The 71,214-nt window shown below is 49.9% G+C and overlaps 1 protein-coding gene across 2 annotated transcripts; it reads left to right on the plus strand.

Annotated features, from left to right (window-relative positions):
- Positions 1-2,110: 2,110 nt before the first annotated feature.
- FGD2 (FYVE, RhoGEF and PH domain containing 2) lies at positions 2,111-25,946 on the plus strand. 2 transcript variants are annotated; one of them, XM_055264575.2, is made up of 16 exons: positions 2,111-2,362; positions 5,300-5,531; positions 7,406-7,483; positions 8,113-8,261; positions 10,490-10,646; positions 10,843-10,981; positions 11,527-11,585; positions 11,767-11,913; positions 12,642-12,734; positions 17,465-17,544; positions 17,633-17,663; positions 18,421-18,513; positions 19,148-19,279; positions 22,636-22,782; positions 24,285-24,431; positions 24,804-25,946. In XM_055264575.2, exons 1-16 carry the CDS (start codon positions 2,295-2,297, stop codon positions 25,017-25,019), a joined length of 1,968 nt encoding a protein of 655 aa, XP_055120550.1. In that variant the 5' UTR covers positions 2,111-2,294; the 3' UTR covers positions 25,020-25,946. The 2 variants fall into 2 exon arrangements, with proteins under 2 accessions (XP_055120550.1, XP_063488372.1); XM_063632302.1 differs by having other exon boundaries at positions 2,140-2,362; positions 11,530-11,585.
- The last annotated feature ends 45,268 nt before the right edge of the window (positions 25,947-71,214 follow it).

The raw sequence follows: 71,214 nt of genomic DNA on the forward strand, positions 1-71,214 counted from the left end.
GTGTGATGTCTGTCCATTCTACATGCCTTCTGAGGCCCCACTGTATGCGGGAAGGGCGCTGGGGTTGGGGACCTACCAGAAAGTGCACGTGCTCAGGTGTGCCCCGCGTGGAGGGAGCAAGCCAGCCAGTGAGCAGACAGACTGGTGGGAGGCAGAGGAGGAAATCCGGGAGAGGAACACCAGGGAGGGAGGCACCCCCAGGCCAGGGACGGCATCAGGAAGAAGTGGCATTTAAGGGTGTTTCTGACTGAGCCTCTAGACCTCACCACCATCGACAGGAAACTTAGGGTATGGCACTGCAATGGGCTAATGGCTGTGGGACCTATAGTCCAGACCAACAACCCAGTGTCCCCTCCACTATGCTGTGTGGGAAAACAGAAAGAACCAGGGGAACCTGTGGATGAAAAGTGAAGTCATCCATATGACAGCTCAGGGAATGTGTGGACCTTATTTGGATTCTGATTTTTTTTTTATTTAACATTTACAAGGAATTGGCACTTGGAATGTTTTCTAGATATTTAATTATATTGAGGAATTATTGCAAAATATCACTTGGGGTATGATAACGGTAATATTATTTCATATGTATATACACATGGATATAACATGTAAAACATGTATGTCTATTTAAAACAATATTACTATTATACATGTGTATATATGCATATACATTTATGTGTGTGTATATTTAGTTATTTAAAGGGTTCTTGGCTGGGCGCGGTGGCTCATGCCTGTAATCCCACTACTTTGGGAGGCCAAGGCGGGTGGATCAACTGAGGTTGGGAGTTCGAGACCAGCCTGGCCAACATGGTGAAACTCCGTCTCTACTAAAAATACAAAAATTAGCTGGGTGTGGTGGCGCATGTCTGTAATCCTAGCTACTTGGGAGGCTGAGGCAGGAGAATCGCTTGAATCCAGGGGGGCGAAGGTTGCAGTGATCCAAGATCACGCCACTGCACTCCAGCCTGGGCGACAGAGCAAGACTCAGTCTCAAAAAAAAAAAAAAAGAGAGAGAGAGAGTTCTCATCTTTTAGATACACTCTAAAATGTTTATTTTGTTCTTCCTGGGTGACCTTGGGCAAGTTACTTAACCTCTCTGATTCTGTTTCTTCCTATGTAAAATGGGGATAAGAATAGTACCTACCTCACGAGGTTGTCATAGGATTAATAAGAAAATACTCATAAGCACGAAAAAGAGTGCACGTTAGCTATTATTACCCTCTGAGTTTCAGGGAGGAGACTGCCCTACCTTGGGGCAATGAGGTGATGACAGCAACAACTAAAATGAGAGAACCCCAGTGGGGACATGGGAACATCACAGTACTCCCTGCCACCCTTACCAGGTTTGTGATTATTTTAAATAAAAGAAGCTGTTTCCTGGCCAGGCACGGCAGCTCACATCTGTAATCCCAGAATTTTGGGAGGCCGAAGCAGGAGGATCACCTGAGGCCAGGAGTTCAAGACCAGCCTGACCAACATGGTGAAACCCCATCTCTACTAATAATACAAATAATTAGCGGGGCGTGGTGGCGGGCCCTGTAATCCCAGCTACTCGGGAGGCTGAGGCAGGAGAATCGCTTGAACCCGGGAGGCAGAGGGTGCAGTGAGCCGAGATCCCACCACTGCACTGTCTCTAAAGAATAAAAAAGACATTATTTCCTTACAGCTGTGAGCAGGGGCAGATGCAGAAAAGAAGGTGCTGAGAAAGAGACCAAGTAAAAGCCACTGGACCTTCTGAAGGAGAAAGTGTGGTTGGCTGGAACCACTAGGCCAAGAAACCAGCCAAGGGTCTGGCTCCAGGTGGCCTTTTTTTTTTTTTTTTTAAGAGACAGTGTCTCACTATGTTGCCCAGGTTGGGCTTGAACTCCTGGGCTCAAGCAATCCTCCTGCTTCGGCCTTCCAAAGCACTGGAATTACAGGTGCAAACCACTGTACCAGCCCAGACTGGGCTCCAGAAGCTACCTCTGGGCCCTGTTGCCACCTCTTAGGTGGCTTCTGGAATGGGGGTCTACAGGTGTGAAAGGTCAGCCCCCCTGAGGGAGAGGTGGGGCCCGGGCAGGCTCCTCCCACTGCAGGAGCGCTGGCCTTTCCCCTGCAGGGCTGTGGCTCTGGGACCACTTCCTCTTTCTTCACTCTGAAGCCAAGAGCAGACCTGCTGAGCCCTCAAGAAAGATCAGAACAGATTCATGGGTGATTTAGCCTATCTGTCCCAGGCCAGGGCGGCTGAGCGTGCTGGCTGGAGTCCTGTCTCTCTGCTTCGAGGGTAGCTGAGATCCACCTTGGAAACTGGCAGGATGAAGGGGGCAAGTGAGGAGAAGCTGGCATCTGTGTCCAACCTGGTCACTGTGTTTGAGAATAGCAGGTATGGGCAGCTGGGGTGGGAGGGTCACCATGGTGGGCTGGCAGCCACCCTCCAGCCTTTCTGGCAGCTCTCTCCCTGGGCTCTGCCCTGGACCCTCCTCCTGCAGGGGCAGCCCCGCGTTCCTCGGTCACGGATTCCTTGGAGCATGGGAGAGTGTCGTTGGGACACCAGGAGCCAGGCAGGGGTGAGAGTGCCAGTATGTGTTGGGAGAGTCCAGATGGGTGTGGTTACGAGCAGGCATGGGCAGATTGAAGCCTGTGTGTGGGCACAGGACCCCACCCAGTGCCTGCCAGCACCTCGCAGAAAAAGTAGCTGATACTCACCAAGCATTCACTCTCTATGATTAGGATAACCATATAATTTATCACTCAGCACACAATTGAAACTGAAAGTAAATGCCAAATAAAATGTGGTGGTTGGGGGGGAAGCATTACAGGTAAAGCTGGGACCATATGAGGCAAACCAAGATGTATGGGCAGCCTACTGGTGGGGTACTCCCTACTCTAAGTTCATTTCCTTACTTACTTAATTTTATCATTGAACAGCCTAACAGGGGTAGATTCTGTTTCTGTTCCCATCTTATAGATGAGGAAATGGAGACACAGAGGGGTGAGGATGCCAAGTGCTTTAAGTTAAGTATCTGGGGCAATGCTGGGTCGTCTGTCTGGAGGGAAAAGGCTGGGCCAGATGCGTGGAGTCATTGGTAGCCCTGGGAGCATGTGTGTTTGTGTGTGTGCGTGTGTACGTGTGTGTATGTGTGTGTTGTGTGTTATGTGTGGCATCAATCCATTCTGCAGGCATTTCTTAAGCTCAGGACTGTGTTAGGGGCTGTCCCAGTTAGGGTTTTCTGGAAATAGACTCAGAATGAGGTTTGCCTCAGGTGGTTTATCAGGGAGAGCTTTTACGAACAACAGCTGTGGGCATGAGGGAAGCAGGGCTGGGCAGGGGGAGATGCTGAACTGCAGTGCGCCTGCCACAGACGCCTCAGCCTGTCCCAGGGAGCTCTGGAGCTGGGATGCCTCTTGGTTGTTCCAGCTGAGGAAGAGGGCTGGGTATTTGTATCTCCATGTGGACTGGACAAGAGACTCTGGGTGAGGCAGCTCTCTCTTCCAGAGAGTGATTCCCAGAGAGGGACTCAGCCAATAAATTACCCGTCAGCCCCCAGTACTACCAGCAGCTGGTGGGGATGGTGTGGGGAGGCCTCACTCCTGAAGGAGGGAGGTGGGCAGCACAGCACAGCATCCTACGGGAACTGTAGAGGATGAAGAAGGTTTCTGTATTTGGATGCTGAGCTCATCCGATACCCAGGATGCAAGGTCATAGGCAGTAGATGTCCTAGGAATGGCCCGGATGCTGTATTGAGGGCACTCATGGCAGGCAACGTTTCCTGTAGGCTTCAGGGTGGAGATGGCATAGATGTAGACCTAGAAGTCTTCAACTTCCTGAGCTGGCTGATTCTCCCCTGCCTCTCCCAGGGTCTTTGCCAAGCTCGTCCTGTTCAGCACCAAAGACAGCTCTTGGGTGCCGCCTTCCTGGCCCACCACCCCCTTGGGTGTGGGTGGATGGCACCACCTCACTCAACATGCTTGACATGGACTAGGCACACCTGGGTGGAGCCCCTCAGCATGCTGTGCTCTACCCAGGCGACACCCCTGGCAGGAGCGGGCAGCCCTTAGACGGGAGTTAGGTCCCAGCAGGCGTCAAGAGCCACTCCTTACTGCGTGAGAGGACCCATGCCGACTGCCTTGGCCTGGGCTTCCTTATGAGGTCTCCAGCACCTCAGCTGATCTGAAACTGAGGGGTAAAGAGGAAACAGAAGCTGGCCAGGGGCACTAGAACAGAAATGCAGAACCTGAAACCAAATGTAGAACAGAAAGCGTAAGAACCAGCTACGCCCATGAGCTGCAGATCCGTGGGCTGAGAAACCAGGGACTGGAGTGCCAGGGAGGGGTGGGAGAGCCTGGGAGTAGCCACACCGCACTAGGTCCCAATGCTTTCGCTGCCACAAACCCAAATGTGTCACTTGGGGCAAGTCACTTTGACTCTGCGGACCTGTTTCTCCTTTACTCAAATGGGGAGGGGCAGGTTAGGGTGAAGGCTCAGGAAGCAGTCACCTGATTTGAATCCCACCTCTGCCACTTCCGAGCCGCATGTTATTTATCCTGTCGAGACCTCAGTCTCCTTGACTGCAAAATATGGGTAATGAAAAGCTTTCTCGTGGAGTTTTGGAGATTTCGTATTTGTTTGGCCTTCCGTTTCCTGGCCTGTCTTTCTCATAAGGATGCCTGCCCTATGCTGTCATCACGAGCCCTTCCACACCGAGGGCAAAGCTGGGTATATTCAGCAAGGGTGGGCCCTGTTATCTAAGGAATTTGACTGGCTTGCAGAACCCAGTACACAGGGTAATAAAGGTGTCCTACGAAGGCCCATCCCTGGGAGAACAGAGAATCTGCTGCTGGGCTGGCTGTCTCTGCTTCTGGACATGTGGAGGGTATTGATCCCATTGAGAAGCCCCAGCTTTTGCAGGCCTGCTCTCACTTTATACTGTTCTGTGGCTCCTACCTTCCCTTGATGTATAGGTTACTGATGTGGAAACTGAAAACAGAGGTGAGGTCCAAAGGTGAGGATAATCCAGGGGGTACCACTTAAAAACCCCTATACACAGAAAGGATTCCTGGACACTGTAGCTTCATTTTAAATAAGGAAGTATGTAGTTCCCCAGAAAATAAAATACAGTCCACCCTGACTGAGTTCCCTCCAAGAATGTGTTGGGGGAGAACTGAAAGTCTTACTTAGCATGTTTCCAAAGAAAGCCAGGCACCCAGGGGCCCCTGCACTGGGGATTTGCACCAGGCAACCCAAATCCACACCAGGGACTTGCTGCTGTTTTCCCTGTTCTCCAGGGAGGAAGCCCTCAGGTCTGTCTCTTCTCCTCAGGACCCCAGAAGCAGCACCCAGAGGCCACAGGCTAGAGGACGCGCATCACCGCCCTGAGTGCAGCCCTCCCGAGTCCCCAGGACCATGGGAGAAGACGAATGTCGGGGAGGCCGTGGGGTCTGAGCCCAGGACAGTCAGCAGGAGGTACCTGAACTCCCTGAAGAACAAGCTGTCCAGCGGAGCCTGGAGGAAATCTTGCCAGCCTGTGACCCTCTCAGGATTGGGGACGCAGGTGCCTGAGGGCTGGGGTAGAGGTGTGGGGTGCTGGGGTGGGGAGCTCTCCCTGACCTCCCCTCTATGCGTTCTTCCCTAGCCAGAGCCAGCAGTTCCCCAGGTGGGGGTATTCTGTGATCAGAGGTCAGCTGGGAGTTAGATTTCCCCATGCTTAATGGCCTTTGATTCACTAACTGCCTGCTATGCACCGTGCTGGATTACTTCGCGAGTCCCTTGTGTAGGAGTTTTTTGGACAAGGAAGTTGAAACACAGACAGTTTTAAGGAACTTATTCAAGGCCACACAGCTTGGAACAGTCGCCTTCTTGTGAACTTGATACTCTTCTTACCCACTGGAGGAGACAACAATCTCAACCTAGAAGCAGAGGTCTGAGTGTGAACTGTCCTGCCCTTAGACTAAAGCCCAGTCTGATCTCTTCTGTGGCTTGCAGTTCTCTCATCTGCAGAGTTCAAGGGTTGGCATGCAGATACCGTGCACCCAAATTCCCTGGAGTCACATCCCAGCACGTCTGCTTACTAACTGTGTGTCCTTGGGCAAGTCACTTGAGTCTCTTTGTGCCAGTTTCCTCATTTGTAAAATGGGGATAGTGGTTATAATAATGTGTCCTGGTTTTCAATCGCTGCTGAACAAACCTGTCAAAAATGTAGCAGCTGGCCGGGCTGTACACACCTGTAATCCCAGCACTTTGGGAGGCCGAGGTGGGCAGATCACCTGAGGTCAGGAGTTCAAGACCAGCCTGGCCAACATAGGGAAACACTGTCTCAACTACAAACACAAAAATTAGTCGGGCATGGTGGTGGGCGCCTGTAATCCTAGCTACTCAGGAGGCTGAGACAGGAGAATCACTTGAATCCAGGAGGAGGAGGTTGCAGTGAGCCAAGATCGCGCCACTCCTCTCTAGCCTGGGTGACACAGCGAGACTCCATCTCAAAAAAAAAAAAAGTAGGGGTTGAACGTAACTGTTTATTGTTTCTCACATTTTGTGAGTTGACTGGGTTGCTGCTGGGTGGTTTTTCTACTGGCCTCACTCGGGGGTCTGTGTGATTCTGCTTGGGCTGCCGTAACAAAATGCCCCAGACTTCAACACCAGACATTTATTTTCTCACAGTGCTGGAGGCTGGAAGGCCAAGTTCAAGGTGCCAGCAGGTTTGGTTTCTGCGGAGGTCTCTGTTCTTGGCTTGAAGACAGCCACTTTTTCAGTGTGTCCTTACATGGCCATTTCTTTGTCATCCCTGGCGTGTCTTCGTCTTCTGACATTAATCTTACCAGTTTAGTGCCCTACTCTTGTCATCACATTTAACTTCAATTACCTCCTCCAAGGCCTCATCTCCAAATACACTTACATTGGGGGTTAGGGCTTCAACACAGGAATTTGGTTGGCGGACACAGTTTAGTTCCTAACAGGATCTGTCAAGTAGCTGCAGTCAGAGGATGGCTGGGGCTAGAATGCCCAAGACAGCTCAGCTCGCAAGTCTGGCACCTGGGCAGGGAGACTGGGCTCAGCTGGGATGCTGGCAGGGCTGGGCTTTTTCTCTGTGTATTCTCCAAGCTTCTCCTCTCCACGTGGCCTGTCCATGAGGTCTCCCTATCAGAGCTGCCAGACCCCTTGATGTAGTGGTTCACAGCTCCCAAGACAGCACAGGTGGAAGCTTCCGGGCCTCTTAAGGCTAAGGCCAAGAACTGGCACAGCCTTACTCAGCTGCATTCTGTGAAAGCCATCCCAGGGCCGGACCAGATGCACTGTGGGAGGGCATGAATCCTGGGAGGTATGCTTCACTGCGGCAACTTTGGAGACTGAACCGAGGTCCCCATCAGAGGAGACCAAAGCTGTCTGTCCCCTTTTTCTCCTTCTCTCCCCTCCAATCCTCCGCAGGAGCAAGAGAAGAAGATCGTCCGGGAGCTGCTGGAGACGGAGCAGGCCTATGTGGCACGCCTCCACCTGCTGGACCAGGCCAGTGGCCAGGACGCCCTCCTCCAGAGCCCCAGCCCTGGGTCTCCTCACCCCAGCCCTTCTCAGCCTTCCCACCCTGCTCACCAGAGCTGAGTCAGAACCCCTGGCTTTGACTCCAGGAAGCCTTAGCCCTTTAACCTCAACGGCTGGGGTTGGGGTAGAATCAGGAGGTCTTATTAGCAGCACTCCCCATTCTGCCCGTGGTGCCCAGGCTGGCCCCCGTATAGCAGAGAACACACCAGCTGGTCCTTGTGGGCCTGCACAGTATCCTCATCTGTCATCTCAATGCCCACAACCTCACAACGATCTTATCTTTCATAGTTTTTAAGGAGCCCTAAGGCTAGAGGGTTATTCATCGTCGCAGGGAGCTCTAGTCTGATGAAGTCCAAGACCTCCACAAGTTGGGCCTGTTTATGGCATTCATCAGCTCTCTAGGCTTTGCCTTGCTCATCTGTAAAGTGGCCAGAACACAACCTCCCCTGCCTTCTCTTCCCGGGGTTGCTGTGAGGATGCTGGGAGATCAGGAGGGTGGAAGCGTGCAGTAGGCTGGGTGGGACCCTAGTTCCCCCGGGCTGATGTGTGGGTGGCTCCCTGTCACTGCAGTGAGTGACCAGTGGTGGCGGCTACAGGTGTTTTTCCAGGAGCTGCTGAGGACGGCCCACAGCAGCAAGGCCTTCCCGGAGGATGTGGTCAGGGTCATCTTCTCCAACATCTCCTCCATCTATCAGTTCCATTCTCAGTTCTTCCTCCCAGAGCTGCAGCGGCGCCTGGACGACTGGTGAGGTCCACCAAGAGCCCCTGAGGCCTCAGACCACACAGCCCTGGCCAGGTGGAGGTGGGGAGCCCCCAGGGCGCTAGGTTCAGCCTCCTGGGCCCAGGCCCTTGTTGTGTGGCCCTGCCTCCCCGGGGCTGTCTGTCCGCACAGTGAGGGGCTTGGGTGAATCAGCTCTGAGAGGCTGTGTGTGTGCAGACTGCTTCCTGGGGAAAGGGGTGGATCAGGCCCTGGCCAAGCCAAGTGACCAAGTGACTATGGGACAGTGAAAATAGCCAGTGCCAACTGAGGGCTTCCTACACGCCTGGCCTTGGGCTTTCGATCTATTAACTCACTCAATCTTCACATCAGCCTGCTGTGTGATGACGGCATCATGGTTATGCAAGAAACCCTCTTGTTTTCAGAGATGGCCACTAAAGCATTTGGCAGTGAAGTTACTCGCCTTATATAGTTTGCCACGAAGTCTAGGATGTCCTTTAAGATCTTTGGCAAAGAACAATGTTAGTAATTGTTAAACCTAGTGATGTATTGATTGCTTAAAACATTTATAATAAACTGGTTTTTGTTTTTTTTTTTTAAAGAAAATAATAGCCAGGTTCGGTGGCTCACGCCTGTAATCCCAGCACTTTGGGAGGCCAAGGCGGGTGGATCACTTGAGCTTAAGAGTTTGAGACCACTCTGAGCAACATGGTAAAACCCCATCTCTACCAAAAATACAAAACTTAGCCGGGCCTGGTAGCAGGCACCTGTAGTCCCAGCTACTCGGGAGGCTGAGGCTGGAGGATTGCTGGAGCCCGGAAAGTCGAGGCTGTAGTGAGCCATGATTGTGCCACTGCACTCCAGCCTGGGTGACACAGAGAGACCCTGACTTAAAAAAACAAAAAAAAAAAGAAAAGAAAAGAATAACCCTACGAGATCGCCTGCCATCATTCCAGTTTTTTTCAATGAGAAAATTAGGGTACAAAGAGGCTAATTGACTTACCTGGGAACACAGCTAGCATGATTTGTGCATCCCGGGAGTCGGACTCAGGAAGCCTCACTCCCAGGCCATGGCTCCTTGCTGCTCTACTCTAGCAGGCCCTACCATGGAATGATCCTGGAAAAGTTCTGTGTGTGTGTGTGTGTGTGTGTGTGTATACACACATATATATATACATATATACACATATATATACATATATACATATATACACACATATACATATATACACACATATACATATATACACACATATATACACATATATACACATATATACATATATATACACATATATACATATATACACATATATACATATATACACACATATATACATATATACACACATATATACATATATACACACACATATACACATATACACATATATACACATATATACATATATACATATATACACATATATACATATATATACACATATATACATATATACACATATATACATATATACACACATATACATATATACACACATATATACACATATATACATATATACACATATATACACATATATACATATATACACATATATACATATATACACATATATACATATATACACATATATATACACATATATACATATATACACATATATACATATATACACATATATATATACATATATATATATATTTTTTTTTTTTTTTCAGTGTGAGGGGCATGGAATGAGGTTTCACCATGCTGCTCAGGCTGGTCTTGAACTCCTGGGCTCAACCTATCTGCCTGCCTCAGGCCTCGCAGAGTGCTGTGAGCACAGGTGTAAGCCACTGTGGCTGGCCAATCCTGGAGTAGTTCTTACCCCTCTGAGCCTCCACTTCCTCCCCTCTAAGATGGGCTAGTGGCCGCCCCCACCTGCAGGGTTGTGAGAATTACATGGAATGAGACATGCATCCTGGCCTGGGTAGTGCTTGGCAGGTGGCCCTCGTTATTGTTACATAATGAAGCATTGAGCAGTTACTGAACACCTGCTGTGGGCCCAACACTGTGCTGGGCCTTGTGGATGAGGCCAACCTGGGACCAGAATAGCCTTTGGCCTCAGGAGGCTCACAGTCTAAGGAGTAGAGGGGCGCATGTGAGGATGACACCCCTGTGCCCCGCCCACACCCAGAATTGCCGTGGAAAGGTTGCTTTGGGGGATTCAGAGAGCCTGGCCTCACCTGGCCCTACCTAGAGTCGAGAGGAGGTCTCTAGGCTGAGGGCAATCCCTGTGCCCCTCCTGCAGGACAGCTAACCCCCGCATCGGTGACGTGATCCAGAAGCTGGCCCCCTTCCTGAAGATGTACAGTGAGTATGTCAAGAACTTTGAGCGAGCGGCTGAGCTGCTGGCCACCTGGACCGACAAGTCTCCACTCTTCCAGGAGGTTCTCACTCGCATCCAGGTGAGGCTGGGGGAGGGCTGGAGTCAGCATTGCCACTCCCAGCGTGCAGTGGCTCTGGTTGCCTTGAGTGATTTAGGGCATCTCTCAGGCTCAGCTGCTTCCATAGGCCCCTGCCTACTCCTCTTGCCCTCAGGGGCAGCCTGACCCACCTCCCTTCTCTCACCCTGTCCGTGTTGCTCCCCCATCCCTCCCCAAGGGCAGCGAGGCTTCGGGCAGCCTGACCCTGCAGCACCACATGCTGGAACCAGTGCAGAGAATTCCACGCTACGAGCTGCTGCTCAAGGAGTACGTCCAGAAGCTGCCAGCCCAGGCCCCAGACCGGGCCGATGCCCAGAGTGAGGACACCCCAGGGGCCCCAGGGGGCTGGGGAGGCCTAAGCCATTCCCATATACTTATTGAGCTCCTGCTAAAATGGTTTTGACGACCATCAGTCATCAACGTCAACCACTGGCACTTCATAGACATTATCCATACCATTAGCCATTTTTCACAGATGAGGACACTAAGGCCCAGAGAGGTTTAGTGACTCGCTCAAGGTCACACAGCCAGAAAGTAGCAGAACTGGGATTGGAACCCATGCCTATATGATGCCGAAGCCCATGCTCCTTCCGTTATACCCTCTAGGTCTGGCTTGTTTTGGGGAGCAGTGAGAGTCACCAAAGCCAAACACCTAATGGCTAACGTTCAGTGGCTTCCAGTCTTTCAGCCCTGGGGGGCTCCTGCCATTCAGACACCCCATGGCTGGGCTGCACAGGCAGGGCTGCTCCTGGGGGGCTGTCATGGCAGGTCCTGAGGGCCCTTTGTTGAACTTCAAGGACCTCCTGCCCCAGCCACCAGCCCCAGATTCTCAGGGAATAAACTCTGGCCCTGCCCCTTTCAGAAGCCCTGGATATGATCTTCTCAGCTGCCCAGCACTCCAATGCAGCCATCACTGAGATGGTAAGCAGCCCGCCCTCTCCTGGAGCCCTGTCCCCCTCCCTGCAGGTCTCAGCCTGGTCCCACCCATGACACCTATCCCGCTGCTGCCCTCGCTCTCACACCCCAGTCCCCATCCCCACAAGGCAAGCCTTCCAGAAGCAGGTGAGCCCTGCCCAGACTTGGCTGAGGATGCACCCCCTAGGAGCGGCTGCAGGACCTGTGGGAGGTGTACCAGCGCCTGGGCCTCGAGGACGACATAGTAGACCCCTCTAACACCCTGCTCCGTGAGGGCCCGGTCCTCAAGATCTCCTTCCGCCGCAACGACCCCATGGAGCGCTACCTTTTCTTGGTAGGAGGGTGCTGGGAGCTCCTCTCCACACTGGGGAGGGAAGTCCATGGGCCACTCTGGCCCGAGTCATGCTGCCTGGCCTCTACCTGGCACTGCAGGGGGACAGGGAAGAGACCACTTCTCTGTCTTTTTCTGCTTTGGCACCCAGATGACTTTGGACAGGTCACCTGCTGCCTCCAAGCCTCAGAGATTTCCAACCCACAGGTTTCCCAGACATGTCCTAGGAAGCAACAGAGTCAGAATTTGAACCCAGTCTGGCTCCAAAGCCTGTGGTATTAATCTGTGCTCTAGAGAGTACACAGCAGGATGGAGTAAGGTTAGCTACTAGGAAGAACTGCCCTGGGTTTGCACGGAAGAAGCTGGGGGATCTCCTGAGATCTGGAAAGGTGGTCCTGCCTGGAGGTCTGGGGGACAGAGCTATAACCTCTTGTAAACCCCTGTCATCCTGAGCCCCTGTTGAGAAAGGCCTTGTAGGTTTCTGAGGTCTGCTATGGTCCCTTGTAGGGTGACCCTTCAGTAACCATCCTAGGGGAACTGGGAGCTTGACAGCCCCTTCCTCATCACCTACATCATCACCTGTGATGTCCTCTGAGCGGGCTGGCCAGAGTGTGTTCAAAGGGGAGGGGTCCAGTGGTGCTCAGCCCATGCTCAGCCCACCCTCAGGGAAACCCCACCTAGCCGTCCTCCCTGCCTCTGCCATGGGCCACTCACGCCTGTGTCTCCTGCAGTTCAACAACATGCTGCTCTACTGTGTGCCCAGGGTGATCCAGGTGAGTGCCCAGTTCCAGGTGAGGACCCGCATCGATGTGGCCGGGATGAAGGTAAGAGGCCCCCTAAACACCACTGGGCTCCACCTCAAGGGTGGGACTGAGTACCGGGAGTAAGAGGAGGGGCCCACCGTGTTCTCAATCAGAGAACCAAACCCTTGCAGGGCCTGGGCAAACGTGGAGATGGAAGAGTGTGGGGCTCTCCCCTCTGGGCTCCTAGCCCTCCTGCCCTGTCCTTCCCAGCTTCCCACAGGTCTGGCCCTCCCTTTGCGGCAGTGCATGAGCCAGCTTGGCCTTTCTCTGCTTTCCCTACTGTTTATACCACTGCTTCAAAAACTTTCATGTGTGCGCGAATCCTCTGGGCATCTCGTGAAAATGCAGGTTCTGAATCAGGAGGTCTGGGTGGGGGGTGCCTGAGATCCTGCATTTCTGACCAGCTCCCAGTTAAGATGGGCTGACAACTGACCCCACCTGCAGGACTGTGAGAATTAAATGAAATGAGACATGCCCTGGGCAGTGTATGCTGATACTGTGGGAACACAGACCACGTTTTGAGTAGGAAGGGTCTCCAGTGTCAGCTCAGTGGCTGGCTTGTGTGTGTCCCCATCTACCTCATCCAGAGATTACGGCAAATGAGCAGGGCCAGCAGTCCATCACGGAGCCCACTGACTGGGTGTCCCCATGGGGGGAGCCATCAGATCCTCCTAACAGCCCCATGATGCAGCGGCTGTTAGAATCTTCTGGATTTTTTTTTTTTTTTTTGAGACGGAGTCTCACTCTGTTGCCCAGGCTGGAGTGCAATGGCACAATCTCGGCTCACTGCAACCTCCACCTCCTGGGTTCGAGTGATTCTCCTGCCTCAGCCTTCCAAGTAGCTGGGACTACAGGCACGGGCCCCCATGCCCGGCCAATTTTTGTATTTTTGGTAGGAGAGATGGGGTTTCGCCATGTTGCCCAGGCTGGTCTCAAACTCCTGACCTCAAGTGATCCACCTGCCTTGGCCTCCTAAAGTGCTGGGATGACAGGCGTGAGCCACCACACCCAGCCTGTTTTTTATCTTTTAAAAATATTTTAATTTTAGTACTTAAAAAATACAGATTATATACATTCTAAAGTTAAACAATATAAAAAATATATACAATGAAAGTCTCCTCCCCACTCTATCCCCTAGTTCCCCTTCCTGAAGGCAACCCTTGCTTCTTGTGAGGCCTTCCAGAGGTGGTCTTCGCCTAGCAAACAAATAATATATAATAGGATTGTTTCCTCATTTATACCAGAAGCAGTGGTATACTCTACACATTTTTCGCACTTTGCTTTTTTTTTTTAACTAACTGCAAATGCTGGAGACTGAGGTGTCCCTGTACTTGAGAGCTTCCTCATCCTTCTGCCCAGCTGCATTGCGTCCCACTGTGCGGATGCACCGGAATTTCTTCAACCAGTCTTCTGCTGAGAGACACTTAAACCGTTTTCAGTTGTCAGCAGCTGCAAATGAGGCTGCAGTGAATAGCCTGGTACAGCCTGTCTGTGTGTGAATGTATCTGTAGTTAATCCCATTTTTAAACATGAGAAAACCAAGGCCCTAGAAAACCTTTCTATCTTAAGTAACTTGCTTGAAGGTCATATCGCAAATGCTAGTTTGAGTGACCAAGCCAGGATTTAGATACAGGTGTAGCGAAGGCTGACGCTTCTGCATCTAACCACCACGCTCTGCTGTCGCCTATTAAGGCTTCAATCCAGAGGGTTCAAGCCTATGGTGGAATTTCTGGCATCATGGAGGACACAGCCAGAGAAGCTTCCTGACCGCCCCTCTCTGCTGGCTCCTGAGTCCTGGTGTGTCCTGAGGGCTGGGACGGGAAGAAGCAGAGGTCTGGTCTGGCCCATCTTGTCACTCTCCTATTCACCATCACCCCTACCCCCTTCAGCTCCAGAAGGGAGGTGCAGGCAGGAGTTGAACCAGAATGCTCTGCCCTCCAGAGCCCCCAGCAAAAGAGCCCCGCCCCTGCTCCTGACTGGGGTTGCCTGGCATCTGGAGCAATCCAGGGCCTGGGGGTGGGGTGCAGCCTGGGAATGATGAAGGCTGATGAGGGAACATGGGTTCACAGCTCACCCCCACACCTGAGCTGACTGAAGTCTTTTAAGAGTGCACCCTAAAACTTAAAGTATAATAATAATAAAATTAAAAAAAAAAAGAGTGCACCCCCGACCCTGGCATCTATCTTTCCATCCTGAAGGGGCCAGAATGTCACATAGACCAGGGTGTGTGCAGGCTTGTATGTCTGGAGTCCTTGGTGAGTGAGGCTGAGAAAGGCAGGTTTATAGAGAGCTACAGACAGAGAAATGGAGACGGGTAGCCCTGCCAAAGTACTGTCAGAGACCCAGGCATAGGAAAATAGAGATTGACAAATAGGAAGGCTAAGAAATATAGAAACCAAAACAGAGTCATAGAGAGAAAACAGAGAGCCGAGCCTGAGAGCATCAGATGCTTTGGGTGTGTGCTGAGAGCTCACGGGCCCTGTGTGTGCTGGGTTTCTGGAGTCCGCTAGTCTCGGCTATAGCAGGTCTGATACTCCAGCAGCCGCACAGCGCCCTCTCCTGGAAGGCACGGGCTTGGCAAGTGCAGAGCTGTCCACTCACCCTACTTCTGTGCAGGAACCATTTTCTGAGTCTGAGATTTGGAGGCAAATCTTGCCTTTGACCATCATGATGGTTCCTATTGGCCTATGACTCCCTGGCCTCCTCCTTCCTAGGTGTCAGGGAGGCCTAGTTAACAGCAGCTGATTCTCTCCAAGGTCTGACTTGGTCTTAGTATTTTGCCATCTCACACAGGGCCAGCCTGGGAAGAAGGAAGGGGTGTGGACACATATACCTAGGGGCTCCACGTACAGTTGTGCAGGTTGTAAACTGCACAAGGATACCTCATCTAAGAGGACGTCTTCTGCAGCCAACTGCAGATCAGCAGACTATGATACAATATCATAGATGGTATATTTATAGTGAGAATTGTCCGGCAGATGGCAGTCAAATGTCTTGTTCCAACAATATCTAGGTATTATGCCAGTTTGCCAACAGATGTCAGTAAAGTGTTTTGAGGAAGGCTGTCCTTTTCTAATTACTACAAAGGTACTGTATGGTCTAGCAGGGGACTGAATTGACCCAGCCCTGGGGAAAGTGGTTGAGGCTCGGCTTAGCGGAGTTCTGGAAACTCTTCTTGAAACCTGCTGGGGAGCTGAAAGCCTCTGTATGAACATCCCAGGGGCAGCCTGGACCCTCAGGTCAGGAGCCCCCAGTTCCCTTTTTTCTGTCAAAAGCATGATATTTCTTCCTGCTTCTGGACTGCAAACCTTGGATTTCTCCCTTCTTTTCCCTTTCCCCTCTCCCTGACACAATTAGAAACTTCTTCTGTCTCTCCAGTGCACCTGGGCAGGCCAGGACCATTTATGATGTTGCTTCCTAACTGGCCTTTGGGCTACAGGTTTGTCCCATTTGGCCCAGATCCAGCCTGTCATCCTTTGCACACAAAGAGGTATTTGGCTCTTTCTCAAATACCTCTTTCCACATGACCGCCTCCCCATTGCCAAGGGCATCGAATCCAAATCACATCAGCCCCCTCTAAGGCAAAGACTGGGGAGTGAGGCTACAGACTAGGCCTAACCTGAAGAAAGATGTGCTTGTACTCAGTGCTGTCTGGGTTATGGTGAGCTGCCCTGGAAGTGTGCAAAGGCCTGACTACCACGTGGGAAGCAGCAGAGGAGCTCAAGTGTTCAAGGAATTTAATGGCAGCAAAGTTCCCCCACACAGAGGCTCTTGTGCTCTCAGCCTGTGTCTTAGGATCTCTTTGCAAATCTCTCTCCACACTGTCTGAAGGAAGTGTGCTTACAGGACTCTGGGGGTAGGATGGAAATAGATGTTCTTCCATCTTACCCTTGGGGGCTGAAAACCTGGGGTGGAATCCTTCTTTTGCCCCTTAGGTGCTGTGTGACCTCAGGCAGCTCTCTTGCCCTCTCTGAGCATCCATTTCCTCATATCCTAAATGAGGATGATAGTATCTGCTTCCCAAGATTGCTGTGAAGATTATTTTCTTCTTCTTCTTCTTTTTTTTTTTTTTTTTTTTTTTTGAGACAGGGTCTCCTTCTGTCACCCAGGCTGGAGTGCAGTGGCACAATCTCAGCTCACTGCAAGCTCCACCTCCTAGGTTCAGGAGATTATTGTGCCTCAGCCTCCCGAGTAGTTGGGATGACAGGCATGTACCACCATGTCCAGCTACTTTTTGTATTTTTAGAAGAGATGGGTTTCACCATATTGCCCAGGCTGTTCTCAAACTCCTGGCCTCTAGTGATCCACCCGCCTTGACCTCCCAAAATGCTGGGATTATAGGCGTGAGCCACTGCACCCGGCCAAGGGTATTTTCTTTTATGTTTTATTATGAAAATTTTAAAGCCAAGAAAATGGTATAATGAACCTCATATACTCATCCAGTTTTGAAATCTAATTTCCTTTTTCGTTGAATGCATTGTCAAAAATTGTCATCTCCACGTCACACTGGGTCACCTTAGCTGCTGCTAAAATTCCAGGAGCCGTAGGTCCATTTGCTTGGAGCGAGGCCCAGTTGCAGGGGCATTTGCTTGGCTCAACAGGATTAGAGAGGTGGCGAACAAGCTCTGCATCCCTGTCTCTCGAATTTGAATTGTCCCTTGGGCACAATCCACGTCCCTCCCCTCCGCAATGCTGTGCCTGGGGCCCAGGCTATGACGAGTCTGAACTGGTTGCCTCCCTCCTCTTGGCAGGTGCGGGAGCTGATGGATGCTGAGTTCCCCCACTCCTTCCTGGTGTCTGGGAAGCAGCGCACCCTGGAGCTGCAAGCCCGGTAAAGGAGCTGGGGTGGTGGCCCAGGGCCAGGCGGGAAAACTGGGAGGAGCTGATCTCCTCAACACCTGTGTTCACTTTCCGAGCAGGTCGCAGGAGGAAATGATTTCCTGGATGCAGGTATGGGAACGCTCCGAGGCTTCCGGGAGTCTTTTTCCTTTCTTTCTTTCTTTTTTTTTTTTTTTCTTTCGCGGTAATGGGCTATCTTGATGAAGCTCCTGGGATTCTCCCTAGCCTATTTGGGCTGAAGGGGAGGGAGTGGTATGTGTATGCGTGTGTGTGTGTGTGTGTGCATGTGTGTATGCATGTGTGTGCATCTGTGTGTGCATGTCTGTGTCTGTGTGTTTGTGTGCATGCATGTGTGTGCGTGTGTACATGTATGTGTGTGTATGTGTGTTTGTGTGCATGCATGTGTGTGCATGTGTTTGTGTGTGTGTGTTTGCGTGTATGCATGTGTATGTACGTGCTTGTGTGTATGTGTCTTTGTGTGTGTATGTGTTTGTGTGTCTGTGTGTGTGCGTGCGTGTGTGTGTGTGCACGCTCCCACACTTGCGTGTGCTCAGCTGCTCCCTGCTCTTCCTCAGGAGCTGCTCTGTGGGTTTGGAGACCGATCTGGGTTCCTATCTTGCTGCTTCTCATTGCCTAGCTGGGCAGTCCAGGGCCAGTCACTTACCCTCTCTGAGCCTCAGTTTTTACAACTGTAACCTGGGGCTGGTAGTTTCTCCTTCGATAAGGCAGCCCGCGTGTGTGTAGAATCCAGCGCCTGGTACCCAGTGGGCTTTCAGCCCTGTCTGTTGCATGCACGGAAGGATGGACAGAGGAGCAACCCCTCCCTTCCACACCTCAAGCCCTGACCCTCCCCCTCCCTGCACCCCAGGCCTTCCAAGCAGCCATTGACCAAATCGAGAAGCGGAATGAAACCTTCAAGGCTGCGGCCCAGGGGCCTGAGGGAGACACCCAGGAGCAGGAGGTAAATGAAGCCTTTTTCATCCCTTGCTGGAGCCACCAACCCAAACAGAGCTTGTTCCCTCTCTGTTCTGCCTACACCAGCTCGGAGCGAGAGGGAGTGTCATCTGCCAGGAGAGACTGAAGGGACCAGGGGAAGCCCTCCCAGCTCATCCCCTGACTCAGTACCTGAGCATTCCCCTTTAGCAAAGCTTCCTTTGAGAGCCTGTCTGCACAGCTGTCTTGGGGAAGGGTTTCACGTCTCTGCAGCTCCAGCTGCAGGGGGCAGTAGGACTTTGGGTTTGAGAGTATCTGAGAAATCTAAAGTCTCAGGGAAGATGGAAGGCGAGTGGGGTGGGGGCTGGGGAGGATATCTGTGGTTTGAGTTCAGATTTGAGCTGAACTCTGGCTTGCTGGGTGACTGCTGAGTCATTTGACCTCTCTGGGCCTCAGTTTTCTCACTTATACAATAGGAATAATGGTAACTAACCTATCATAAGGTCTCCATCAGGTCAGTCAGCTTCCTGTAGAAGCCCCAGGGAAGCCCAACACACAGAATCCCTGCCAGAGCAGGTGGGCACAGGGCGCCAGGCCCTGGGAGGATGGGCGGAAGAGGGTCACCAAGGCCCCATTTCTGCCCAACTCCCCTTAACCCACAGCTGCAGTCTGAGGAGCTGGGCCTCCGAGCACCGCAGTGGGTCCGGGACAAGATGGTGACCATGTGTATGCGCTGCCAGGAACCCTTCAACGCTCTGACGCGCCGTCGCCACCACTGCCGGGCCTGCGGCTATGTGAGTACTCCTGCCAGCACTACTGCCTCCACCTGCCCCACCCAGGCCTCCACCTTTCCTACCCAGGCCTCCACCTGCCCCACCTCAGCCTCCATCTGTCCCACCTAGGCCTCCACCTGTCCCACCTAGGCCTCCACCTGTCCCACCTCGGCTTCCACCTGTCCCACCTAGGCCTCCACCTGTCCCACCTCGGCCTCCATCTGTCTCCACCTGTCCCACCTTGGCTTCCACCTGTGTCACCCAGGCCTCTACCTGTCCCATTTAGGCCTCTACCTGCCCTACCTGGGCCTCTACCCTCCCAGCTCAGGTCCTGCTGTCCCCATCCTGGCCAAATCTGCTGGCTTCAACCAATGCAGCCCAGTGGCGTTGGGCACTAGCTCTGAGCCAGGTGCGTGTGTTATTACCTCATCTGGCTCTCACAGCACACCTCAGGGGGCTGCTATTTCCCATTTTTTAGATGGGAAAATGAGACCCATTGAGGTTAAATTACTTACTGAAGGCACCGCTGAAGCTGATCCTATGAATTTACCTGCGTCCTTATCATCATTTTCCACGACCCTGAGACCCAGAGCTAGGAAATGGTCCCCAGTTCCAGGGGAGGGGCATCCAGCCCCGTACCCCTCAGGCCTTGCCCCACCTGAGGCATGGACCTCACCGGGCCCATTCCCACTATGCACTCACCCACCCCTGTCATCCTCTCTTCTCTACCTGCTCCGGCTAACTGTCCTCTCTTCTCTGCAAGCCCTCAGCACCCTGGCACCTGATGGATTCTGTTACTAACTCTGCCTACTGGTTCAGGCCTCAGTTTCCTTGATTCCACCATGGGGATCACGAAACCTACCTCCAGTGTGGCAGTGAGGATTCGACCAAAAACATTCTTTCCCTTCCCTCTCCTTCTCTTTTTCTTTCCCCCTCCTCCATAGCTCAGGCAGCACATCCAGTGCGGGTGAGCTACCAGCTTCCTGAGGAGGGAACTGTGTCCACTCCAGTTCCTCCTCTTATCAACCCAGGCCCAGTTATCAGAGGCAGATCTTGCTTTGCTTTTTAAGCACCTGCTGTACTTGAGCTGTTCTCTGTTGACATCACAACCCCCTCTGTTTACTCTGCAAACAGAGAAGCCCTTTGCAACCTCAGTCTTTGATGACCTCCAGAGGACTGGAGGAGTCTAGCTGGACAGGTTGGGGCCAGTCAGGGAGGTGTCCCCAAAATGTGTTCAACTGAAATCAGGACAGAGTCAGTTTCTAGGACCTGGGAACACACCTGCCTTCTGATGTCAGTGATGAGTTACATCCCAAAGCCAGATAGAAAGGATATGGGGATTGGCTACTGTTCCTGGTGATTCACATCTGTAAATAAGAGTTGAATTGATTCACACTTGTGACTGAAAGTAGTTCTTTAAAAATTACGTAAAATAGTGAAATACAAAGAGGCACAAAGAATAACAACACCCATGTAGCTGCCTACCAGCTTAAGATAGAAAATATTCTGACAACTAAATTAAATGTATGATCCTTGCTTGGATTCTTTCTGGGGTAAAATAAAGCTATCAAGGTTGCTCTTGGGAACATTGGGAGAAATTTGATGATGCAGCATATCTAGACAGTAATATTGTATTGGCTGGTTGCAGTGGCTCACACCTGTAATCCTTGGTACACCTGTAGCACTTTGGGAGGCCGAGGTGAGCGGATCCTCTGAGGCCAGGAGTTTGAGAACAGCCTGGCCAACATGGTGAAACCCCGTCTCTACTAAAAATACAAAAATTAGCCGGGTGTGGTGGTGTACACCTGTAATCCCAGCTACTCGGGAGGCTGAGGCAGGAGAATCGCTTGAACCCAGGAGGTGGAGGTTGCTGTGAGCCCAGATCGCACCACTGTACTCCAGCCCGGGCAACAAGAACAAAACTCCATCCCAAAAATTAAAAATAATACTATTGTATCAATAAATTTCCTGAGTGTGACCATGCCACCGTGGATAGGTAGAAGGACGCCCTTGTTCTTAGGAGACACCAGCTACATATTTAAGGGTGAGGTGTCATGATGACTGTAATTTATCCTCAAATGGTTCAGAAAAAATAAAATACATACATATAGAGAGAGACAGAGAGCAAATGTGGCACAAATGTTAATAATTAGTGAATCTAGTGGGTGGTATCATTGTATTATTCGTTCAATTTGTCGGTTTGAAATTTTTCAAAATTAAATGTTGGTAGAGGAAAAAATATTTACTAATTATATTTAAACATTGAAATCTCTCAATAAAAAAATAAAATGCTCCTAAGGTAGCCGAAGCCCCCGTGTGGGGCTGTGCCCTGACCGTGGGTTTCTCGTGCCCGTGCAGATCTTCGTGCCTGCTGAGCCAGTGAGTCATCCTTTCGGTGGTTCGGGTGCCAGTTTCTGTCTCCCCTGCCTGCCAGACGGGAATCCTTGTGAGGGTGGGGCAGGGCCAGGCCTTCTTCTCCAGGTCCCTGCCAGGCCACACTCTGTGCTGGGCACACAGAGGAGCTCCCTGAGGGCTGGTGCCGCCTGATGAACTACACTCCCTCTGCCCCTTTCTCCTGCCCTCCATCTCCACGCCCCCATCTGGGCTCCCCTTAATGCCAAGTCTTTCTCTCAGCCACGCCTTGCGGCACCCAGTGTTCCTCTCTGAGTCTTCCCAGGCCCCTTTTGCCTGGTCTCCCGGCATGATCCATGTCAGCCTTTCGGGGATGTCTTCGTGGTGAGCTGAGAGTGGGCCCCGCTCTACAGAGTACCCATGTAAAAACAACCAGCCTATCATTCTTAGATGAAAACACCCTTGACTCCATGATGGTGCAGAATACAAAGTCTGCCTGAATCTTAAAGCTAAATTGTGGGACTTGAAAGCCACACCCTGTTTGTGGAGGGCCTGTCTGCCAGGTAACAGTGTGGCTCTCAGGGTCAGGAGAGGACAAAAGCTGGGCCCTGCTTGCCTGGTGGGGTCTTTGGGAGAGTCAGGTGAGATGGCAGAGAGGATAGCACTGGGAAAAGTGAATCAGACGCCAGCGGCCTGTCTGGGGCAAGCCCCTTGGGTTCACGGCTGCCCTCACTCAGAGGGAACCTCGAGGGGAGAGAAGTTACAGCCCTCGAGGTGGGGGCCGGGTCTTGAACCCTCAGCCTAAGAGCCCCGAGCCTGAGCTCCCCCATGCACCGCAGCCTCCAGGCAGTTGGGCCTCACCAGCACCGGGGAGCGTCCCCGCTCTGCCTCTATTCCTCCCTCGAGGCTTTCTTTTCCTCCCCCAGTCCCTGGTTGCTCTCATGCCCCCACCTGCCCACCAATGCAGGAGCCCAGCCCTCCGGTGCCTGGTCTCAGCCCCACTTCCCCCTATGTGTCCTCCTCAGGTGGTGTGTGCCAGGTGCTCCGACTACCGGGCCGAGCTGAAATACGACGACAACAGGCCCAACCGAGTCTGCCTCCACTGCTACACGTTCCTCACCGGAAACGTGCTGCCCGAGGCCAAGGAGGACAAGAGGCGGGGCATCCTGGAGGTGAGGGCCACTGTCCCCGCGCTCACCATCCATCTCTGTTCAGGGAATGTGTGCCCGGCAACCACGCTGGGCTGACACTGTCCAATGCTGAGGAACAAGCCAGCCGTGGTCACACCCTCCCCCGCTCCCTCCTCCTCTCTCTGCCCGCAGACACCAGGCGTCTCCCCACAGTCCAGGCAGTGCAGAGCCTGTCACCAAATGGAGGCACCCTTTGGCTGCAGGCTGTAGTCCACATTCTTCTGCACTTCCTCTATGTCCCCATCCAATAGTACGGCCCCTCTGGACAGCTCCTGTTCACGTCCCCATGTCCTGCCCCAACAGTCCCAGGGAGACAAGAGCTGGTGTCACTGATTCCATTTTACAGATGGGGACACTGAGGCTCCAGGTTGGCAGATTGGAGACTCCATTCTAACCGGAAGGGACTCCAGGGCCAGTCGGTCTTATCCCGTGGAGACCCAGGGCTGGAGGAGTGGCTTGCCCAAGATCATACAGCAAGTTAGAAGCCAGCTCTCTGACCTCAGCCACAGATGTTCTTGCTGTTGTCCTGGGGGCCTCACTGAGCCACACTTGCCACCACAGGTGCTCCCCTGTGGGGGTACAACTGTGCCCAGCCAGGCACCACAAATACAATGTCAGCCAGCCCAGCATCGGTGCCACCGTCCACTGCCCCTCCCTCATGAAGGCCAGGTTGACATCCCACTGTCCCTGGGAGGTGGGAGAAGGTCCCAGCCTTTGCCAGCTGAGATTTACTCCCAGGTTCAAGTTGGCCTCTTTTGGCCAGGCGGTATGGCTCATGCCTGTAATCCCAGCACTTTGGGAGGCCGAGGTGGATGGATCACCTGAGGTCAGGAGTTTGAGACCAGCCTGGCCAACATGGTGAAGCCCTGTCTCTACTAAAAATACAAAAAAAAAAAAAAAAAAAATCAGCCAGGCATGGTGGCACATGCCTGTAATCTCAGCTACTGGGGAGGCTGAGGCAGGAGAATCTCTTGAACCCGGGAGGTGGAGGTTGCAATGATGCAATGGGTCGAGATTGCACCATTGCACTCCAGCCTGAGCAACAAGAGAGAAACTCCGTCTGGAAAAAAAAAAAAGTTGGCCTTTCTCCATGGGCGTCTGCCCCCTTTCCAATCCTCCCCATCCTTCCAGGCCCAGGACCCGCCGACCACTAGGCAACACAGCCTGCTCCTGGAGATGCTCAGCCCCTTCTCAAGGCCCAATTCTGTTTCCTGGAGCAACTCCAGGCACCCTCCCAGCACCTGCCCCTTGTGGGCACACATGCGACAGGTTCAGGCAGGCTGGGGTTTGACCACAGCTCTGCCACTGGCCGGCTAGCTGTGTGACCACAGACACTTGATGGGACCTCTCTGAGCCTCAAGGACCAAGGACCCCTCCATTCAGTACTGCTGTAAGGATTGGAGATAGTGATTGTCAAGCCCCCAGACCAACATCTGGCACTTGCGGCTGCTCTGCTCCCTGACAGTCCCCCTTTCTGGTTTTAGAAAGGGTCCTCGGCCATGCCTGACCAGAGCCTGATGTGCAGCTTCCTGCAGCTCATTGGGGACAAGTGGGGCAAGAGCGGCCCCCGGGGCTGGTGTGTGATCCCTCGGGATGACCCCCTCGTGCTCTATGTCTACGCTGCCCCTCAGGTAAGGCCATCACCTGCCCGCCCCCCATCAGGGCCTGGCCTTCCCACAGCGTGTGTGTGAAGGGGGTCAGGGGTGAGTATTGCTAGCTCCATATGTCAGATAGGGAAACTGAGGCCCAAAGAGGATGTGGTATCCTGGAATCTCAAGGTTAGTAGGTTTCAGAATTGGGCCCTGACTCTAGGTCACCACTGCTTTGCCCTCAGAGGCAGCCAGTTCTTCTCTCCTCTTCCTCGATGGCTTTCACCAGCCCACCCCTAACCCATGGGGGTTTGGGGTGTGAGCTGCGCATGCGTGGCTGTTGCCTTCATGATGGCTATCTGGGGCAGTAGGACTGAGAGGGGACAGTGGCCCACTGCTCTCTCCTCCCTCCAGGACATGAGGGCTCACACCTCCATCCCCCTGCTGGGCTACCAGGTGACCGTTGGGCCCCAGGGGGACCCTCGGGTCTTCCAGCTACAGCAGTCAGGCCAGCTGTACACCTTCAAGGCTGAGACGGAGGAGCTGAAGGGCCGCTGGGTGAAGGCGATGGAGCGGGCAGCCAGTGGCTGGAGCCCCAGCTGGCCCAACGACGGGGACCTGTCCGACTGAGCCACTGCTAGCCGCTCTCCTGCCCACCTCTCCCCACCCTGAACCCAGCTCCTGCCACAGACTGACCCTTTGGCCTCAGTGACCCACTGCCCCAAGCGGTGCTTTCACAGAATTGATTCAGCCATCTGCGCCCAGGCCACGTGTCCCGATCTGGGATTCAGAAAATATGGGTCCATTCCTTTCTAGAAAGGGGACAACCAAGTGTCTCAGTTTGCCTTGCAGGGAGGGGGCTCCTGGGCCATGAGACTTCCAGGGCTAAAACTGGGAAAGCCCCAGGTAACCCCGGACTGGTGGTCACCGTAGTGTGGTTTTTCATTTGTATCTCCTGCGGAGCTTTTAAAGAGTACAGTGAAAAACACATAGTAAGTTAATTTTAAAAATGTAAAAAACAATGCCTGTACTGAAGTACCACCACCGATTTAATTGGTCTGAGATGGGGGAGGCAGGGGGTCTTTTTTTTTTTTTTTTTTTTTTTCTGAGACAGAGTCTTACTGTGTTGCCCAGGCTGGAGTGCACAAACATGGTTCACTACAGCCTCGATCTCCCGGGCTCCAGCGATCCTTCCACCTCAGCCTCCCAAGTAGCTGGGACTATAGGTGTGTGCCACTGTGCCAAGCTAATTTTTTTATTTTTTGTAGAGATGGGATTTCACCATGTTACTCAGGCTGGTCTAAAACTCCTGGCCTCAAGCGATGCTCGCACCTCCACCTCCCAAAGCGCTGGGATTACAGGCGTGAGCCACCATACCTGGCGCATGCATATTTTTTAAGAGTACCCACTGGAGTCTAATATATAGCCTGGGTTAGCTGGGGTGAAGAATAAAGAGAGCAAACTACCGCAACCAATGGTTGAGCCCCTGTCTAGTGCCAGTCATGATAGTAGTAATAATAATAACAATAAACATCTATTGGGCCAGGCTCTGTGCAAGATGTTTTATGTGGATTATGTCATTTTACCATCCAGAGTTATCCCCATTTCCAGATGAAGACACCGACTCAGAGAGATTTAGTAATTGGCTCAATTGATCACGTAGCTCATAGATGCCAGAGCCAGGTTTTAACCCAGTGAACTAAGGGCAAAGCTCTTTCCATCATGGAGCAGAACAATAAGACAAGCAGAGAGGGGAGGAGAGTGAGGAGAAGGAAAAGAGAGGGAAAGAGAGTGAAGAAAGCTGGGAAGACAAGAGAGAAAGGTGAATGGTGGGAGGAAGGGGGACGGGAGGAGCATCCCTGTCCCCTCACCCCCACCTCGCTGGTGGGTGAGGTTGCTTTTTCATAAGAGACCACCAGGGGGTGGCAGTGGTCAGCAGGCCACATGGAGTGGCCCCAGCAGTGGCCAGAACACCCTCTGCTGCTCTCAGCAGGTCCGGCCATTGCTGGTCTCTGCCCTGAAAGGAGGAAGCATGGATGAGTCATAGGTTTTTGTCCCATCACAGGCCCAGCAGCTTGCCTGCTTCCAACCTGAGGCCACTTCCCTCCTGTAGGGTGTTTGTTTATTTGAGACAGGGTTTTGCTCCGTCACCCAGGCTGGAGTGCAGTGGTGTGATCAGAGCCCACTGGAACCTTGACCTCCTGGGTTTAAGCTATCCTCCTTCCTCAGCCTCCTGAGTATCTAGAACCACAGGCGCACGCCACCACGCCCAGCTAATTTTTAAAATTTTTGTGGAGATGGGGTCTCACTATGTTGCCCAGGCTGACCTCAAACTCCTGAGCTCAAGCAATCCTCCTGCTTTGGCCTCCTAAAGTGTTGGAATTGTAGGCATGAGCCACCATGCCCAGACAGCGTCAGCATTTTATTTATTATTTATTTTTTATTTTTATTTTATTTATTTATTTATTTTTTTTGAGACGGAGTCTCGCTGTGTCGCCCAGGCTGGAGTGCAGTGGCGCAATCTCGGCTCACTGCAAGCTCCGCCTCCCGGGTTCACGCCATTCTCCTGCCTCAGCCTCTCCGAGTAGCTGGGACTACAGGCGCCCGCCACCACGCCTGGCTAATTTTTTTTGTATTTTTAGTAGAGACGGGGTTTCACCGTGGTCTTGATCTTCTGACCTCGTGATCCGCCCACCTCAGCCTCCCAAAGTGCTGGGATTACAAGTGTGAGCCACCGCGCCCAGCTTATTTTTATTTTTGAGATGGAGTCTGTCACTCTGTCGCCCAGGCTGGAGTGCAGTGATGCCATCTTGGCTCACTGCAACCTCTGCCTCCCAGGTTCAAGTGATTCTCCTACCTCAACCTTCCGAGTAGCTGGGATTACGGGCGTGCGCCACCATGCCCAGCTAATTTTTGTATTTTTAGTAGAGACAGGGTTTCACCATATTGGCCAGGCTGGTCTCAAACTCCTGACCTCAGGTGATCCACCCATCTCAGCCTCCCAAAGTACTGGGATTACAGGCGTGAGCCGCTGCGCCTGGCCTGCATCAGCATTTTAAAACTCGCCAATGATGCTGAAGGCAGCTGGCTCAGTGACAGCAGAGTCAATTCTGCAGCACTGATAACTAAGCTTTTCCAGGGGGTTAGTCTGAGTGGGAGTATGGAGAGTGGCTTCACTGTGGAGCAAAATGAGGTAGCCGTCAGGAGAGGGAAGCGAGGGCACACAACCTTTGTGCTGTCATTGTTAGGTTTACTGAGGTGTAATTTACAGACTGTAAAATCCACCCTTGTTGGTATATTTTCTAAGTTTTGGCAGAAGAGTACGGTCATACAGCCACCACCACAATCCCCCTATAAGTGTCCCCATGCCACCCTTTGTAGCCAACCCACACTCCTACTCCTTGCCTCTGGTAACCATTGATCTATTTCTGACTGATAATTTTGCCTTTTCCAGATGTCATTTAAATGGAACCACAGCTTTTTAACCCTGGCTTCCTTTACTCAGCATTATATGTTTGAGGTTCATCCATTTTGTTCTCCATGTTAGTAGTTTATTCCTTTTTCATTGCTGAGTAGTATTCCATTGCATGGGCATACCACTGTTGTTCATCTGTTTACCAGGTTAAGTACACTTGGGTTATTTCCAGTTTGGGGCAATTATGAATAATACTCCTATGAACTATAAACATTCACGTTCAGTGTTTGTGTGAGCACACGTTTTCTTTTCTCTTAGGCAAATACCTAAAATTAGATCACTGAGTAAGTGCCTTAACTTTATCAGAAGCTACCAAGCTGTTTTCCATATCGGTTGTACCATTCTGCATTCCTACCAGCAATGTATGACATTCCCCCTGCTCATGCATTTGGTATAGTCAGGTTTGAAGTTTGTTTTTTTAAAATTAATAATTTTAGACATTCTGGCGAGTGTATAGGGCTCATGACCTTTTAAATGTTTATGATATAAAGAAATTCATACAGGCTCACATCTGTAATCTCAGCACTTTGGGAGGTCAAGGCAGGAGGATCACTTGAGCCCAGGAGTTTGAGGCTGTAGTGAGCTATGATTGTGCCACTGCACTCCAGCATGGGTGACAGACTGAGGCCCTGTCTCAAAATGAAAAAAAAAGTAAGTATTTTGCAAATGATTATTACCTACTATGTGTACCTAATATGTGCCAGGTAGTATACTACTTATACTACTTTTTCTTTTCTTTTTTCTTTTTCTTTTTTTGAGACGGAGTTTTGCTCTTGTTGCCCAGACTGGAGTGCAGTGGCACAATCTCCACTCACTGCAACCTCTGCCTCCCAGGTTCAAGCGATTCTGCCTCAGTCTCCCAAGTAGCTGACATTACAGGTGTGCACCACCATGCCCGGCTAATTTTGTGTTTTTAGTAGAGATGGGGTTTCACCATATTGGCCAGGCTGGTCTCAAACTCCTGACCTCAGGTGACCCACCTGCCTTGGCCTCCCAAAGTGCTGGGATTACAGGTGTGAGCCACTGTGCCTGGCAAGCTAATATACTACTACTTTCCAAATCTCAGGGGCAGCTGATATCATGCAAAGGGCACCCCCTTGATAGCCTGAAAACCTCAAATTCCAGTTCTGTCGAAGGCTTGACATAGGGTCTTGGGGATATCACCCAACCTCTTGAGCCTCCATGTATTCATTGTAACTTGACGAGCAGTGCCTCCTTGCAGGATTTGGTGTGAAAACCAAGTGAGATAATTCAGGGAAAGCTCCTAGCCCACAGACGGAGCTCGCTGGCTGGGAGTTGTTACTAGCTATGCTCTTCATGGACATTTCTGCCTTCCTGGGACCATTTGTTCTAGCCGCAAGCATGGTTGCTTCTACCTTCGGGATATACTGCGAACAGAGCCCGTCCTCACACCTCACATCCCTCACATGCTGTCACTTGGCCCGGCCACTGTGATGTCTCTGGGGGTGATTGCTAGAGCCTCCCACCTGCCCTCCCTGCTCCAACACTTGCCCCCTGACGTCTTCACACAGATTCTTTCAAATCTGAAAGCTGAGCTAGTTTTCTGCTCCCAGCCCTCCAGTAGCATGGGGTTAGAAGCCCATCTAATGCCTCCCTCCTTGCGCTCCACCAGGCCCTTTTGGGATGACCCCTGGCTGCCTCTCAGAGTTCCCCCTTCCCCTGCCCCATCTCACCTCCCTCCCTCAGCACACTTCCACCTCAGGACTCTTGCACCTGCTGCTCGTTCAGCCTGGATGCTGTTCCCCCAGAAATCCACCCGACGCACTCCCTCACTTCTCTCCAGTCTCGGCCTCGTTGGCCTCAGACAGGCTTCCCTGTCCACCTGCCCCACGTAGTGCTCCTGGCAACTCTGCCCCTGACTCTGCTTCACATAGTAAAAATCGTTTTATCTATTTTGTTTCTTTTTTTTTAGATGGAGTCTCGCTCTGTCGCCCAGGCTGGAGTGCAGTGGTGCGATCTCAGCTCACTGCGAGCTCCGCCTCCCGGGTTCACGCCATTCTCCTGCCTCAGCCTCCTGAGTAGCTGAGACTACAGGCGCCCGCCACCGCGCCCGGCTAATTTTTTTGTATTTTTAGTAGAGATGGGGTTTCACCGTGGTCTCGATCTCCTGACCTCGTAATCCGCACGCCTCGGTCTCCCAAAGTGTTGGGATTACAGGCGTGAGCCACCACGCCCGGCTTCTATTTTGTGTTTCTTAGATTAGTGTCCCGTCTCCATTTTTGGAGGGCAGAGAGTTGGTCTTTTGTTCACTGCTATTTCCCAGTGCCTGGCCCACAGCCAGTCCTCAATAAAAATCTGGGGACTGGCTGGGAGTGGTGGCTCACGACTGTAATCCCAGCACTTTGGTAGGCTGAGGCGGGCAGATCACATGAGATCAGGAGTTTGAGACCATCCTGGGCAACATGGTGAAACCCTGTCACTAACAAAAAATACAAAAATTAGCTGGGCATGGTGGTGCACACCTGTAGTACCAGCTACTTGGGAGGCTGAGGCAGGAGAATCGCTTGAACCTGGGAGGCGGAGGTTGCGGTGAGCCGAGATGGCACCACTGCACTCCAGCCTCGGTGACAGAGTGAGACTCTGCCTCAAACAAAACAAAAGATCTGGGGACAGACAGAATGAATTGTGTGACTCAGACACAACAAGGCCATCACCTCGTACTTACTAATCATCACCACCACTATGTCGATGAGGTCATGGGACTTTCACATCTGCCCACTTCCTCAGCACGAAGCTCTGTTATTCATCTCTGTATCCCAGGGCTTAGCACATAGCAAGTGCTTAAAAAATACCCTCTGGCCTGGATTCACATCAGCTTTGCCCACCCTCCAACACAGTACGTTTTCATTTTCTTCCTTGAGGTGACTGGAGGTCAAAGAGGTAAAATGATGTGTCCAAGGCACGTAGCATTCCTGTGCACTCTCTCAGGGACCAGGACGCAGGTCTCCAACCTCTGACCGTGACCCCACACCTTTGTCCTCACCTTGCTGCCTGTCCCGCCCTCATGGCTTGATGCCAGGACCTGCTTCTTTTTGAAGATGGCCACAATAAGAGTATTTACACCATGGAAATTGGCAAACATGAAAATTGGCATGTCAGCCCCTCTGACCTGTCATCCCGCAACAAAGAGCTAGTTGTTCCATTTTTACCAGCACCTCACTGGACAGGGAGCCTGGCATTCTGGGGAGACTGAGGGAAGCCATCTTAGCTCACATAGCCCTGTCTCGATCTTACAACCAGACCACGAGCCCCTCGAGGGTGGCCAAGATGCCTTATCCGTCTCTTTTCCCCACTCCTGTTCTCACTCTCTGTCCTGGGCTGGCTGCCAGCTAGATTTGGGCCTAGGGAAACACTGACCTTCCTCGGGTTGAAGGCCAAGGTGGGGGTGAGGGCATCTTCCTACTGGTACTGCTGGCCTGCCCTGGCGTCTGCCTGGTCACCCTATTCCTGTTCTTACTGCCTGGGGGAGCTGAGCACTGTTCTAGAGCCATTTCCACCTCTGAACTGGTCTTCTCACCCTCTTCTCTCTATGATTCTCAGATTTCTCATCTTTGCCATATCATGTCTCACTTTCTTTTTTTCTAGGAATAAAAACAAAAGCTAATTTTTGATGAGCACTTTCCATGTGCTTTCTTTTTATTGGCTCATGTAATCCTTATACCAGCTCCATTGTACAGAATGAGAACAGAGAGGCACAGAGAGGTTCAGCAACTTGCCCAAAATCACACAGCTGGTAAATAGGGAAGCCAGAGCTCAGTCTAGATGATCTGAGACCTCTCTGGAAAGCAGTAATGAGCTCATCAGACTTAGAATTGTAAAACATGGGTTTGAATACAGGCTCTGTCACCTCCTGTGACTTTGCTCTCTAGGTGTCAGCTTCCTTCCTCATTCACAAGGTAGGACAATGAACATGCACCGTGTCCATTCATGGGGTGATTTCAAAGTCAAATTATGTAACAGGAGTAAAAGGATATTGAAAATGGGAAACTGGGCTGGACGCGGTGGCTCACGCCTGTAATCTCAGCACTTCGGGAGGCTGAGGCAGACAAATCACTTGAGGCCAGAAATTTGAGACCAGCCTGGCCAATATGGCGAAACCCCGTCTCTACTAAAAATACAAAAATTAGCCAGGCGTGCCGGTGCATACCTGTAATCCCAGCTATTTAGGAGTCTGAGGCAGGAGAATCGCTTGAATCAGGGAGGCAGAGGTGGCAGTGAGCCGAGATCATGCCACTGCACTCCAGCCTGAGCGACAGAGCAAGACTCCATCTCAAAAATTAAAAAAAAAAAAAAGAAAGAAAGAAAAGAAAGAAGGAAAGAAAAGAAAATAGTAAAGCGCTCAGCAAATGAGTGGATTATTAGTATATGGTTCTGTTTTCCAATTTTGATGTCCTCTCTTGCCTCTCAGAAGAATTCTTTGTCTGCTTCTGTCGTACCAGCATGCACAGTGCCCAGCAAGCCCCCAGATGAAGAGGCAATCAGGCAGTGTTGACTTCTCTTCCTGTGTTCTCTGCTGGGCTCTAATTTCTCTGATTTTTTTTTTTTTTTGAGATGGAGTCTCGCTCTGTCACCCAGGCTGGAGTGCAATGGCACAATCTTGGCTCACTGCAGCCTCTGCCTCCCAGGTTCAAGTGATTCTTCCACCTCTGCCTCCCAAGTAGCTGGGATTACAGGCGCACGCCACCACACCCAGCTAATTTTTGTATTTTTGTAGAGATGGGGTCTTACCATGTTGGCCAGGCTGGTCTCAAACTCCTGACCTCAGGTGATCCTCCCTCCTCGGCCTCCCAAAGTGCTGGGATTACAAGCACGAGCCACTGCGCCCGGCACTGGGCTCTCATTTCTCAAGTCTTTCAAGGAGACTCAATTCACCTCTCCTTTTCTCTTTCCATCACCAAGCCCAGACTCAGAGAGTGGGTGGGTTCACCCCAGCAGGCTCCTAGTGCTCAGACCAACACCAGTACTGCCACTCCTTGAATGGAGTCAGTACATGAATACATCTTAGACATTATAATGAAAGCCAGTTGGAAGTTATGCTTCACTTTCTAGAAACGGGCTTGAGTAAACTTTTTAGAAACACATTTATTTTTGTGGAGCAAGGCAATATATCCTGGTCTGACTTCATTTTTTAAATTATTTTGGGGGGGATGGGGGTAAGGGGAGGGAGAGCATTAGCACAAATAGCTCATGCATACAGGGCTTAAAACCCAGATGATGGGTTGATAGGTGCAGCAAACCACCATGGCACATGCATACCTAGGTAACAAACCTGCACACTCTGCACATGTATCCCAAAACTTAAAGTAAAATAAATAAATAAGTAAATAAAAAAATTATTTTTAATATACAATAATCCCTCGCTATCCATGGGGGATTGGTTCTGGGACCCCCCTCCCTCCCGCTCCACTGCAGATACCAAAATCTTCGGATGCTCAAGTCCCTGATATAAAATGGTATCGTATTTGCATGTAACCTATGCCCATCTTTCCATATATTTTAAATCGAGGGGGGTCCCCAAACCCCAGACCATGGACCAGTACCAGCCTACACCTGTCAGGAACAGAGCCACACAGCAGGAGGCAAGCATCCAGCAAGCTATCATGACCGCATGAGCTGCCCCTCCTGTCAGATCAGCAGCGGCATTAGATTCTCAGAGGCGCGCAAACCCTATTGCAAACTGAGCATTCGAGGGGTCTAGGCTGCACGCTCTTTATGAGACTATAACGCCTGACGATCTGAGGTGGAACAGTTTTATGCCCCTGTCCATGGAAAAATTGTCTTCCACAAAACCAGTCCCTGGTGTCAAAAAGTTTGGAGACTGCTGCTTTAAATCATCTCTAGATTATTTATAATGTCTAATATACTGTAAAAAATATGTAAATAGGCCGGGCATGGTGGCTCACACCTGTAATCCTAGCATTTTGGGAGGCCGAGGTGGACGGACCACCTGAGGTCAGGAGTTTGAGGCCAGCCTGGCCAACATGGCGAAACCCCATCTCTACTAAAAATATAAAAATTAGCTCGGTGTGGTGGTGCACTCCTGTAATCCCAGCTACTGGGGAGGCTGAGGCAGGAGAATGGCTTGAACCCAAGAGGGGGAGGTTGCAGTGAGCTGAGATCATGCCACTGCACTCCAGGCTGGGTGACAGAGCAAGACTCCATCTCAAAAAAAAAAAAAAAATTAGCCAGGTGTGGTGGCAGGCACCTGTAATCACAGCTACTCAAGAGGCTGAGGTAGGAGAATCACTTGAACCTGGGAGGTGGAGGTTGCAGTGAGCCGAGATCATGCCATTTGCACTCCAGCCTGGGTGACAATAGTGAGACTCTGTCTCAAAAAAAAAAAAAAGTATATATATATATATATATATATACGTAAATAGTTGTTAGGCTATATTGTTTAGAGAATAATAATTATTTTTTTTTTTTTGAGACAGGGTCTCACACCATCACCCAGGTTGAAGTGCAGTGGCCTGATCTCGGCTCACTGCAGTCTCCATCTCCCAGGCTCAAGTAATCCTCCCACCTCAGTCTCCTGAGTAGCTGGGACTACAGGCACATGCCACCACACTTTTTGTATTTTTGGTAGAGATGGGGTTTCGCCATGTTCCTCAGGCTGGAAGAATAATGATTATTTTTAAAGTCTATATGTATTCAGTACAGATGCAAACATCCATTTTAAAAAATATTTTTGATTCATGGTTGGTTAAATCTGTGGATATGGATCCCACAGATATGGAGGGCTGACTGTATTTTATCATGTCATTAAAATACATCACTTTTTTTGAAGCCTAATTTAAAATAAAGTGCATAGAACTTAAGTGTATGGATTGATGACTTTCCATGTGTGTTCACCCACGTAACCATCAGGATCCAGAACGAAGGCTCAGGAGATGTCCAGGGCCCCGGAGGGCTCCCTTGTGCCCCTCCCAGTCAGCACCCACCCCACAGTAGTGATCTAATTTTGGATAGGCAATACATTCACATGATACAATTCAAAAAGTACAAAAGGTAAACTAGAAAATCTCCCTCTCATCCTGCTGCCAGAGACCCATTTTTTGGAGGGGTGGAGGAGAGACAGGGTCTTGGTCTGTCACCCAAGCTGGAGTGCAGTGGCACAATCACGGCTCACTGCAGCCTTAAGCTCCCAGGCTCAAGTGATCTTCCCACCTCAACCTCCTGAGTAGCTGGAACCACAGGCGCACTCTGCCGTACCTGGCTAATTGTTTGTATTTTTTGTAGATACAGAGTCTCACCATGTTGTCCAGGCTGGGCTCGAACTCCTGGGCTCAACCCATCTGCCCAACTCAGCCTCCCAAAGTGTTGGGATTACAGGTGTGAGCCACTGCGTCCAGCCTCGGACACGCATTTTTTTCTCCCATGAGAAAATATTACTGGTTTCTTGCAGACACTTCCAAAGAAAGGAGATACATACACTTATAAAGTGTATATCATATCATATTATACTATATTAATTTTCTCACCTTTTTACACAAAAGATACATAACTAGTCAATTGTGAACATTTTTTTACTTAACAACTTACAATGCTAGAATCATTTCAATAATTAGCAAATTAATATATTTACCAAAAAGTGCCCCTTGCAAAAGAGTTGGTTTATAAAAATTCAAACCTTCATTACCAAACACTTCAATGATGCTTGGCTTTACAGCCCTCTGAAGGTCCTTAGGCAGCAAACCCTGCTGCTACATCAGAAAATGCAATTCAATTAGGAAGACGTGATTCATGTTAACTTTTCGGCAGCCCTCCCAATAAACCGTGCTGTGAGATTCTGCCGTCTTGGTATTACCTCTTCCGTTATAGCTCTTATCAATAATAACCGCACAGATTTATATTAGCAATAACTCATGAGCTCTAAAGAACATGTGTAAGACACACACACAAATGTGACTGAAATTTGAAGCATAAATTGTGGAATTTCTCAAAGGCCTGAATTATTGGAGCTTATTAGGTTGAGGTGAATCAAAGTGGAAAGAACTATTTTGCCCTTTTAGGTGTATTAAACAGTTTTCCTGGGAAATTGGTCAAGAGAACCCACTGGTGTTGTGTGAACTTCTCGGGAAGAGCAGGTCTGGCCCTGCCAGAAGGCAGCTGAGAGAGTTGGGCTGGGCTGAGTTCCAGGAAACAGAGTAGGGGCTAGTCAGGAGTGGGAAGGCCAGCAGGATGATGCAAATTCAAAGCCCCAGGTACATCAGCAAGGCCAGAGGGTATAAACAGAGCCCCAAACCAGAGCCACAGCCAGTGGGCAGGGCTCTGGAGCTGGACTGGCTGAGAAATGGGCTTAGGTGCAAGTTGGGAGACACTGGATCATCGCCAAGAATAAGGGCAAAGTCTGGCCAGGCGCAGTGGCTCACACCTGTAATCCTAGCACTTTGGGAGGCCAAGGCGGGAGGATCACGAGATCAGGAGTTCGAGACCAGCCTGGCCAATATGGTGAAACCTCTGCTCTACCAAAAATACAAAAATTAGCCAGGCGTGGTGGCCCGTGCCTGTAGTCCCAGCTACTCAGGAGGCTGAGGCAGGAGAATTGCTTGAACCCAGGAGGCGGAGGTTGCAGGGAGCCGAGACTCCACCACTGCACCCCAGCCTGGGTGACAGAGCAAGACTCCATCTCAAAAAAAAAAAAAAAAAAGAATAAGTGCAGGGCAAAGTCCACTAATATCTGGGAGAGTGTGTGGGGCATGCTGACTCAGTATGGGGACAGATACATATGGGCTTTGCAAAGGGTCCGCATGGAGAATTGTAACAATAATAGCCCCAAACAGAATCAAGTTCCCTGTGTCCATGCTCTTTTGCAATGTAACTTTGTTGCTTCCACTACCACAAGGTGGAATCTATTTCACCACCCCTTGAATCTGAGTTGGCCTTGTGACTTGCTGTGACCAATAGGATGTGGCAGAAGTGATGCTGAGCAGGCTGGGCATGGTGGCTAATGCCTGAAATCCCAGCACTTTGGGAGGCGGAGGTGGGTGGATCGCTTGAGGCCAAGAGTTTGAGATCAGCCTGGGCAATGGTAAAACCCAGTCTCTACAAAAAATTTTTTTAAAAATTTAGCCAAGCATGGTGGTATGCACCTGTAGTCCCAGCTACTCTGGAGGCTGAGGTGGGAGGATCACTTGAGCCCAGGGGGCCAAGGTTGCAGTGAGCTATGATCACGCCATTGCACTCCAGCCTTGGCAACAGAGTGAGACTCCATCTCAAAAAAAAAAAAAAAAAAAAAGTGATGCTGGGCAGCTTGAGGCTGGGCTTCTGCTTTTGTGTTTCTTGAGTGCTTTCATAATTGCGTGAGGAACCAGGCCTGAAAGACCACAGGAAGAGAGAGGCCCAGGAACCCCAGCCAGTCCAGACCACCTAACCCAGCGAAGCCATTAGCAGACTGTTGCTATGTGAATGAAAACAGCAGAGGAACCATCTAGCCAACCCACAGAATTGCAAGAAATAATAAACAGCTGTTCTAAGTCACTAAGTTTAGGGATGGTTTGTTACACAGCATTACATAACTGATACATCCATCTACACTATCAATGTACCACTCAGGTCAACAAAGGGTATCTTATGTTGTGCAAACTCAGAATTGAGACCTAAATTGTAAGCATTTTATGTGTTAATAATTAATAATTATATTCTCCAGAACCCTTTCACATGTTCCTTTTATTTTTTTGAGACACGGTCTTGCTCTGTAGCCCAGGCTGGAGTATAGTGGCATGATCGTGGCTCACTGAAGCCTTGACCCTCTGGGATCAAGTAATCCTTCCACCTCAGTCTCCTGAGTAGCTGGGACCACAGAAACATGCCACCATGCCTGGCTAATTTTTTTTTTTTGAGATGGAGTCTCGCTCTGTTGCCCAGGCTGGAGTGCAGTGACGCGATCTCGGCTCACTGCAAGCTCCGCCTCCTGGGTTCACGCCATTCTCCTGCCTCAGCCTCTCTGAGTAGCTGGGACTACAGGCGCCCGCCACCGCGCCCGGCTAATTTTTTTTTTTTTTTTTTTTTTGCATTTTTTTAGTAGAGACAGGTTTTCACCATGTTAGCCAGGATGGTCTCGATCTCCTGACCTGGTGATCCACCCCCCTTGGCCTCCCACAGTGCTCGGATTACAGGTGTGAGCCACCACACCCAGCCATGCCTGGCAAATTTTTTAAATTTTTTGTAGAGATGGGATTGCACCATGTTGCCCAGGCTGTTCTCAAATTCCTGGGCTCAAGCAATCTGCCTGCCTCGGCCTTGAAAAGTACTAGGATTACAGGCATGAGCCACCACGCTCAGCTCCACAGATTCTATCTACTTTGTCATGACAACCCATTGAGAAAGAGGAAAAGGAAATGTGGTATATCTCCATTAAACAGATAAGAAAACTGAGGCTCAGAGAGATATGTGGCTGTCCCAAGATTACTCAGCAAATCAGTAAAGGTGCTGTTACAGACTGAACTGTGTCCCCCCAAAATTTATATGGTGAAGCCCTAGTCCCCAGTGTGATTATATTTGGAGATAGGACCTTTAAAGAGGTAATTAAGATTAAAGGAGGTCATAAGGGCCTTAATCCAACATGACTGGTATCATAAGTAAAAGAAGAGACAGGCCGGGCATGGTGGCTCACACCTGTAATCCCAGCACTTTGGGAGGCTGAGGCGGGAGGATCGCCTGAGGTCAGGAGTTTGTGACCAGACTGGCCAACATGGTGAAACCCTGTCTCTACTAAAAATACAAAAATTAGCTGGGCGTGGTTGTGGGCGCCTGTAATCCCAGCTACTCAGGAGGCTGAGGCAGGAGAATCACTTGAACCCAGGAAGTGGAGGTTGCAGTGAGCTGAGATCGTGCCACTGCACTCCAGCCTGGGCAACAAGAGTGAAACTCTGTCTAAAAAAGAAAAAAGGAAGAAAAAAGAAAGAAGAGACATCAGGGATGCGCGTGCAGAGGAAAGGCAGCAGCGAGAAGGTGGCCGTCTGCAAGTCAAGGAAAGAGGCCTCAGGAGAAAAAAAACCTGTGATACTTTGATCTTAGACTTGCAGCCGCCAGAACTATGAGACAATAAATTTCTGTTGTTTAAGCGACCCAGTTTGTGGTATTTTCTTATGGCAGAAACTAATATAGCAACTAAACTAGCAAACTAATATAGATACTGCTACTCAAATTTAGCTCTTATGCTTTCTTAGAAGGAATTTTCTTAAAACAATGACATACCATTTCTTGCATATCAAATTGGCAGAGATTTTTAATTAAAAGATAAACTTAGTGCTAGTAAGGATATGGAGAAATTGACTTTCTCAATCACCAGGGGTTGGAATCTAAATTAGTACAACTTTCTAAAGGAGATTTGGCAATACATATAGAAAGTCTTTAAAAGCTACTTACTAACATATGGTAATAGCAAAATATTGGAAATAACCTATGGCAGATTGTATTTTCTAAAAACGGAAGCACTGATATATCCCATTTCCCATGCTCTTCTTATAATGTGATGTTAGCATCCTCCTTTGAGAGGTAGGGTCAATTCCCTCTGCTTGAACCTGGGCAAAACTTTGTAGTTGCCATAACCAGTAGAATGTGGTGGAAACAAATGTGTGTGGCTTCCGAGGCTAGGTTATAAAAGGCATCACAGCTTCTGCCTCAGCTTCCTGGACAGCTTCCAGAGGACACTCAAGCAGCTCTGTGGAGAGATCCATGTAGAGAGGAACTGAGGCCCCCCACCTACAGCCAGCACCAGCTTTCCAGCTGTATGAGTGAGTAACTCTAGATATAGATTTTCTTGAGCTGAGTACGGTGGCTCATGCCTGTAATCCCAGCACTTTGAGAGGCCAAGGTAGGGGATTGCTTGAGCCCAGGAGTTTGAGACCAGCCTGAGAAAAACAGTAAGACTCCTATTGCTACAAAAAAATTGAAAAATTAGCTAGGCCTGGTGGCACACACCTGTGGTCCCAGCTACTCAGGAGGCTGAGGTGGGAGGATCACTTGAGCCCAGTTCAAGACTAGCCTGAGCAACATACTGAGACCTCATCTCCAAAAACAGTAATAATAAATTTTTTTAGAAAGAAGTAGATCTTCAAGGCCGGGCACAGTGGCTCACGCCTGTAATCCCAGCACTTTGGGAGGCCAAGGCGGGCGGATCACAAGGTCAGGAGATCGAGACCATCCTGGCTAACACAGTGAAACCCCATCTCTACTAAAAATACAAAAAATTAGCCGGCGTGGTGGTGGGCGCCTGTAGTCCCAGCTACTCAGGAGGCTGAGGCAGGAGAATGGCTTGAACCCGGGAGGCGGAGCTTGCAGTGAGCCGAGATTGCGCCACTGCACTCCAGCCTGGGTGACAGAGTGAGACTCCGTCTCAAAAAAAAAAAAGAAAGAAGTAGATCTTCTAGTCCCAGTTGAGCCTTCAGATACCTTCAGCCTCAATTTGCATCTGACTACAGCCACATGAAAGACCCCAAGTGAGCACTGCCCAGATGAATCCTTCTCAAATTTCTGACCAGCAAAAAACTGTATGAGAAAATAATTTTTTATTGTTTTTCTAAGCCACTGAACTTCTGGATAATATGTTATACAGTCATATATAACTAATACATAACCATCAATAAGGGACTACGTCTATCCAACAGGGGACTACTTAAATATATTATGGTAGATGCATATAATAAAATATTATGTAGTACTGACTTGGAAAACTCTACAACATAATTTCTTAAGTGAAAAAATGCAAAGTGCAGAATAGTATAGAGGATACTGCTGTCTTCGTTCATTTTGTGTTGCTATAACAGAATACCACAGACTGGGTAATTTATAAAGAAAACACATGTATTTGGCTCATAGTTCTGGAGGCTGGGAAATCCTAGAGCATGATGGTGGCATCTGGTGACGGCCTTTGTGCTGCATCATCCCATGGCAGAAAGTGGAAGGGCAAGAGAGGGCAAGAGCAAGAGAGCAAAAGGGGCCAGACTCACTTTTTTTCTTTCTTTTTTGGGATGGAGTCTCGCTCTGTCACCCAGGCTGGAGTGCAGTGGTGCGATCTCAGCTCACGGCAACCTCCACCTCCCGAGTTCTAGCAATTCTCCTGCCTCAGCCTCCTGAGTAGCTGGGATTACAGGCACATGCCACCATGCCCGGCTAATTTTTTTTTGTATTTTTAGTAGAGATGGGTTTCACTGTGTTAGCCAGGATGGTCTTGATCTCCTGACCTCGTGATCCGCCCTCCTCGGCCTCCCAAAGTGCTGGGATTACAGGCGTGATCCACTGCGCCCGGCCCCAGACTCACTTTTATAATAAGCCCATTCTTAAAATAACGAACCCATTCCCACAATAATTGCATTATCCTGACTCTGTCCTCATGACCTAATCACCTCTTATTAGGCCTCACTTCCCAACACTGTTGCATTGGAGATTAAGTTTCCAACACATGAACTTTGGGGGACACATTCAAACCATAGCAACTACCATTTGTGGAAAAAAAAATAGCTGGGCACAGTGGCTTACGCCTGTAATCCTAGCATTTGGGGAGGCTGAAGCAGGAGGATCACTTGAGGCCAAGAGTTCGAAATCAGCCTGGGAAACAGAGCAAGACCTCGTCTCTATGAAAAATACAAAAATTAACTGGATGTTGTGGCATGTGCGCCTGTAGTCACAGCTGCCGGGGAGGCTGAGGCAGGAGAATCACTGGAGCCCAGAAGTTCAAGGTTGCAGTGAGCTATGATCACATCACTGCACTCCAGCCTGGGCAACACAGAGAGACCTCGTTTTTAATAAAAATTAAAACAAAACAAAACAAACAAAGCAGTCTGTCATAGTGGCATATGCCTATAGTCCCAGCTACTTGGGAGACTGAGGCAGGGGGATCACTGAAGCCCAGGAGTTCGAATTGCAGTGAGCTACAATTGCACCACTGCACTCTAGCCTGGGCGACAGAACAAGACCCTGTCTCTGAATATATATATATATATATATATATATTCTATATATGTATATTCTATATGTATATTCTATATATGTATATTCTATATGTATATTCTATGTATATTCTATATGTGTATTCTATATATATTCTATATGTGTATTCTATATATATTCTATATGTGTATTCTATATATATTCTATATGTGTATTCTATATGTATATTCTATATGTGTATTCTATATATATATTCTATATGTGTATTCTATATATATATTCTATATGTGTATTCTATATGTATATTCTATATGTGTATTCTATATGTATATTCTATATGTGTATTCTATATGTATACTCTATATATATTCTATATGTATACTCTATATATATTCTATATGTATATTCTATATATATTCTATATATATTCTATATATATTCTATATGTATATTCTATATATATTCTATATGTATATTCTATATGTATATTCTATATATATTCTATATATATTCTATATGTATATTCTATATGTATATTCTATATATATTCTATATGTATATTCTATATGTATACTCTATATGTATACTCTATATGTATATTCTATATGTATATTCTATATGTATATTCTATATATATATTCTATATATATGTTCTATATATATATTCTATATATATTCTATATATATATTCTATATATATATTCTATATATATTCTATATATATATTCTATATATATTCTATATATATTCTATATATATTCTATATATATATTCTATATATATATTCTATATATATTCTATATATATTCTATATGTATATTCTAGATGTATATTCTAGATGTATATTCTATATATATTCTATATATATTCTAGATGTATATTCTAGATAGATATTCTAGATGTATATTCTAGATAGATATATTCTAGATGTATATTCTAGATAGATATTCTAGATGTATATTCTAGATAGATATTCTAGATATATATCTTCTAGATAGATATTCTAGATATATATCTTCTAGATAGATATTCTAGATATATATCTTCTAGATAGATATTCTAGATATATATCTTCTAGATAGATATTCTAGATATGTATTCTCTATATATATTCTATATGTATTCTCTATATATTCTATATGTATTCTCTATATATTCTATATGTATTCTATATATATATCTATATATATTCTATACGTATTCTATATATATATCTATATATATTCTATATGTATTCTGTATATATATCTATATATATTCTATATATATACACACACACATAGAGAGAGGTATATATGTACATATGCATAGAGATAATACACATATATTTTGTAATGTATATATATACACCATATATATTATCTATTCAAAAGTAAATAAAGTTGAGCATTTTAAAATAATGCTTTGTCTTTAACTCAGAAGTTTCGCTTCGACGAATTTATCCTTAGTAAATGTTCATGGCAAAGATTTAGCTTAAAGGATGTTATCACAGCTTCATTTGATATTGTGAAAAAGGTAAAACAACCCAATTTTTCAACAATAGGAAATTTGTTGAATAGCTTATGCCATTCTCGTACCCGGCCACCGTCTTAAATGGCCTCTTAGAAAATGATCCCATGCCCTGTGAAGTGATCATGATATACTAATTGATAAGAAGTTATGACATGGCACCGTGTAATCTTATCTTTCGAGTCAATTTAATTATATAAGTGTAGACTGAGATGTAGATTAAAACACAGAGAGAGATGAAGATAGATACAGAAACCAGAACGTTAACACTGATCTCTGGGAGGTCCAATTACTGTTGATTTTGTTTTCTTCTTTTTCACCTGTGTTTTTCAACAATAAATGTGCTACTTTGTAAAAACACAAATGCCACAAACTTGTCTCTTTTTTTTTGTGAAGGATTCCTAGATGATTCTATAAATAGCAGCTCTAGATAGAGAATTTGAAACTTTGTTTTTAAAGAGAACAGAGTTTTTCAAAGTGAAAGATTACCAGACATACATCGTTGGTTAGAGAGAGCTGCTGGGCCTGTTCTAAGAAGTCCTATCATGTTGGTGACAACACTGACCCCCTCCCAGTCCAGCTGGCCAGTGGTGGCCATGTCCAGAGGGGACATCCTGAGTGCAGGCTGTGTCCCTAAACTACCTCTAATCAAAACTAGTAGGCATGGGAGGCGCCAGAATTTCCATAGCATGATCTTGGGACCAGTATCCAATCTGCACTTCCAAAGCCAGCCCACTGTTTGTACTTATATCATAGCTTAAAAAGTGGGCTGGGGCCAGCTGGGTGCAGTGGCTTACACCTGTAGTCTCAGCACTTTGGAAGGCTGAGGCAGGAGGATCACTTGAGGTTAGGAATTCGAGATCAGCCTGGGCAATACAGTGAGACCCCCTCTCCAAGACATTCTTTTTAAGCTAGCCAGATGTGGTGACTTGTGCCTGTACTCTCAACTACTCTGGAGGCTGAGGTGGGAGGATGGTTTGGGCCCAGGAGTTTGAGGCTGCAGTGAGCTATGATGGTGCCACTGCACTCCAGCCTGGACAACAGAGCAAGACCCCTTCTCAAAACAAAAAAAATCATAAGTATTACAAGTTTAATTCCATGCCCCCAAAACTCCTATGTTGAAGTCCTAACCCCAAGTACCTCAGAATGTGATTGCATTTAAAGACAGGATCTTTAAAGAGGTAATTCCGGTAAAATAAGGTCATGAGGATGGGCCCTGATCCAATCCCAAGAGGAAATGAAGAGAGACATGTGCAGAGGAAAGACCATGTGAAGAGAAAGACGGAAGACGGCTCCGAGACAAAAAGAGAGGCTTCCGAAACCAGCCCTGATGACACTGTGCTCCTGGACTTCCAGTTTTCGGAACTGTGAGAAAATAAACTTCTGTGTTTAAACCACCCAGTCTATGATACTTTGTTATGAAAACATCATGTTTACTGAAGACATTTTTTTTTTTGAGACGGAGTCTCGCTCTGTTGCCCAGGGTGGAGTGCAGTGGCGCGATCTTGGCTCACTGCAACCTCCATCTCCCAGGTTCAAGCAATTCTCCTGCCTCAGCCTCCTGAGTAGCTGGGACTCACTTCGCTTCCACGCCCAGCTAATTTTTTGTATTTTAGTAGAGACAAGGCTTCACCGTGTTGCCCAGGCTGGTCTCGAACTCCTGAGCTCAGGCAATCCGCCCGCCTTGGCCTCCCAGAGTGCTAGGATTACAGGTGTGAGCCACCATGCCTGGCCCTGAAGACACTTTTTAATGTATACTTCATATAAGACTGAGAAAATGTCCATTGTCCAAAACAAAGACATTTTCTGGTGGTGCCTCTGAGGTATACGGTTAATGGCAATTATGCGGACTTTGGGCACCTCCAGCCCCCAGGCACCTCCACTGCAGGCTGCAGGTTTGCACCCCGGCCTTCCCAGCAGGCAGAGGTCCAGAATGAATCCCACCATCCCACGAGCCTGGAGAGCCCGGATCTCAGCTCCTGGTGGGGCCCCAGGTCCCTGTGCAGAACTGCAGCCTGGCTCTGAGGCCCTGTCCGGTCTCATCAGTCACCTCTGCCGGGACGTTTGGGACCTGCTTTCGTCTGTCTGACACTCCTATCAGAGGGGTCTTCCTGCCTCCCAGACCGGACCCCATCTCTATCACCAGAGGTTCTAGCTCACCCCCTCACCACCACCCTGCTGCTACTAGACCCAGGTATGTGGTTTCTGGCCTGCAGGAAATTCACTGTCTCCATATCCCCAGCCTGTCTTCCAAGGGCGCTAGAGGCCCAGGCATTCTTATTCTTGAGGCCACATGCTTCCGCGTGTCAAATATATTCAAATGCTGCCACATGCATCACATATAATTTACATAAACCATAGGAGTTAAGTTGCAAGTGTCTAGTTAACATTTTGTAGTCATTTAATAATTTCACTCTTAACAGTTTACTTCTCTACTTTTGAAGCTAATGATGGTCCCCTCCCTGCTGTGGCTCAGGTGTTGCCATGGGCCTTTGCCACTGCTCATGGCTGGGGCACCTCAGTTATGGACCCAGCTGTGGGCCATGCCCAGGGTCCCTTCTAAGGAAGTCCAGGCATGCACTGGTGTGCCTGACCCAGGGGAACCCTCCAAACCATCCAACATCCAGGTACAATGGCCCAGTCTCTGTGCAGTGCTATAGGGCAAGAGGGGCGGCCCATTTCCAAGCCAAGATGGCCTCCTCTTCCTCTCTACACTTGCTCCTTGGCTAGCTCACTCATACCTTCACTTGCTTCCAGCAGATTTTCCACTATGCAAGAAAAGCTAAGGGCTAAGAGGGTCCCTTGCCATCACAGAATCCAAAAGTCCTTCCCATTACGGAGATAAGAAAACTGAGGCCCCGAGAATGAAGGGTGAACTTCAGGTGCATCCTTGCATTTTGTGGAATTTGAATGTGGAACTCTGCCCTGGGCTGAGGTTGAGATTTTGCAGTTGCTCAAGGGGAACCCTGGAAGCAAAGTGTATCCACCCTCCTCAGACCACTGAGACCCTCAGGTTTGTCTTCATCCCAGGTCAGTGGACTTCTCCCAGGTTTTGTTGTCTTCTCTCGGCAACACCCTGCTGAAGCCAGGGGGAAGGCTGGAGCTTTGTCCCAGGTGCTGAGTATCTAGGATTATCAGATAAAATGCAGGATGCCCAGTTACAATTGAATTTTAGATAAATAATAAGTTGTTTAGCATGAAGGTGTCCTAAATGTTGCTGTTTATCTGAAATTCAAATGTAACTGGGCATCCGGCATTTTTATGTACTAAACCTGGCCACCCCGTAAGTATCCCATTTCGTTTGGGCCAGGCCCCTCCCCGCTGCAGCTGTGAGTTTTCCTGCCACCCAACAGCATGAGTCACACAGCTGTGGACCTCCAGGCAAATGTTTTTGAACAGAACAGCATCACGGTTTAGGGGAACCCCCTCGCTGTCCCCATAACACATGCTTCAGCAGAGCAAAAACCTTAAAACAACATCTCTGGGAGGAAAATAAAGAAGGCACCAAGAGTTCCCAACGACTTGGGGAAGGCCCCAGCCATGGCCACATTAGTGCAGCCAAGATGGCCACTACTAGATGGCTGGCTCTTCATCTCTGGGAGAGGCACAGCTGGCTTTGACAATCGTGGGAAATTGGAGACCAGACCTTCCCAGCCAACTCCTGTCAAGGTCTGATACTCGTCCTTCCCCACCTTTCTGAGAAGAGGCCTACGAGGAAGAATGGGCTCATGGGCTATGTGAGCCGAGCTGTGGGATCATGATTGTATCACTGTGGGGATTATAGGAGGAAATTAATGTAAAATGCTTGGGCCAGTACTTGGTGCACAATAAGCACTTATAATCAATGGTGGCTATTGTTGTAAGAATGTCAGGACATGCACTTGGCCATCAAGCCAGTGGGTCTTCTGAAGAGGGTGAGCTTGGAATTCTCTGGGTGCCCATGGTTTGTTGCCCCTCAGAAAGCTGTGGGCCTCTAATATGGGCATATCCCCTGGACTGGAATCTGCATTAAGCCAGTGTCATCTGTCAGCTCTTTGTTTGGGTTAGTTGTTTTTTTGTTTTGTTTTGTTTGAGACAGAGTCTTGCTCTGTTGCCCAGGCTGGAGTGCAGTGGTGTGATCACAGCTCACTGCAGCGTCGACTTGCCAGGCTCTAGCAATTCTCCCACCACACCCTAGTAGCTGGGACTATAGGCTCACACCACCACGCCCAGCTAATTTAAAAAAAAAAATTTTTTTTAAGAGACAAGGTCTCACTGTGTTGTCCAGGCTGGTCTTGAACTCCTGGGCTCAAGTGATCCTCCTGCCTTGGCTTCTCAAAGTGCTGGGATTATAGACATGAACCACCACAGCCAGCCCTGGGTTAGATTTTTAGTCACTCATCAGGGTCCTGAGGAAGCTGGACTCAGAAGAGTTCAGCTTTGAAGGTGGAAGAAGCAAGTTTTCTACCTGGGATGCCCCCGAGGGTAGCAGGCCATACTTCCTAAGTATGTGTGTTGGTGGGGTGGGGGGGGTATCAAGGAGTGTGTCCCTGGAGGAGGGAGAAAGGAGGGGGCATGGGAAGGGGCCTGTGGAATGCACGTGTCTCATTTCCTCTTTCGGAATGTCCACCATGGGCCCCAACAAAGGAGCTTCGGTTGGAACTGGGGTGAGGAAGCCCTCAAAGGTCAACCTCTCTTCCTTTAACACTTGGCTCTGCTGAGGGCCCTGGGGTTGGAACACCCACCTTCTTAGAAAGAAACTGAAAGGCCTTAGGAGAAACTCCGCCACTTCCCCTTCCTCGGTAAGAGGAACTTGGCGTTGCCCTGACAGGAAAGTCTTGGTGGGGCTTCTCGGAAGCCGCCACCGCTGCACTGCCGAGCAAAACCACAGGTCAGGGGCCAGGCCAGGGGCCAGGCTAGTGAGGACTGGCCATTGATAAAGTCACAAGCTCCATCTAAGCCCATGGGCAGAACTGGGGAGCTGCCAACATTTCCTCTTCCAGCACCACCTGCCAACTCCTGTTTGGGAGCCACCAACCCCTCAGCTCTGCCAATGGGTCCCTCCCCACTCCCACCAGCCCTTCAACCAGGATCGTCCTGTGTCTGCGTTCTGGACCCCCAGCTATGCCCACCACCCAGCAAAGCTCATCCATCCAGCTCCCATCCCCCAGAGAGGCACCGACTCTCCTGTGGGGGCCTGGGGGACCTCATGGGCATGTGGAGCTGTGTTTTGGAATAGGTCACACCCTGTGAGCTGCTTCAGATGGCCTAATAGATTAAGAAAAAAGGTCTTTTGCTGGGCATGCAGGAATGCTTGACTTAACAGTGACTGCTATCTGCTGCATCCATTTGGAGACCAGAAACAGGCTTCTCTCTGGGACTGGGGATGCCTCTCCTCTTCCTTGATATATCCAGGAGCAGCTGCCATGGCAAGGGGGACAGTGCACAGGGACGCATCACATCTCAGGCCAGCCCCAAAGGGGCCGAGAGACCCTTGGGTCCTAAAGGTCCCAAAGCTTATTTGTATAAGCTTATTTGTACTAAGCTATAATATAAATGTGTCAGGATGGTGTGGCACCAGAGCCCGGCCACCACTGTGGGGACAGGGTCCAGCCTGCACGGCCTTGCACAAGACCTATGCCAGGGACCCCTGTGCTCCATTCCAGCTCCTCCTCCAGGCTTTGCTGTGACCAGCCTCTGCCTCCTTCACCCAGCCCTCTCCTGCACACCCTGTGAGACCAAGCCCCAGTCCAGATGGGTAGGGGCTGCCTGCATGACCTGAGTATATCCCCCAGGGACCCTTGTCCACATCACTTGGTGGTTACTCTGACCATCACCCGGCTGGCCTGTAGGCTCCCAGATGACAGCAACAGTGGGCTTGGCATCTCTGGATGAACATTTGATGAGGTAATAAGTAAATGGGTGAATTTAGTGCTATCTACCAGGCCTGTGGCTGAGAGCCCCACGTGCCCACATGCTCAGACATCCACGTGTGGGCAAGTGCACCCGCGTGCGGCAGGAGGAGACACGTGCACGCCTGCCATGGTGTCCCTGAGACGTGTGTCTGTGGATCCCTGCGTTTGTCCCCAGCATCGCCCATGATGCCAGCCAGCAGGTGGCGGTGCGCCCCTCCTCTGCGGGTTCATTGGTCCAAACCGCCGGCAGCTGTCAAGACTGAAGGGGCCTCAGCAGGCACATGGCGCCCACCTCCCTCCTCCCACAGGTGGTCAGGGCTGCTTGGGTCTTGTGGGGAATCAGCCTGGTCTTCCGACCCAGGAGCCAAAACTCTAGTCCAACCCATGTGAGTGGGGCCATCTGTGTGCCCAGCACGGAGCTGGACCCTGACCCCACAGGAGGGACTGGCGTCCAGGCAGCTGCAGAGCTGCGGAGTGGGGAAGTAAAAGCATGGGCTCGCACTCCCAGCCCTGTCTCTGCTGGCTGTGTGACCTCGGGCAAGTTCCTTAACCTCTCTGAGCTCATTTCCTTGTCTGTTAAGTAGGAATCATGGCAATCTGTAAAATGAACTAGTCAGTGTAAAACATGGGCCCCAGTGGGGCCCTACCATAAGGCAGCCGTTCTCACACTTTAGGTCTGGAGGGCTTTTGAAAACACGGAGGCCCTGCCTCCAGAGTGGCAGATTCAGTAGGTCTGAGGAGAGGCCTGTGACTCTGCATTTCTTAAGAGTTCCCAGGTGGTGCTGATGCTTCCGGCCTGGGGACTACACCGAGAGGACCAGTGTATACAGGATGCTTGGTGTCAGTCAGGAGAGACCCACAGGGTTACACACAAGGCAGGAAGCATCAGCCTCCAGCGAAGACATAGAGGGGCAAACTCCAAGGGCTGCAGGGGGCCCAAGGGGGGACACACCCCCATGATGAGGGTGGCCGGAACAGGAGAAGGAGGGGCCTCTGGACCTGGCTCTCCCCACCACAACTATCAACATAATCCCCGTCCTGACTGCACCTGCCGGCCCTGCCCGGAGGAAGTGGACCCTGGAGCCCAGGAAGGGATGGGTTAGTTGGCTCTCAGTTCCTGGCTTGGCCAACACTGTGCTCCAGCTTCTGGGAATTCACATTTTCTTTCTCCTTCTTTTTTTTTTTTTTTTTTTTTTGAGACAGGATCTCACTTTGTTACCCAGGCTGGAGTGCGGTGGCTCGATCATAGCTCACTGCAGTCCAAACCTCCCTGACTCAAGCAATTCTCCCGCCTCAGCCTCCCAAGTAGCTGGAACCACAGGTGTGCACCAGCGCAACCGGCTAATTCTTTAATTTTTTGCAGAGACAGGGGTCTCACTGTGTTGCCCAGGCTGGTCTCGAACTCCTGGACTCAATCAATCCTCCCATCTTGGCCTCCCAAAGTACTGGGATTACAGGTGTGAGCCACCATGCCTGGCCCCTTTTTTAAATATTAGTTCTAAGTCAGAAAGGTAATGCATGTCCATCTTAGAACATTAGTACAATGCAGAAAACTGTAAAGAGGAAAATGAAAATAGTAATCCAAACTTCAGTCAATCAGAGCTAATCAGTATGTCTATTTCTTTTTCTTGTCTATGTGTCTGCCTCGTGCATACCGTGGTATCCACTTGACATTGTAGCATAAGCGTTGTCCTTTGATGTTAAAACTCTCAGAAACGTGAATTTAAGGACAGCACAACAATCCAGTACAAGGTGCCAGACTATATCTGTTTGACTTAAACACTCCCTACTGTTAGACATGCAGGCTGTGTATTTATTTATTTGGCGATTCTAAATAATCCCCTGTGAAGGGCTTGATGCATCAGTGCTGCCTGCATTTCAGATGCAGTTCCCCAGCAGAACTTCCTTGAAAGGGATTCACTGGGTCAAAGGGCATGAAAGTTTAAAACTCTTGATACATATGGACAAAATACTTTCCAAAAATATGCCGGCTGACGGTCCCACCTAGGGTGGGAGGGAGATGACAGCCTGCTCAGCTCAACTCACGTGAAACCCTGCTTAGCCCAATTCCTGACATCTGAGATTAAACGAGGTGGCCCAAGCACCCCAGCATGGAAGAAGGGCCCAACACCGTCCAAACTCCATACTGGTCAACCTGCGGAGTGCCATGTCCCACGTCACACTCCAGGTAGAAGATGTGGCACCTCAGGCCAAGCATGACTTGGGCAGAGCTGCCCTCCTGCTCTTGGAGCCAGGATTGTTCTTCAGCCCTCACTTTCTTTCATACCTCATGTCCAGGACGTCTGCAAGTACCGTGGGGCCTACCTTCAAAACATCCCCAGCTAGGCATGGTGGTTCACACCTGTAGTCCCAGCTACTCCGGAGGCTGAGGAGGGAGGATCGCTTGAACCCAGGAGTTCAAGGCTGCAGTGAGCTATGATCACACACTGCACTCCAACCTGGGCGCCAGAGTGAGACTTCACCTGTAAAAAAATGAATTAATTTTAAAAACTCCACATCCTGAATGTGACCACAGCTCCCCACTCCACCACTACCCTGGCCCACCTCTCACCTGGGTATCTCAGCAGCCCCCTCTTTGACTCTCTGCCTCCCCGTCACTTGCCCCCTTAGAGTCTGTTCTCTATAGCAGCCAGAGGGATCCTTTCAAAACCTAGGTTACATCAGGTCAGCCCTGAGCTCACAACCCTCCAGTGGCTCCTTCCCATGGGGTAAAAGCAAAGCCCTCACTATGACCTGCAAAGCCTTTAGGACCTGTGCCTCCCGCACTCCCATCACCTCCCTCACCTAACGTCCTGCCACTCCCCTGCACTCACTCAGCTCCCTGGTGCTCCTCAGAACACCTCCAAGTGCATTCCTGCCTCAGGGCCTTTGCACTTGCCATTACTCCTGCCTGGCATATTTCCTCAGGTATCCACAGGGCTCCTCTGCTCAACTGTCATCTCAAAACAGTCATAAGCAAACAGGACTTGCTTTGGGAAGGCCCTCCCTGATCAGCCCATCTGAAGAAGCACCCTGACCCCTCTCTCTTCCCTCACCCTGCGTCGTGCTTCCTCACTGCAATTATTCTCTGCCCTCTCCAGTAGAAGAAAGCCTCCCCAGGGCCGCACTCTGTCTGTCTCGTTCACTGCTGCAACCCTGGCACCTGCTGTGCCGCCTGGCTCCCAGTCGGTGTTCCACTGTACATCTGCTGAATGTTGACTTGAACGGGAGATTGCACTGTCTGGGTATGTGCATGTGGCTTCCCCTGCCTGGCTGATACCTCACTGTCTCTACGGTCCCCAGCTTGCAGATACTGCCTGGCATTTAGTAAGTAGCCAGGTCGGATTCGCTGTACAAATGGACACATGAAGAGAAGAAGGAACTCACGGTAGGGCAGGAGAGACCAACCACTGCATGGGGGTCAGGAAACTGGAATGCCAGATAAACCCCTGCCACTTACAATCATTGAGGCCTCGGGCAAGTCACTTCACCTCTTCGAACCTTAGTTTTTCGCCCATAACATGGGCATGGTGACCCCTGTGCTGTTGGCCTCACAGGGCTGTTGTGAGGATTACATGACAAAGGCAGGTCAGCAAGGCACAGGGACAGCCCTGCTCAAGCTGCAGCTCTCCCATGAGGCTCCACCTGACGCCTCACCTTGCCAGGCCAACCACTCCTTTCTCTGAGCCCCTGAGGAGCCCCTCCAGTGCCTCATAGATTGTGTGTGTGTGTGTGTGTGTGTGTGTGTGTGTGTGTGTGTGTGTGTGTGTGTCAGGGCCCTGCTGGTGTTTTCATGAAAGCTATATTTTTATGACTACCCTCCCCAAACTGTGCACCCCTTGAGATGGGGCCCTGCCCCACCATCTTTGCATCCGTTGGTCTTACCCTGTGCCTGGCAGCTAGGAGTGCTCCTGGGACATCTGATGACTGACCAAGTACATTTGTTGAAGGCTATGGATGTATGAGTATGATGTGAGTAACTAGAGGTGGCCACTTTAGGCCTGCACAGATGGCTGGGGTGAGGCAATTCAGCAAAGGGGCTATTTGGGTTCTGGGGCAGGAGGGCCAGGTGGGGCCTCAAGTGCTCCCCCCGGCCCCACCGAGAGGAAGGGAGGGGGGTGGTGCTGGACTAGCCAAGTTCACTGTGGGCCAAGGGCTGGACGGCTTCCTCCCCAGACATGGGCCACATCGGCCACATCTTCTGAGCTGTGGGGTGGAGGCCTGGCTGCCCACCTGCATTCCTCACTCTGTGTACCCATGATCTCATCCCGGCCCTCAGCCACCCACAGGGCAGGAGGCTTTGCCCCATTGTGCAGATGAGACAGCCATGCCCTGCCTTGGGATGGTCATTTGGCCTGGGCTCAGGGCACTCTAGTGTGCCCCAGGCTCCGGCGGGGTGAGTGGAATGTGGTCACGGAGGCCACCCCACGCTGTCTCGTTGGGTTTAATGAGCCCCATTGGTCTGTCCATACCCTGAATAAGCTCTGGTCTACCGACCCTCCTATGGGCTGCTGGGGCCGGGGAGGTCCCAGGGTTTTCCAGATTCAGCTGTCCTCCCTCTGCAGTCTCAGGGACCCAGACAGGGCTGGCTGACAAACAGGTCCTGCCCGGGAGGGGCGTGGGGCTGAGCAAGCGAAACTCCTTTTAGGAAGGAAATCTCGGGCCAGGTTAAGAAACCAGCGTCTTGCCAAGGCCTGGGGGGTGGGGGAGCCCAGGTGAGCCGACTCAGTCCTCAGGAATGGGTGGGGTCTCCAGGAGAGGCGGACACTTCCTCCGCCCCAGCCCAGGGTCCTGTTCAACCCTTATTGAGGAGTTTCCTGGCGACAGGCAGTGACCTGTCGGCCGCCTGTGTGGGAAGCCGCTTGGCGTGGCCCTCCCCATCTCATTAGTGGTGATTCACCGGGACTCACCTGGCTGTCAGGGACCTGTCCCACTGCCCGCTGGAACCAGCTCAGCCGGCACCCTCGGAGGGGCAGAGACCTCGTTCCCTCAGCTCCCCGTCCTCCATGGTGTCCAGGGCAGAGTGTACCAGGCACACAGTCAGAGCTCAGAAATCGTTTATTTGACTAACAAATATTTACTGAGCACCTACTGTATGCCAGGCACTGGGCGAGGTGCTGGGGCTACAGAGTGAACCAGGCAGACCCAAATCCCTGCCCTCTTGGAACTCACATTCTTGTGGGAAAAGTCAGACAGTAAGCAAATAAATAAGTGAATCACATAAGCTGCAGAAGATGGTGAGTGCTGTGGAGAAAAAGCCAGGAAGAGTGTGAGATGGGGGCCATGCCTTTAAATAGGGTGTTCAGGGCGGGCCTTTCTGAGAATGTGGTATTTGAGCAAAATCTGATGAAGGTGGAGGTAAAGAAGGGACCTGTGCAAATACGGGAGAAATAAGCTGTACCAGGAAACAGCGAGTGCAAAGGCCCTGGGGTGGGAGTGGGAGTCGGGGGGGTTTCAGGAACAGCCAGGAGACCGTAGCTGAAGCAAGCTGGCAACAGGGCAGATAGCGGAAGACGGGGTCAGAGAGGTGGGGGCGGTGCAGACTTGTGGGGTCTTAGAGGCTTTTGTAGGAACTTTGGCTTTTTCTCGGTTGATTTCTGTCAAAATGCTCCCAAATCCCCCAGTTGAACGTGAGACCAGCGCCTCAGTCTTCTGCCCGGCTTGGAGCTCGGAGAGATAACTCAAGGGTCAGGGGTGTTTTCACCAGGAGGCTACCTTCTAGCAGGGTCTGGGTGGATGAGTTTGCTGGGCAGGGGTGAGGTGCCCGTGGAGCACACGTGAAGAGGAAGACTGTTCAGGACACAAGTCCTTGCTGCAGGGGGATTTGGTGGGAAGAGGAGCAGAAAGGAGCTGAGCTGAAAGAGAAAGGTGAGGCCCATACTGTCAGAGCCAGCCTCACTTGACTGTCATTCCAGGCTCAGCTGGGATCGTGCCCTAGCTGACACGCCATGCTCCGACCTCTCTCTTTAGTCTGGGCCTTCGCACTGCTCTTCCTTCTGGCGGTCTTGGCTTAGATATTATGAGGTGGTCCCTGAGGTCCCAGAGCAAGGGCTCCTCCCATGGGCCCAGCACACCCCCCCACTGAAACATGTTTCACATCGTATCATAGCTGCCCACTGGGGGGTCGTGCTTCTCTGTGAGACCATGGCCTCCACAAGGGCTTGGACCATGTTGGGGTTTGCCTAGAACAGAGGCTGCCACAGGTGCGAGCAAATGCGCACTAGGATTTGGATCCCTCAGATGCTTCCAAGCAGAGTAACAAGATCAGACTCACATTTTAGGAAGATGACTCTGACTCCAGTGTCTATGTGGGGGAGTGGGCGGGGCTGGAGGTGGGCAGCAGCTTAGAGGCTACTGCAAAGTCCAAGCAGATGCAAGGAAGGATAGAACCAGCGAGTCAGCTGCTGGGAGCAAGAGGAGGAACATGATCTGGGAGTTTTTGGAAGAGACATCAACAGGACCTGGTGACCACTGGCCCTGGGGGTTGTGAGAAGGGACTGGAGGGTGGGTCCAGCTTTCCCTTTGTTATTTGGTGTCCTTCCTCCTGTCTTGCCGGTGAACAGATATGACTTCCTTAGGCACAATGTAGTGCAGGGGTTATGAGCACAGGGTTTGGAGCCCAACTCTGGGTGCAGCTCTCATCTCCACTACATACTTGCTGGGTAAGATTGGGACAGATTTACTCACCCTCTCTGTCCCTCAGTTTACCCATCTGTAAGGCAAGGATGGTAACTGAGATTTAATTACTACATTTCACGGATTCTAAGATGATTAAAATTTATCTCCATTTTAACATTTCTGAAATCAGGGTGAGTCTGAAAATCAATGGCATGTCAAGGATTAATCGGCAGCATTGTTTAGTGGTACACAAATAATGCTGCGTCTAATGATTGATGTAACTGTAGATTTGATGAAACACAAAAATACACGGAGAGACCAGTACCTGGCATGTCGTAAGGGGTGAATAAACATTAGCTGTTATTATTATAGTCATAATTTGTTTTCTGGAGAATTGTTTGCATACAAGGTAGCAAATGCCCAATCAGATTAAGAGACAAATATAATTAGGAGCTAAAAGAGAAAAGAAAGCCGGGTGCAGTGGCTCCTGCCTGGAATCCCAGCACTTTGGGAAGCCAAGGTGGGTTGATCACTTGAGGCCAGGAGTTTGAGACCAGCCTGGGCAACATGGTGAAACCGTGTCTCTACCAAAAATAAAAACATTAGCCAGTCTCATAACCTGGTCTCAAAATAAATAAATAAATAAATAGGTTAAAAATTTTAAAAAGAGAGAGAAAAGAAGCTAATTCATAAATAGATACAAAGCCTTAAAATTTTTAGTAATCTCCCCCCAAAAAATTCCCAAAGCCTAATGCTTCCCCTGAAAGGTCCTATAGAATTCTGCCAAAGTTCCAGAGAAAACTTTAGAAATTCCTCCTTTACGAAGGGGACCAGAACTTCTGGCTCCCTGACCGGCAGGGGGAACCAGGGCATGTCCCTGGATGACTTTGGGGGTGTTCCCTGTGTCCTTGTGAATTTCCCTGAGTCACCATTACTCACTGCCCACAATCAGGGCTCTGCTACCTTCCAACCAGGAGAGCAACAACACCCGGGGATCAAGGGCCGTCCTCAAACAAAAGTGTGATTATAACGTGTTCCGCACGGGCTATAAACCGTCCCCAGCTCCGGAGAGCAGGGTGACCCTCACCAGCGTCTTATTTCTGGCCTCCTGGGTTGTGTTCCTGCCTACTGACTTGGCAAATCCTAGGCGACTCGCCTTGTTTTCTCTCCTCACTTAAATACATGTCTGGAAAAAGCCTCCACCCCCACAGACCCTGCTGTGTGTGGAGAGGGTGGCAGGCCCGGAGGAGGAGGAGAGACAGGGCGGCGGACTCGCAGAGCCTCCTGCTCCCTGTGGAGAAGACTTGGCCCAGGCAGGCGCCCCTAGGCCCAGCTACTGGGGGAAGCAACACTTCCCGGCTCCTGCGCTCCTTCGGGCTCAGCCAGGACCCTCAGCACAGCTCTTATTCTCTCCTGCTGTTATCTGCATCGAGAGGGGACCGCCTTGGCTACCCCCACCCTGTCAGGCTCACACACCAGGGCCTGGTGACAGGGGCAGCCTCGACCTCCCCGGCTCAAGTGACCCTCCCACCTCAGCCTCCCGAGTAGCTGGGACCACAGGTGCACATGGCCACGCCCGGTAAATTTTTGTATTTTTTGTAGAGACAGGGTTTCACCACGTGGGCCAAGCTGATCTCAAACTTCTGGGCTCAAACATTCCTCCTGCCTTGGCCTCCCCAAGTGCTGGGATTATAGGCGGGCATCACCATTTCCTTTTCACAGCTGAGGAAACCAGCCCCAGCGATAGGAACTGATTTACAAGAGTCGGAGTGCTCCCTCTCATTGACAGAAAGCAAATGGGCTTTCAACATGAGTGCTCCATTTCCTCAAACTGAGCATAAGTTCCTTGGCAACAAGCCATACTCATCTTACATTTCTTGACTTGCTGGAAGCATTAAGCGCAAGGCTGGGCACATGCAGTTAGTGGGTATCAAACACTTAAGAACTAGTTGATTTGAAGTAAATAAATAGGCCATAAATAGGCCAGGCGAGGTGGCTCATGCCTGTAATCCCAGCACTTTGGGAGGCCAAGGCAGGCAGACCTCCTGAGTTCAGGAGTTCAAGACCAGCCTGGCCAACGTGCTGAAATCCTGTCTCTACTAAAAATACAAAAAATTAGCTGGGCGAGTTGGCAGGAGCCTGTAGTCCCAGCTACTCGGGAGAATTGCTTGAACCTGGGAGTCGGAGGTGGCAGTGTGCCGAGATCACGCCATTGCACTCCAGCCTGGGCAACAAGAGCGAAACTCTGTCTCAAATACATAAATAAATAAATAAATATTAATTTAAAATAAATAAATAAAACAACTTTTCAAATAACCATGATGATTTTCACAGCAAATACCATTTAAGCACTTTCAGCTCATAAATCATTTTCACATACACAGCCTGTGTGCTCCTGACGGAGTAACTGGATAAAAGAGACCATTATCGGCTGGGTGCGGTGGCTCACCCCTGTAATCCTAGCACTTCGGGAGGCCGAGGCAGGCGGATCACCTGAGGTTGTGAGTTTGAAACCAGCCTGACCAACATGGAGAAACCCCTTCTCTACTAAAAATAAAAAAATAGCTGGCCATGGTGGTGGCAGATGCCTGTAATCCCAGCTACTCAGGAGGCTGAGGCAGGAGAACCGCTTGAACCCGGGAGGCGGAGTCTGCAGTGAGCCAATTGCACTGCAGCCTGGGCAACAAGAATGAAACTCCGTCTCAAAAAAAAAAAAAAATCATTATCATATATCTATTTTACAGATGAGGAAGCGCAGCACAGAGGGATGTGTTTAAGGTCATGCAGCTGGGATTACAATTCCTGTAGGCACAATTTAACAGGTGTCTCAGGACACCGAAGTCTGTGTTGCCTTTGCAGGTGGCCTGGTAAATTGGGGCTGGGCACCCTATCTCGCTCTTGGTTCTCTGTTTTTTTTTTTTTTTTTGAGACAGAGTCTCGCTCTGTCGCCCAGGCTGGAGTGCAGTGGCGCGATCTCGGCTCACTGCAAGCTCCGCCTCCCAGGTTCACGCCATTCTCCTGCCTCAGCCTCCTGAGTAGCTGGGACTACAGGCGCCCGCCACTGCGCCCGGCTAATTTTTTTTTTTGTATTTTTAGTAGAGACGGGGTTTCACCGTGGTCTCGATCTCCTGACCTCGTGATCCGCCCGCCTCGGCCTCCCAAAGTGCTGGGATTACAGGCTTGAGCCACCGCGCCCGGCCTCTTGGTTCTCTGTTAATCTTGTGCTGTGTTCACCTGCTGCTGAGATGGCAAGCCTCGATCATCACAGCCAAATAAACTCCAGACGGTCCTGAAGGCTGCAGGCGCCTTTCTTGAGATTGCAGTTGCTGCAATGAATATTCAGCCAAACACCATGTGCCAGTGAGTGTCACATGGGGGCATTTCCAGCCCCAGGAAAGGGCTGGTCAGGAGGGTCAGGCCAGAGTCCAGCTAAGCAGAAAGGCCTGGCAGCTAGCACCACGCAGCGAGGCACAGACAGGGTCAGGCTGGGGGACACAGGGCCATGCTGGCTACAGGAGCCGACCAGGTCTGCTGTCCAAGGGGTTAGAGATGCATTAGGCCAGAGGGGCTGGAGTGGGCCAGGCAGGGGACCAAGGCTGATTGCTCTCTGCCCTGTTACTCACCCTTGCCCAAGTGGGCCTGAGGATTCTGGCCTAGAGTGAAGGTGGTCAGTGGCCTGCAGACAGCGCAGCAGGATGGCCCAACCACATCTGTTTGGCCTTTTCATTATGACATTTTTACCCCAGATTACAAAAGTATCTTGTGTTCATAATAGACAAACTGAGGACTACCAAAAAACCCCACATATGCACGAAATAAAAATCACCCATAGTGCTGTCTTTTTTTATTTTCTGCCCCCGAGATGAAGTTTCACACTGTCGCCTGGGCTGGCGTGCAATAGCGTGATCTCGGCTCACTGCAACCTCTGCCTCCTGGGTTCAAGCAATTCTCCTGCCTCAGCCTCTTGAGTAGCTGAGATTACAGACGTGCACCACCATGCCTGGCTAATTTTTGTATTTTTAGGATAGATGGAGGGGGGCGGGTTTCACCGTGTTGGCCAGACTGGTCGCGAACTCCTGACCTCGTGATCTGCCCGCCTTGGCCTCCCAAAGTGCTGGGATTACAGGCGTGAGCCACCGCGCCCAGCCTAGGGCTGTCTCTTTTTAACTGTACAAAGTACAAAAGTTGAAAAGCAAATGCTCCTGTCTCCTCCCTCTCATCTATTCCCTCCCCATCCGAGGTTATAATGGTAGCAGTTACTAAGATGCCTTCTCTCTTCTTCTCTTCCCTTTGGAAGGAGTGGTTCAGGGTTTTCCCAAGAGGGGAAACAAAAACTCAGTCACTGTTTTGATTGAAAACATAAATGTCCATTTCACTCTCATTCTTTTTAAGTATGAAATATGTTGGTGACAAGGCACTCTGGGGAGTTTCCTGGCTCCACCCACTTGGGACACTTTTACTGGCTCCACCTCTGGCCACCCTTACAATCTCCCTCCAGTGGGACCAGAGGAGGAAGCCTCTGGGGTTTGATTTCAAAGCAACCAGGAGGCTTTGCCACCCTCCAGCCACCTTTTCATCAGATCACCAATACCCAAAATTCCACCATTAGACATCATTCCTTCAACAGAAAACTTCGTTTTCCCTGAAAATACATGGACATTGTGAATCCTTTAAGATTATGGGAAGTCAGGTGCAGTGGCTCACATCTGTAATCCCAGCACTTTGGGAGGCCGAGGTGGGTGGAACATCTGAGGTTGGGAATTGGAGACCAGCCTGGCCAACATGGCGAAACCCCATCTCTACTAAAAATACAAAAATTAGCTGAGCGTGGTGGCATGCACCTGTAATCCTAGCTACTCAGGGGGCTGAGGCAGGAGAATCCCTTGAAGCTAGGAGGCAGAGGTTGCAGTGAGCCACGATCATGCCATTGCACTCCAGCCTGTGTGACAAGAACAAAACTCCATCTCAAAAAAAAAAAAACAAAACAAAAAAAAACAGTATGGGATAGTAAAAAAATAAGTTGTAATTTTCTTTCCTGAGGACATGGTTTGGATTTTTTAAAAGATTCTGATATTTATGGGTATTGTTTTCCTGATTATAAAGGTAACACGGCCGGGCGCGGTGGCTCACGCTTGTAATCCCAGCACTTTGGGAGGCCGAGGCGGGCGGATCACGAGGTCAGGAGATCGAGACCACGGTGAGACCCCGTGTCTACTAAAAATACAAAAAATTAGCTGGGCGTGGTGGCGGGCGCCTGTAGTCCCAGCTACTCGGAGAGGCTGAGGCAGGAGAATGGCGTGAACCCGGGAGGCGGAGCTTGCAGTGAGCCGAGATTGCGCCACTGCACTCCAGCCTGGGCGACAGAGCAAATCTCCATCTCAAAAAAAAAATAAAAAAATAAAAAATAAATAAAAGCAACACACTTCCTGTAGAAAATGTGGAAAAAAGAGAAAAGCATAAATAAAAAAAACAAAAATAATACTTGCTTATAAAATATCACCCAGAAGACAGGTATGGTGGCATGCACCTATAGTCCCAACTACTCAGGAGGCTGAAGCAGGAGGATCACTTGAGCCCAAGAGTTCGAGGCCAGCCTGGGCAATATAGCAAGACATTATCTCTACAAAAAAAAGTGTTAAAAATATATTCATTAATTTTTAGTAGAGACGAGGTCTCACTATGTTGCCCAGGCTGGTCTCAAACTCCTAGCCTCAAACAATCCTCCCACCTCAACCGCACAAAGTGCTGGGATTATAGGCGTGTGCCACCACACCTAGCCAAAAAAATGTTTTATTTTATTTATTTATTTATTTTGAGACCAACCTGGCCAACATGGTGAAACCCCGTCTCTACTAAAAGTACAAAAATTATCTGGGCTTGGTGGTGCATGCCTGTAATCCCAGCTACTTGGGAAGCTGAGGCAAGAGAATCACTTGAACCTGGGAGGCGGAGGTTGCAGTGAGCCAAAATCATGCTACTGCATTCCAGCCTGGGTGACACAGCGAGACTCTATCTCAAAAAAAAAAAAAGATCCTGAAGCATTTCTTCAAATAACTGTAACGGGAACAGGAGATGAAACAGGGCTTTCACCAGTGTGATCCTGAAGACGAAGCACAATTAAAGCAATGGCTACCAAGAGGTGAAAGTCAGAGCAAAAGTGGACCAGTCAAGAGTAAAGATCAGCTGGGGGCGGTGGCTCATGCCTGTAATCCCAGCACTCTGGGAGGCCAAGGTGGGTGGATCGCTTGAGCTCGGGGATTCGAGACCAGCCTGGGCAACATGGCAAAACCCCATCTCTACAAAGAATACAAAAATTAGCCAGGCATGGTGGCATGCACCTGTAGTCCCAGCTACTCGGGAGGCTGAGGTGGGAGGATCACTTGAGCCTGGGAAGTCAAGGCTACAGTGAACCATGTTCGTGCCACTGCACTCCAGCCTGGGTGACAAAGTGAGACATTGTCTCAAAAAATAAAATTAAAAGGGTGGTCAGGTGCAGTGGCTCACACCTGTAATCCCAGCACTTTGGGAGGCCGAGGCGGGCGGACCACCTGAGGTCAGGAGCTCGAGACCAGCCTGGCCAACATATTGAAACCGCCGTCTCTACTAAAAATACAAAAATTAGCCAGGCATGGTGGCAAGCGCCTGTAATCCCAGATACTCAGGAGGCTGAGGCAGAAGAATCGCTCGAACCTGGGAGGTGGAGTTTGCAGTGAGCCGAGATTGCACCAGTGCACTCCAGCCTGGGTGACAAGAGCAAGACTTCGTCTCAAAAAACAAATAAATAAAAAAAATAAAAGAGCAAAGATCATGGCAACTGTTTTCTGAGATGCTCCAGGCATTTTGCCTGTTGACTTTCTGGAGGGCCAAATCACAATAATATCTGCTAATTATGACAGTGTTTTGAAAAAGTTCACCAAAGCTTTTGCAGACAAATACCTGGGAAAGCTTCACCAAGGAGTCCTTCTCCACCACAACCATGCTCCTGCTCATTCCTCATCACACAAGGGCAATTTTGCAAGCGTTTCAATTGGAAATCATTAGACATCTCAGTGTGGCTCCTTATAACTTCTTTTTGTTTCCTTTTTTTTTTTTTTTTTGGAGACAGTTTCGCCCTGTAGCCCAGGTTGGAGTGTAGCGGCACAATCTCAGCTCATTGCAACCTCCGCCTCCTGGGTTCAAACGATTCTCCTGCTTCAGCCTTCCGACTAGCTAGGATTACAGGCGCCCTCCATTACGCCCAGCTAATTTTTTGTATTTTTAGTAGAGACTGGGACTGGGTTTCATGTTGACCAGCCTGATCTCAAACTCCTGGCCTCAGGTGATCTGCCGGCCTTGGCCTCCCAAAGTACTCACGCCTGTAATCCCAGTACTTTGGGAGGCTGAGGCAGGCAGATCATTTGAGGTTAGGAGTTTGAGACCAGCCTGGCCTACATGATGAAACTCCATCTCCACTAAAAATACAGAAATTAGCTGGGCATGGTGGCAGGTTCCTGTAATCCCAGCTACTCGGGAGGCTGAGGCACGAGAATAGCTTGAATCTGGGAGGCGGAGGTTGCAGTCAGCCGAGATCACTCCACTGCACTCCAGCCTGGGCAACAAGTGAGACTCCGTCTCAAATAAATAAATAAAATAAATTTTATTTTATTTATTTATTTATTTTTTTGAGACGGAGTCTTGCTCTGTCGCCCAGGCTGGAGTGCAGTGGCGCAATCTCGGCTCACTGCAAGCTCTGCCTCCCGGGTTCACGCCATTCTCCTGCCTCAGCCTCTCCGAGTAGCTGGGACTACAGGCGCCCGCCACCACGCCCGGCTAATTTTTTTTTTTTGTATTTTTAGTAGAGACGGGGTTTCACCGTGGTCTCGATCTCCTGACCTCATGATCCACCCGCCTCAGTCTCCCAAAGTGCTGGGATTACAAGCGTGAGCCACTGAGCCCGGCTAAAATAAATTTTAAAATATTTAAAGGGGAGCCATTTTTCTTCAGTTAATAATATTAAAAAGACTGCACTGACACACTTAAATTCCCAGGATGCTCAGTGCTTTAGGGATGGACTATATGGCTGGTATTGTCACTCACAGAAGTATTTTGAACTTGATGGAGCTTATGTTAAGAAATAAGTTTATATTTTTTATTTGTATCTTTTAATCCCATTTTTTCACAAACTTTATGAAGTCCCCTCATAGATGAACAGTCATAGAAATATACATAATCATAGGTAACCACTCCCCTCACTCTGGACACGTAAGCTGGTCCTAATCTTTCTCTACTGTGTCCAATGATGCAGTGAACATCCTCTATAGAAATGCTGAGGGCAGGTTTTAGTCACGGGATTGGGGAGCACACACAGGAATGCCAGTGTCTGGGGGCAGAGGGGCAGTGAGAAGAGAGTCATCCACCAGGGAAACCCGAAGAACGTGGAGACCGAGGGCACCACAACCTTCCAGGATTGTACAACGTGGCCTGCAGCTGGCCCTCACTGAGTGGCGCGTGAGATGTGACAGGCGGGTGCTGTTTGCTGGGCAGATTAACTGTGTTAGTGCCATCTTCCCGCTATAAAAATCGCTCACATTCTGCGACGGATCGACAGCCTGCACTGCTGTCTCTGAGAGTGAGCTGTGCCCACAGCCCCCACAGGCACTCCTGTGCACCGCTGGGGCATAAAAGCCCACACCCTGGCCACAACTGCCCGGGCAAAGGTTTGGCCTGACACAAAGGCAGACATTTATGGACTGGATATGTGGGAGAGGTAGCCCAGCAAAAAGACTGCCCAGTGGAGACCTTCTATACTAGACAGTGACTTACCAAGCCCATCAGACTGTCTCTCACGGGACTGCCTAAAAACCAGAGGACCACAAAGTGGGCCGTAGGCGAGGGCTACATAGGAGAAGGTAGTGGGCAGGGGCCAGCAGGTGGAAGCCAGGAGGTAGCAGAAGACATCCGGCAGAAAGGGTCCGTAATTGGCCTTGGCCTGAGCCTCCAAGGACTCCAGAAAGAGGTTCTTCTCCTCCAAGAGGGCTGCTCTTTGTCTGCTGAGGCCCTCCCTGGTTTCCCACCCTGCTGCTTAGCTTTACAATAAAGCCTCATCACTAGAGTAACCAGAGTGGGTCTGTGCTCCCTGCAGCCTGCAGGACCCTCACTGCACATGTGCAGAGAGCACTTCACAGTTTACATGGTGCTTTCCCAGGCATTCTGTCATCACAACAAACATGGGAGGGAGAACATCTTATCCCCATGTTATAGAGGAAGAAACTGATTGTTCAGAGAGGATACGAGTCCATTGGCAGGTAGATTAGGGAGGAGAAACTCAGAACCAGGTTTGCTGACCTCATGTCCAGGCTGTTTTCATCACACTGAGTGGTCTCCCTTTCCTCCCAGAAGATGCCTTCACTGTGCTGTGCTACCACTGCCACTAGCCTTCTCTGTGTGAAGGTGAACTGGCCTTAGTTGCTTCATGTGTTTCAACTTGTCTACTGCAACTCAAATGTTGTAATGCATGAGGGCTGGGTAGTAACATAATGCATGAGGGCTGCATAGCTTTTCTGTCCATGGTGTCCAGCACTTATGAGCATACAGTAGGTGCTCAATAAGTGCTGATGGTTCCAAATGCACTTTTGCAAAATGTAGAGGTCCAAATCCCACCCTCCGAGTATGGATTAGGATTCTCTGCAGATTTGAAAAGCTCCCCTAAGAGTCTAATCACATTCCAGTTTGAAAATCACAGATAGAAAGGATGCTTATCCAGCCCCCTCCACTCTCAAAAACATAGCCATGAACCAGGAAATTAGCAAGGATATGTAAATGAGCAACCAAACTGAACCTCATAAATTCCATGCATAAAAGCTGAAGCATGCTCGTATTCAAGAAACTGCTGTCTCCTCTCTCTGTACCTATAAACCTTTACTTTATATGTAATTCTAGGAGCTTGGTCAGTTGGTTTCTCAGTCCACAGTTCACTGGAAGCGTGCTTAGGAACAGCTATGAGAAACTGCAAGCTGAGCCCTGGCACGGTGGCTCACACCTGTAATCCCAGCACTTTGGGAGGCTGAGGTGGGTGGATTACCTGAGTTCAGGAGTTCAAGACCAGCCTGGCCAACATGGTGAAACCTTGTCTCTACTAAAAATACAAAAATTAGCTGGGCGTAGTGGCATGTGCCTATAATCCCAGCTACGTGGGTGGCCGAGGCACAAGAATCGCTTGAACCTGGGAGGCAGAGGTTGCAGTGAGCTGAGATGGCACCACTGCACTCCAGCCTGGGCGACAGAGCAAGGCTCCATGTCGAAAAGAAAAAAGAGTGGCCAGGTGCGGTGGCTCAAGCCTGTAATCCTAGCACTTTGGGAGGCCGAGGTGGGCGGATCACGAGGTCAGGAGTTCGAGACCATCCTGGCCAACATAGTGAAACCCTGTCTCTACTAAAAATACAAAAAAATTAGCAGGGCGTGGTGGCGGGCGCCTGTAGTCCCAGCTACTCGGGAGGCTGAGGCAGGAGAATGGCGTGAACCCGGGAGGCGGAGCTTGCAGTGAGCCGAGATGGTGCCACTGCACTCCAGCCTGGGGAACAGAGCCAGACTCTGTCTCAAAAAGAAAAAAAAAAAAAAGAAAAAAAGCAAATTAACTGTGTTGCAAAAAGGAGCCGAGCCTTCCCCTCAGTGCTCTGGCATCGCCAGCTGTGCTTGCAGTGATTGCTTCATCACACTCCACGGACAGGGTCCAACCCTCCAACTTGTGTGCTGCATAGTAGTTAACAGCACAGATTTTGGAGCCAGGCTTGCTGGGTTCAAATCCTGGCTCTGCCACCACTGAGTTGTGTTGATTATTCAATTCTGTATGCTATCAGGGTGTGGTGGCTCACATCTGTAATCCCAGCACTTTGGGAGGCTGGGGTAGGAGGATTGTTGGAGGCCAGGAGTTTGAGACTACCCTAGGCAACATAGTGAGACCCCGTCTCTACAAAAAATATAACAATTAGCCAGCCATGATGGCGCGTGCCTGTAGTCCCAGCTTCTCAGGAAGCTGAGGTGGGAGGATCACTTGTGCCTGGGAGGTCAAGGCTGCAGTGAGCCATGACCGCACCACTGCCCTCCAGCCTGGGCAACAGAGTGAGACCCTGACTCAAAACAAAAACAAGGCCGGGCACGGTGGCTCACACCTGTAATTCCAGCACTTTGGGAGGCCGAGGTGGGTGGATCGCGAGGTCAGAAGTTCGAGACCAGCCTGACCATCATGGTGAAACCCCGTTTCTACTAAAAATGCAAAAATTAGCTGGGTCTGGAGGCGCTCACCAGTAATCCCAGCTACTCGGGAGGCTGGGGCAGGAGAATCGCTTGAACCCGAGAGGCGGAGGCTGCAGTGAGTGGAGGTCGTGCCACTGCACTCCAGCCTGGGCGACAGAGAGAGACTGTCTCAAAAAACAAAAACAAAACAAAAACTCTCTATGCTAGGCCGGGCGCGGTGGCTCACGCTTGTAATCCCAGCACTTTGGGAGGCCGAGGCGGGCGGATCACAAGATGAGGAGATCGAGACCACGGTGAAACCCCGTCTCTACTAAAAATACAAAAAATTAGCCGGGCGTGGTGGCGGCGCCTGTAGTCCCAGCTACTCAGAGAGGCTGAGGCAGGAGAATGGCGTGAACCCGGGAGGCGGAGCTTGCAGTGAGCCGAGATCGCGCCACTGCACTCCAGCCTGGGTGACAGAGCAAGACTCCCTCTCAAAAAAAAAAAAAAAAACTCTCTATGCTTACCTGTTCCCTTACCTCTTATTCCCCAAAGTGGGGTCCAACAGGACCTGGAAGCTTATTAGGGAAGCAGAATGTCAGACTCAGAGCAGGTGAATTAGGATCAGTACTGTAAGATGTTTATGTGCACATTGGAGTGTGAGAAGCCCGCAATAAATAATGTTAAATGAATGAAATTGGGCATTCTAGTATATGAAAGTCCCAGGAGCATCAACAGGACAGAGAAGGGGGTGGGAGCAGAAGGGGGTGGGAGCTGGCCCCTGAGGGAAGGAGAGGAGCTTGATATAAAGAAAAGAGAAAGTGCGGGAGGCTGGGCACTCAGAAGGACTTGGCTCAGCCACTTTCCCAGCTGGATTCCTTGGGATTCAGTGTCCTCATTGGTGCAGTGGAGTAGCTGATGCCCACCTTACAGAGCTGTGAATAGGAGGGGAGATAAGTACAGAAGGCGCCGCACAGGAAGGGCCCTAAGGCTGTCACAGTGGCAGGCTCACGCCCTCACCCAAAGCCCTGGGGCCAGAGCTTTGTGGTTTCAGAAAGTTCACCCGATGCATGTGCTGACGCTACATAACACTCCAGCAGGGTCTGGGCAGTGCCCTTAATTAAACCCAGCAAATTTCTGCAGGAAAATGTCTGATCAGTGAGAGACAACGTAAAGATTTTTAAATAACCTTGCACCAGATCAGGTCAGGTTTGTGGCCAAATGAGTTTATATCGAACTTGTGGGGGAAAAAAAAAGTCTGCTTTTTTAGAGCTTTTGGTTTTTAGAATTGCAGGTCAGGGAGTGTGAAGCTGGATGACAAAGGGGGAGGGGCAGCCTTCAGTGGGGATGGTGAGGAGATCCCAGCAAGCTTGGCATGGGATGCAGGAAGGGCTGAGTGGTTTCCCTGCAGGGGCAAGTCCACATGCGGAAGGAGGGGGCAGAAAGCACGCCATCAGCAGGCCAGGCGCAGTGGCTCACCCCTGTAATCCCAGCACTTTGGGAGGCCAAGGCAGGCAGATCACCTGAGGTCAGGAGTCCGAGACCAGCCTGACCAACATGGAGAAACCCCATCTCTACTAAAAATATAAAATTAGCCGGGCGTGCAGGCCGGGCGCGGTGGCTCGCGCTTGTAATCCCAGCACTTTGGGAGGCCGAGGCGGGCGGATCACGAGGTCAGGAGATCGAGGCCATCCTGGCTAACACAGTGAAACCCCGTCTCTACTAAAAAAAAAAAATACAAAAAATTAGCCGGGCGTGGTGGCGGGCGCCTGTAGTCCCAGCTACTCGGAGAGGCTGAGGCAGGAGAATGGCGTGAACCCGGGAGGCGGAGCTTGCAGTGAGCCGAGATTGCGCCACTGCACTCCAGCCTGGGCGACAGAGCGAGACTCCGTCTCAAAAAAAAAAAAAAAAAAAAAAAAATTAGCCAGGCGTGGTGGCGCATGCCTGTAATCCCAGCTACTTGGGAGGCTGAGGCAGGAGAATCGCTTGAACCCGGGAGGCAGAGGTTGCAGTGACCAAGATCACGCCATTGTACTCCAGCCTGGGCAATAAGAGCGAAACTCAGTCTGAAAAAAAAAGGGAAGGAAAGAAGGAAGGAAGGAAGGAAGGAAGGAAGGAAGGAAGGAAGGAAGGAAGGAAGGAAGGAAGGCAGCAGCAGGCAGGCAGGCAGGCCATCAGAGGCCTTTGAGACAGGAGGGACCCTGCTACACGAAGAGTAGGAAGTCACCAAGGCTAGGGTCTGAACAGGAGTACGACCTAATCAAAGACAGAGAGCAACAGATTTGTCAGGCTTGCAAACAAACAGAAAGAGGGCATCCTAGATTTACCCCATCCCCCTGGCCCTACTTGAATTTCCGAGCCTGGGAGGAAGAGTGGATGCACCTCACATACACACGGCCCTCACCAAAAACACAGATGAAAAAGGCTCTCATATTCTATCAGATTGTCAGGGGCAGCCCATAGGGCCTTGTCTACTACATAGGCACATGTAAAATTATAATATATTATAGCAAAAAATAACATAATTCAAATTTTGTGTGCCACATGCCATGAACATGTTCTTTTTTTTTTTTTTTTTTCTGGTCTCTAATTCTTACAGCAGCCCTGTGAGGTATGAATCCTTGTTCTATTTTACAGAGGAGGACATGAAGGCTCAGGTTGCCTAAGAAAGTCCAATGTCACATGGTTGATTCATCTAAGGCCAGTGCCTGAGTGCCCTCTATTGAACCACACTGCTAGGCCAGAAGTCACTGAGGATGACTGAGGCCAAGGGAAGAAAGGGACAAGTCAGAGGGCTGAGATCTGGAAGAGAGAGTGTGTTCTGCAGCCTCAGAAACCCCTGATTCACACTTCGGCTCTCCCCTCAACCTTCCTGTACCCTTATGCTTTGGGTGTATCTCTTGTAAACCCCAGAGTTGGGATTTGTTCTCTATCCATTCTGACAATCTTTATCTTTTTAATAGGAGCATTTAGTCCATTTATATTTAATGTAATTACAGCTATATATGGGATTAAATCTACTCTGTGCTTGCTATTGGTTTCATCTGTTCTATGTTCGTTTTTCTCCCCTTTTTTCCCCTTCTTTTGGCATTAGGGTTTTTTGTTGTTGTTGCTTTCTATGTTTTTCTTTTTGCTATTGAATTTTTCCCTCTATTAGTTGGGAGGTTATATGTCCTTTTCTGTTTGACTTTGCCCTCAACTCAATTTTTTGAGAATTAAGTGAGTGTGTGTGTGTAAAGTGTTTTGTACCACTAGCCCTATAGCTTAGGATGGTGTTAGGCAGGGCTGGGTTAGAACCCTGACTCTGGCGTGTTCTAGCTGTGTATCCCTTTTAGCTGCTTTCCCCTAAGCCTCAGTTTCCGTATCTGTTAAACATGGATGATGGAACCCAATACACAGCTTATTGTGACACTTTAGTGAGCTTACAGGATACCAAGTGTTCTGCCTAAGAGCACAGAAAAGGGGCTCAACAAATGCTTGTCCCCTCCCCCCTCCAGACTTTGCATTTCTATGTCCAGGAGGAATTGGCCCTGGATGGAAGCTGCCCAAGAGCCTGGCTGCATAGTTTGGCTTGACCGTAGGAAACCTTCCCAGAAGAAATCTCTCTGGAATGAGATGTTCCCAGGGTACAAATGGTTGGTAGCATCATCAGTGGACAGCACAGCCTCAGTCTGGGAAGTAGGAGGTTGCTGGGAAATTCTGCTGAAATGGAGGAGGGATGGAGTGTAATGACTGGTGTCCCACGGGAGATTAAAGAAGTGGAGAGGATTGCCCAACAGTGTGTGTTTCTCCAGCCCTGCCCAGGAAGAGGGGCCTGACTGGAGAGTGGCGGCCTCCTCTTCTCGGAGGCAGGTGTGTCCTCTTGGAGAACAGAGCAGTGACTCACCAGACTGCCACAGCTTGTTATAAATATCCCCTGAGACACCTAACTCCCTGGGCCCTGGTTCTATATTAGCACAAGCTGCACTCCATTATTCCATAATTAATTAGGTTTCCTAGGCACCTCAAGACTGGAAGAGGGTGTCCCAACCTGCTGTGGACACAAATATTACAAACTACATGGCAGCCCCCACCCCCAACTGTGAATCCAAAAACCAGTGCATGTGTGCTCTCTCTCTCTCTCTCTCTCTCGCTTTCTCTCTCTCTCATCTATTTACCTATTTACAAATCAGCTTTGGGCGAATTTTGCAAGGTGAGGGCCAGC

Source organism: Symphalangus syndactylus, chromosome 23 (genome assembly GCF_028878055.3).
Source record: "Symphalangus syndactylus isolate Jambi chromosome 23, NHGRI_mSymSyn1-v2.1_pri, whole genome shotgun sequence".
Classification (NCBI taxonomy): Eukaryota; Metazoa; Chordata; class Mammalia; order Primates; family Hylobatidae; genus Symphalangus; species Symphalangus syndactylus.

Coding starts and splice junctions, on each gene's coding strand:
- FGD2 (XM_055264575.2), top strand. CDS start 2,295: ATGAAGGGGGCAAGTGAGGAGAAGCTGGCATCTGTGTCCAACCTGGTC. Junction 7,484..8,112: donor GCCTCCACCTGCTGGACCAG/GCCAGTGGCCAG, acceptor TGGCGGCTACAG/GTGTTTTTCCAGGAGCTGCT. Junction 24,432..24,803: donor ATGTCTACGCTGCCCCTCAG/GTAAGGCCATCA, acceptor TCCTCCCTCCAG/GACATGAGGGCTCACACCTC.